At 36.9% G+C, this 72,089-nt stretch overlaps 1 long non-coding RNA gene across 1 annotated transcript; it reads left to right on the top strand.

The window, feature by feature from the left end:
- The first annotated feature begins 21,365 nt into the window (after nt 1-21,365).
- Nucleotides 21,366-60,461, top strand: LOC140255327 (uncharacterized). Its single transcript, XR_011904451.1, has 3 exons — nt 21,366-21,472; nt 27,045-27,096; nt 60,359-60,461. It is a non-coding gene; the product is annotated as an uncharacterized lncRNA (long non-coding RNA).
- The last annotated feature ends 11,628 nt before the right edge of the window (nt 60,462-72,089 follow it).

Below are 72,089 nucleotides of genomic sequence, written 5' to 3'. Positions count from 1 at the left end.
GTTTGGTTCTTAATGCACAAAGAAAAGAGTATCAGCAAAAATACTTGAATTCATAGTGTGTTCATCAGTGCTCCAATACTGAGGGTTGCAAAATATAATATTTTTGTGTGAAGGAGATTGTTAGTTTTCTGATGATATTTCAGATATTCTTGTTATTTTGTGAACTTTATTTGAGCTGCCCTAATACCAAGAGCTTCACCTTTTCCTCAGCCTATTGACACTCCAGGGAATATTCAGTTTCACAACAACGCATATGCCTCCCTGGCTGTACAGAGGAAGAAGTTGTGGGTTATGATCTCTTTTCAAGAAACAAGTCCACACATTTGATCATGTAACGAGGTCAACATGTTCTTCACACGTACTTTTATGGTGTTATGTCTATGACCTGGTATGCCCTAGAAGGGAGAAGCAGTTTGTTAACCATTTATTCAGTACAGCAAGAGATTACAGTCAGTCACCACGTTATTAAAACAGTCTCAACAGGTAATTAAAGCATTTTACTTATGCACAAAACCAAGATAGGAACATCTTTGCTATCCTTCCTTAGAGATTCTCCTTGGGTACATCTCTTCTAGTAGGCAGCAGTGCTCTGGGTTTCAAACCTTGGGCTCACATCTGTGATATTTTTGTATTGCAGGAGAATTTATCCTACCTTTCCTTACAGAAAGCTGGTTCAACCTTTTTGCCACCGTGGTAATTTTGTTTAAATAATCCTTGAAATCCTATTCATAGTTTCTGGTAGAGGGTGAAGTCCTGATAATCCCTTACTGCAAAGTTGTTGTACTCAGTCCTTGATGAGTTGTTGCTAGCCATAAAAATATGGTAAACTTCTAGCTAATTATAGACAGCAATAGAGTACTTTTCATTTCAAATTTTACTTCTTCTATCATTCAATGCAAACTGAACAAGTCATGGCTTTGTTATGAGTCGTCCCATAAAGCGTGCCACAATGTCAGTAATTAAAGGAGTGAAGTCTATAACCTTAATGAGAACTTGGAAATCTTCACACAGAGAAAGCCAAGTATCAGAAATAAAGGATTTCAGAAGAGGCCACGTTTACATATATTACTGCATTGTTGATAGTAGGTCCAATTTAAGTAAATGTTTCCTGCTGCTTTGAGAATGTAGAATCATTTCAGATGCTTTATATTCTAAATCTTGAAGTGGTCTGATTGTAGCAGATAATGTAATAGAACAAATGTCTTTGTTTTGATTTTTTTTTAAAAGAATATCAACTCATGCATTGAAATGCTGCCACTTATATAGTTCAATCAGCACCACAGGAATAAAATGCTCACACTGCTTCTGCCAGTAACCAAATAGTTTCAGCCTCGGGGTCTGTGGTACTCAATGTTTCTTTAGGAAAAGCATACTATAAACTACTGGTAGGCAAACCTGGAAGATTTTTCCAGAATGTGGCTCTTGATTAAAAATAATTTAATTCAACAAGACCTTATCTTACTGAGACAACCCTTGTGTTACCAGATTCTGGAGGACAGACTAAGTCTTAAAAGTAAAACTTTTAGGAGCGAGCAACTCTGCTGAATAGTGTGATGCCTATGAATGTCTCACTGAAGAACAGAAGTTTCATATAGGGAAAAGTGAAATGTTTTCCGTGGCAAAAGTGACTTTGCAGTAAGAAGCTGGAATTCCTGCATCCGTGATGGACAAGTGCCTTCTCTGTGTCTTATTCTGCCAAGAGGGTGCTCTGGAGTAGACAAGAGGTCTCCCAACAGGCAGCTGCTGGCCATTGGAATTTATGCTGTCAGTCTGTTTTAATAGAGTCTGCTTTCCAGGAAATGCATTGTAAAACTTCAAGCTTTGCTCTTTTCCCTTTTTCAAGCATGCAGGCTGTTGACAGTGTTATATTTATTGCAATTTTGCTATCTTGGCAAAGAATTCAAAAATGTTTGCATGCTTCAGTGGACCACTGATAGACTAAATGATATGTAGCAACAGTAAATGTTTCTTTCTGCACTGCAGTCATGTTTCAGAAGGTTTTGTGGTGGAAAATGAGATCAGTGCTTGAATCTACCTTTGGTAGTTAGGTGCTGTTTTGCTGCTCTTGAGGCCAGCAGCTCCTGCTTGTGGTGGAGGGAGCCAGGGGAAGGGCTTGGCAGGTTTTACATGGCCACTGTCCCAAGGGAATTTTTCTATTGACCGGAAAGATAGCTTGAGCTTTAACTGGGATGGCAGTCTCATTGACAGGAGCTGCTTTCCAGTGTGCCAATAGTGTCCAGCTCTGCTCCCTAGCTGTTGACAGCTCAGGTTCAGGTGACCCAATGTAATGGTGTTGCAACTGCTGTGCAGAATGCTTCTGCACTTTTGAAGCAATGGGGATCCAAAATATGAGCTTATTCAGACCGGTTGGTGGATGCGAAGGCATATAATTATAAAATACAGAAAAGGCCTTCTGAAAATTTGAGTAGCTTACAGAAAGATGTCAGAGATCAAACACTGGGTGAAGATCAGAGATATTGGTGTGAACTTTGTTTTCCATCTAAATTTGGTTCGGTTCACCTTTAACCAACTTAAATCTTTGACTGACTTCAACTGTAGGCAAAACCAAATCACATTCCAGGCTTAGCCCCATTTTATAACTACTGTAGGTCTGGGGCCACACTGAAGGCCACAAATAGATTAGGGGTGGGAATATATTCTGTTTATGCCTCAGACATAATCCTTGATCTTAAACACGTGTGTTAATAATGTGTGTTAGACATGTGACAGCTCCACTGGAATCCCACTGATGGTGAGGGGCCTAGGACATCCCATGTTGCCTGTCTCACCCACTTTGGTCAGTCTGAGCTGTGTTCTCCCATGTTTCCATTTCAAGTCATGGAGAGAAATGGAGAACTGTAGCTGCAGAATGTGAGATATCCTCTGTAAGGGGACAATTCAGATATAAGCACTGCCTGTAAAGACAGCTGGCTAACTCAGGAGAGTGGGGAGAGAACAACTGCTTAATTATAAGCAAACACATCTGCAGGGGAACATGGAATTTACTGCAGAGAATTGTTGTTATGATATAATCTGCATGCAAGAATTGCTAGATAATACTTTTAAATTAGGCAGAAGATCTAAACAAAATGCAGACATGTTATGACCTTTTAATGGGAAACTGAAACCTTTGACACACTACAGAAAACTCTGACAAATACAGTTTAGAAGTGATTGTGCTTCTATGCAGTAATTTTTAATATCATTGTTTTATTTTGGAATGACTGTAAGGGAACTACAGTCTTAGTTTTTGATGTCCTGTTTTTAGAATTCCAAAATACATGTGAGAACTATGATAGTTGACATAAGCTGTTGTATGTGATGATTTTCAGATTTTTTTTTAGTGAAGAGGTGATGTAAATAAATTTGCGTTCTTTCAGAATTTCTCTCTCATATGCTAACCTATACGTAAGCTATATCCCAAGTACAAAGAAGTACATATCCTAATAGACGCAGTGCTACTAGCAACAGGATGTTTCCTCTAGTTTAAACTTCTGGATGTTTCTCAGATCTCATTTTGAAGAACATATGGTAATCATCCTACAACTAGCTATGCTTTTTGGGTATGAATTTCTAAAGAAAACAAAGTTGTCTGTTTGAAACTTGGTGGGGGTAGGATGTGTTAAAGGAGAAGCAAAACATATATGGAAACATAGCTATCAAAAGCGTTGTGATCTGGCTTCTATACCTTCCTGTTCTAGATCATACTTCTTTTAGTGACTTTGTGACAGGATTGTGTGGGTCAGTAGGAGTGCCTTCTCTAAAATCCACTAACGTTGCTGTTAACTGAATGCAGTCCAAACATGTTTAATCACCATTATTCTTCAAGGTTCTCAGACTACTCAAGTTTTCTGTGTGTGAAATTCATGTCTGAGAATTGGCACTTTCTTTATTTATATACAGGACCATGTACCTTGAACCATTAGCTTCAAAATCTGCTATAGAAAGTTTAATGAAGATAAATAAATCACCCGCTACTTGCTTATAAACCAATATTGAAATTACAGTATCGTTTACACCTTTCTTATCGAGATGATAGTAAATTAAACAGAACATCAACTTATTTCTATGCTGCATCTCTTCTCTGATTCTAAAACATGCATATTAAAGAGAAACATCACATTTTTTTCATGTGATTGAATCAGAAGGAAAGATATGGTTTGATTGATGGCAGCGAGGTCTGAGAAATAGCAACTCTACAGAAATTAGACAAAAATTTCCTTCCATATTTCCTCTCAACTGTTCTGCCACTTTGATGAAACGGTAATCTCTCTAATCCATTTCTCTAGCTATAAAAGTATTTCAGAAGCATACTGTTCCCTGCAGTTATTACTGTGATGGAACATTTATTATCCAGCAAATGAGGCATCACATTCTCTGATAATTCTCTTTAAAAAATCATAGGAATAACTGTCCTCTATTGTGCATATCAATTAAAATATCAGAAAATGTCTTGTATATCTGTACAAAATAATGCAAGCTGTTTCACTGATCAATATCAAGTGCAGAAATATTTCAGATCTTGTGTGGATGAAATTCTGCATTGTTCTGAGGGGTGACTTGACATTCTACTTATGTCCTAAGCCATCAAGGCTACAGATTGTAGAGCTGTGAATGATCATTTTCATGTGTATGAGTCCTGGTCAGTTTTGCCTTGAAAAATGTATTTATGCACTGAATGATTATGGCTTCTGGACCTGTGTGTTCTGGGGCACCCATAGATGAGTGAGAAACAGCTCAAAATATCTGCTGCAAAAATCATCTTAGACTTCATACAGATTCAGCCCCTCTAAATATTTAATTTTAAAAAAGATAATTCAGAAGAACTAAGAACGTATGGAAACTCTTAAGCTGAACAGAAAAGATATTTAAAAGATTTTGATGATCATCTTAGAGATGAAACTGAAGGCATTAATCAGAAAACAGCGAGAGAGATTAATTAGTTTTGTTTGTCCTGGTTTTGAATGTAATGGGGTTATTTGTTTCATAAAATTGCTGAAGAGTAAAACAAGAAAATATTTGCTGAGAGGTGTGGGTTGTCTCTAATCTCATTTTACTTGTACCAGTTATATATATATATATATCTGTATATGCTATACGTGAATACATTCAAGTGTATACTGGGTACTATTTAATGTCTTTACTTCCTTCTTTGTTTCCTTACTGTACTATTTCCTTGTAGCCACATTATATCTACCCCTTGCAAGTAGCTTCAAAAATGTGTAATTTTTGTGGCACCGTGAAGCAAAAGCAACCTTGTTGAATTAGTGTTCTGAGAGAAGGTTTTAAGTACAGTTGGCTATTTTAGAATAGTATCTGTTTTAAATAGTATTAAGTTTTAAAAAGTTATTTTAGTATATTTTCTTCCTTGCCATGGCTGATCTTTTAAAAAGAAATGGTAACAATCCAGACAATACAAAAGCATGACTGCACAGTGAGAAAATGGAAATTTTTACATTTTTCTATTGTCTTTTCTCTAAGCTCAGAACAAATCTTTACTTTCTTCCTTAGCTGAAGCACTGGGATATGTGGCTGTTTCTATTTTGCACTCTTTTTAAGAAATTCACATTCTTCCTCAACCAGTAGAAACTGCCTTGCGTTTCTTAGTAGCTTATCTGATGGTTGTACGGAAGTACTGTGAATATCCTGCAAGACCTGTTCCTAAGGAACTGTTTAATTCAGCGAAGTTTGCCCAACTGGAGCTTTTTCCAGGTAGAGTAACTGCTTTTGTGATTCATAAGTCAAGCTTTCTTTGGCAAATATTCAAATATTACTTGTTTACATGCTATAGAATAAGTGACTTAAGAAAAACCTGCTGGGTCGGGAGTTCACTGTCCTAATGGCATTTGTGAGAAAGAACAAAACCTCAAGGAGTCAGTTTTGGATCACATTTAGCTGATCATGCTCTGTTATTTTTTTATATAGTGGAAAACAAATCTGCCATTTCAATAGTCACCATAGTAACTCACTTTATGCTATATTGTTTATGGACATATTGCAACATATTATTTGTAACACCTTGCTTCTTTCAGAGCAAGTGTTTCTGCTCATGCAACATTTCCATGACTGAATGAAAATGCCAGATATTCTCCTTTGCAGCAAGCTAACATTACTCTTCACTCTCAAAAAGTGTGGTTTGATATGTTTTTTTAAGATTATAGGAAAAGTCATTCTTCAGTGTATCTTATTCAGATAATTAGGGTAAACTAGGAGAGTAGTGTTTCTTTTATATATATAAATAAATAAAATATATATTTATATATATATTCTTGTGTATATATATATGTATATATATATATACATATCTGTGTATTTACTTACTGTGCCATCTTCTGGGGGAGGAGGGAGTGTTGCTTGGTAGTCACAAGTAGTATAGTTCAGATCTCCTGGTAAGAGATGGCATTTCATTAAAGCCGAATAGAACCAATCCAACACCATCAATTAGAACCACTAAAAGGAAAGCAAATACAAGACACTAACATGTGTGCTAAGGAACAGCTGAAAGGCTCTAGACCAAGTATTTGCTACTACTGTGGTTTGGATGTATACATCCAAAATTTTCCCACTGTGTGTATTTTTGTGGGGAGGCAGGAATTCAAGGTAGGGAGAAGGATGTATTTTTGTCCATCTGCTGTCTGATCACTGACTCTGACTCAGCTTCTCTCTCAGGAACTTTTATAATTGCTGAAATGGAGGGGGAAAACTCTTTATTGTGGTGGGGGATTATTTGTTGAGTTTTCACTATTTGATAATACTGAAGTGAAAAGTTACACCATGCATCTTCTCATAATTGCTATGTATTTTTTTTCAGCTGGAAATGTTTGTGCCTGAATAAATATGGTCTGGGTGCTGTGTATGTGTTGGGAATGGGATTTGGGAGCTCATGCGTACACCGTAGATCTCTAGTTGAAATATTTTGAAACATATAGTAGAATTCCTGTAAAAAGTGTTCATTGCTGTGCTGCTGTTTGAAATTTACTTTCTTTAATGTTTACTCTTTCCCCTATACCTTTGTTCTTTGAGGCAAAATGTCTTTGGAGCCAGTTGATCTGCTTCATAGTGTTTCGGAATCTAGGAATGTCTGTATTTATTTGGAACTTGTAGCTGGCAAGCAAAACTCTTGAGGCTTAAGAACTATCTTAGAGCATGGCTATTGCCAGCTGGTGTCTGATTTATTTTTTCCTGCATTGATGAATGTTTCTTATTTTTAACATAGCTGCTTTCTACAGGATGTGGATAATATCACTGAATTATTTGAAAATTCTTCTCAATAACATGTTAAGCATGGAGGGGAAAAAAAAGTGGAAGGAAGAAATAAAGGAGGGGAAAGGGCAGGAGAAGATGACTGGCTGAATTAGAAGGAAATCCCTTTAGCCTCTAACTTATTAGTAACAACACTTAACACTCCCCAAAATAAAAACAGAGAGTGAAGCACTATGTTTATAATGCAACAAATGGAAATAGAGGTCAACTTGAACCGAAAATGGTGTTTTTGATTGTACGTCTATATCAGAAAAAAATCTTCAGAAAAGATTAACTTGCTGTTAACTTGTGTAGTACTTGCACTTTTAAGTCATCATTAGAGACATGGGATTTTTTTTGTTGATTTTTGTGTGTTTGGATAGTCTTTTTCTTGTGGTGCTTGTTTTCTTTTGTTTGGTTTTGACATAATAATTACACATCTTGTAGCATCCAGTCTTCAGTCTGCAACCAGAATTGCTGAGCTTCACTGAAACATTGTTTTTAACTGATACTGTCCTCCTAACTGTAAGTAATAAAAGGGGAATTATATCATTTCAATTTAACAAATAAAGCTTAAAAGTAAAGTTGCTGAGCAAAACAAAGCATTACAATAGAACATACTGAGTTTAATAAGACTACAATACCACTGTTCTAGTCCATTTCAATAACCAATTGGAGACACCTTAAGAGATGGAAGAAATCTTCCTGATGTCTCTTTGAAAATGCAATTTCATTCTGTTTAAAGGACACTTATGCAAAAAAGGCTGCAGATTGTGTTCAATAATGCACACACAATCTGAAATGGATTTTTCTAGAATTACTCAGCAGCTGGTGTACATACTGAAAAAGATTCCTTCTTTTATTAGAAACACATAATGTTGTTATACCCATTGCTACCAGAAAAGGTTATGCCTGTATGAAGCAAAGAGAATGAAGGAAAGAAGATAGCAAGTTTCTCATCTTTCCACTTCTATGAAATAATGTAACTTAAAGAAATGAAACATAATTTATTTTCATTACATTACATAATGTATCTTATATATTTTGATCTATTTATTCCCTAAATAGATTCGAAGGTTTTGGATTTGTCAAGGTTTTGTTTTCCTTTCTCAGGAGCTGATTTGCCCATTGAAATCAATTAGTTGAATGCTTGCCCATGTATTTTCTTATGTTTGGGGCTGGGGGGAGGGGGGGGGGGGCAGTGAACCACAACTCAGCTTCTAGGTTTAAATTTCATTTTAATTGTTTATGCAGTGCTGTCTTCATGTTGATCTTGACCTATCTGATAGGTGAAAGCAAGCATAGCTTCACTGACCTCAACTTCGCAATCTGCAATTCTGTTATCTAATACAAAGACTGAAGTTACAATAGCAAAGCATACAAGTGAAAAATATACCTTTTAAATTCTAGATATGCGTATTGATATATTTTTTAATACTTTCTTAATTCTTCCTAGTTTTCTGTAGTCACCATGTCACTCAATAGATGAAGGTTGAAGTGTATATCTTTGTTATTTAAATTAATTGTGTCTAAGAGGGTATACACACTGAATAGATTTTTGTGTTAAATGTCTAGCTATGCCATTATAAAATCGTGAAGAGTATTTCTAAGGAGGTGTTTTCTGTCACATGCGGAAAAGTTCATTTTATGATCTTGATACTTAATGAGCAAACTGCAATACAGATAAAACCATGTTTATCTCATATTGACTCATTTTTCTTGGAGTAAATTAACCTCGTTACCTTTGCCACACACTGTCCTTATGTCAGTTGAACTATCACCAACTGCCAGAGAGACATCAAGATTACCACCAGTACCAGCATTCCCAGGGATAAATCAAATTTACACAGGAAACTCCTTTATTCTCCTTCTGACACGTGAAGACAATCTATCCTTTTCATGTGGGGCACAAGCATTCTGTACTATGAAGACTCGAGGAGAAAGAAAGAAAGGGTGAAGATGAAGTAAGAACGGCCTGCTGTATTCCAGGAAGGCTGTGATCAGGAGTGGATAGAAAGCACAGCAAAGGCATCCTTTCATGATGTTTTTCGGCTACTTTCTGTACTCTGTTCAGGTAGGATTACATGTACTCAGACATTACTTAGACTCAGAATTAAGCCTCTGAACTTGACACCTAATCCCTAAACAAGTTATTTGAAATACTGCCACCATCGTAATTTGGCAGTGTACCTGTATTTTTTTACTTGCAGCCATCTTACACTCTGCTGTGAATTATGTTGTAGTTAAATTGGGTCCAGTTATTTCAAATACAGTTGTCTTCCTGTAGCTACTTAGATCCAACTTAGCTACATAAATAAGTGGCTGTTAACGTTAATGATTCAACTAATCAGCATCTTTTCAGGGTATCTAAATGTGGATGATGGGTAAAATCTTCCTTCCTGAAGGCAGGTAAGTATTTTGGTCAGGAATGTAAAATTGCTAAGTCTTGTTGCCTTTGTTCATGCAATGAAACCAAGTTAGGGAGATGGGAGATTAAATTCCATGACCTTTCAAAGCAGGCAATTATAGCTGCAGGAAAATTAGCATACATGAATTTTTTGTACAATCACGTAGCTAAAACTGTGTGAATGGATTAACATTGATATTACCATTCCCCTGCATGTACATTTAGCAAGGATTAAATATATTACTGATCTTTTAAAAATGTTTTGGTGAATTTAAGTGTTAGTCTGGATATTTTTCATATTCTACTTTTAGTAGATAAAATGAAGTGTCATGTTAAATAAAATAATAAACTATTTATTCTAAGTTGTTGGTGACAGCATCAACAGTATATTAGGATGCAGACCCAGAAAGGAATGATTTCTGTCTCATCTACATTAATGTGAATCTGAAATAAGCTATTTAAAGGTAAGGGATAAGTTAATAGAGTTAAGTCAGTGTAAAATTGGCATGAAAAGCAGATGAAGATGTAATACTGAGTCACTGATTCACAGCAAAATACAAATTCTATTAAATGCAAAATTCGTATGGCTGCTGCATCGCACCTGTTTCTAGGTTCAAGTTATTCTCTTCTTCTGTTCTACCTGCCACTGGGATATCCTTGTGTTTTTATCCGTCTTGAATATTCATGTCAGGGGACTGAAAATATGAGTGCTAGAAATTCAAAAGGGTTAGCTGTTCTTTGGAGTAATCTCAGGAGTTCTGAATGTCTATCTAAACTTACTATGGTATTCCCAGTGTGCGCAAGTATATTTGGTTAGCTGACTACGTATTGTCCTCTAGACTAAGAGTTACATGGGAAAGTGTTAAATTATGGAATCATTAAGATTGGAAAAGGCCTCTGAGATCATCCAGTCCAGCCATCCACCCATCACTAATATTGCCTACTAAACTCTGTCCCTAAGTACTACATCTAACCTTTCCTTAAATACCTCCAGGGATGGTGCGCAGCCTGTTCCAGTGCCTCACCATTCTTTTAGAGAATAAATTTTTCCAAATAACCAATCTGAACCTTTCCTGATACCACTTGAGGTCATTACCTCTAGTCCTATTGTATTTACCTGGGAGGCCAGCCCCCACCTTCTTTCAGGTAGTTGTAAAGAGGGATAAGGTTTCCCTGTAGCCTTCTCTTCTCCACACTGAACAGTCCCTGTCTGTCACTTGTTTTTCAAAGGATTTGTTTTTCAGGCCCTTTGCCAGCTCTGTTGTCCTTCTCTGGATGCACTCCAAGACCTCAATGTCTTCCTGGTTGTTAGGGGCCCAAAACCAAATGGAGTAACTGAAATGTGTCCTTACCCAAGCTGAGAGGTATGATCATACCTGGTCCTCTTGAACCTGCGGTGGTCCAACCATAGAACTGCCGCACTACTTATGATGTAAGCCAGAATGTCATTCACCACCTGGGTATGTTGCTGCCAACACTCCCAGATCCTTTTCCCCCATGCAGCTTTCCAGCCACTCTGCCCTAAAGCTGCAGCATTGCCTGGGGTTGATGTGACCAAAGTGCAGGACTTGGTGCTTGGTCTTGTTGAACTTCATCCTGTTGGTCTCATGTATCCAACTCATTCAGGTCTCTGTGTAGGGCCTTCCTACCCTCAGGCAAATCAATGCTTTCCCCAAGTTGGTGTTGTCTGCAAATGTTTTGAGGATGCACTCAATTCCCTCATTCAAAACACATTTTTACTGACTAAAGATCTTAAACAGGATTGGCCCCAGTACCTACCACTGGAGAATACCATTTGTGAACAAGCCGTTGTGGATGGACACATGGATGAAGTTACAAAACAGTAAGATATAAATAATCAGTTTTTGAGATGAGAAGGGATAAGTTTCAACACATTGGGCTGTATAACTAGTGCTTTTGGAACAGGGCTCCCAAGGAAGTGGTGGAGTGACCATCAGTAGAGGTTTACAAGAGAAAGGTAAACGTAGCACTTATGATCATGGTTTAATGGGTATGTTGGTGATGGGTTGATGGTTGGACAAGATGAACATTGAGATCTTTTCCAAGATTTATGATTCTTTTCAAGTCTTATTTAACTTGATTGTATGTTCATAGATACATCCAGTCAGTCAAGTACTGGTAGCAAAACCTCTGTTATAAGGCACTATGTGACTTTTGCAAGTTCCTCTTGTTGCAGAGAAATGCCCTGCTTGTGTCTCTGGTAATAGGTCATATTCAGTGTTGGCTCCTTGTCTGTGGGAGGTGGAGAGGCCATGAACGTGCCCATATCTCCTGCCTCTGTCCTGCTGGTGGAGGTTTGGACAATGGAGGAATCAGCTTCCTTAATCTTAAAAAAACTGTTACAGCTCATGGAAACCGCAGTCCAAATGGATACATTTACAGAGCATCTGTATACAGTCTCTCAGATAGCCATGCTGCTATTTGACACTTCCATAACCTTGTGCAGTCTGTACTCATTCCACGCTAATTTGTTAAAAACTGAAGAAACTTGGACTTGATCTGCTGTTTGACTGCTGAAAACTACTTCATAACCATGTTGCATAGCTCACATCTTTGTTTCCTGTTTCAGCGCATCATGATTATGATTCTAATTAGTTTATTTTAACCACAGTCAATAAACCGAGGAGAAACACTGTACAGCTAATATGATTTATTACACATTCAGGAAATGTTTGTCTTAGATTTGGCGTTTCTGCTATCTATCTCCAGAATGCCATGCCTGTTTGACAGCAGCCTGTCAGTACAGTTATGATTGCTGTATGTGGTGACTTTAACTGCCAGCTTTTCTTGCAGGCTTGGAGAGTGATCGGTCTGCACTATAATTACAGCAACACAGAATAACTTAACACCTGCCTATGGCCCTGTCAATTATGAAAGGGTATAGCTTCAATACATATTGCAGTTTGGCACTGTATCACCTACTTAAAACGAAGCAATGGTGACTGCCTTCCTGAATGCTTTACTTTCTTCTGAAGCTTTTCTCTTATAACTGATGTTTTGCAAATAGCTCCACAGGAAGATCAAGAGCTGTCTTTGTAACCTTAAGTATTCTTGAATGTACCTTAAGTATTGAAGTAGTGGTAAAGAACTCTGATAATGCTGAGGATTTTCATAAACTGTTTCAAAACTGTGAAGGCAAAGGTCAGGTGCGGTTGTGGTTTATTATTATTAATGAGTATAGGAACATGAGAAGATATTAATGTTTCATTCAAAACACACAGTATTTTACAGCTGCCTTTTAAGGCATCTTTTTCAGAACCTCTAGTATGGGTGACGTGACCCTGGTTTTATTGATTAAACTTTTATTCTTCCTCGATGAATAATTTAAGTTATGAGCAGTAGTCTGGCATGATTAGCAGGAGCCTACAGGAGGTTTTAAAGTAATACACTGTATGCTCTTTCTTCTTCATTGGCTTCTTCTGTGTTATGCCAAACTGATTAGTTTGAAAACTGTACACATTGCAATAAATAGTTTAGTAATTCTCTTCCTTGAGATTCCCAATGAAACACCAACATTTTTACTCTGCTTTAATGCCTGGAAAAGAGCTGTTGTGGAGTTGGTTTTGGTTCCCTGCTTGCAAAAGCCTGTCTCCGCCTTTGATGTAATTCATGGCCACAGTTTTACTGATTTTAACAGATGTTTATCAGGTATGTGACAGTAATGTGACCCTGAATATAATGTGTCCCTGTCAGATGAGAAGGCCGAGACTCCTGGCTCATTCAGAACACTGTTGTAATGAGCTGTGTTTTGTGACAGGGAGCTTTGATGCATTTTAACCTGTAGAGTAAAAAAGGGCAATATTCTGACTTAAAATCTGGCCATGACTTTGTTTCTAGGATGCTGTGCTGGTGAACTGTTGATTTCATATTGTGTGTCATTGTCTTAATAGTGAAAGTTTTGGTCCTTAAATGCTCTCTCAGGTCATACAGATGCACCATAGTATTTGTCAGTGCCGAAGATAACTTCTAGCTTGCTGGTGACTGCATGACTGCAGTACGTGTAAGAGACTGAGAGATATGTGCAGGTGGCATGGAGTAAAAATCAATAACAAATTGTAAATGACTGGGAAGAAAAGTCTAAAAAAAAGTAACAAACCAACAAACACAAAACACATAAGCTGCAGGAAACTAGGAAAAGGGTCAAAATAATTGTACAAGATGATAGGTATTTCTAACTGCAGTCTTATATTAGTCAGCCTGATTCTAATAATCTCTATGTTGAGGTTCCACAAAGGGAATCCCTTAAACGGTGGCTTGCAATTCTTGTCTGCTATGTATCCTTACACAAAAGTACTCACCCCCTCAATCTGAATGCTATTTGATCTTGAAAATTATTGAGGATGAATTCACAGGCTCATTCAGTCTTCCCCCTTTTAATCTACCCTTGACCTCTCACCTCTTAATGTGGCAGGTATGATCCTCTTTGGGAGACAAATATTCCCGATCCCTGTGATAACAGCAGAATAAGTTACTGCTGTTGGTTACATCAAAATGGAGCATGTTTCTGGTGGTGATTTGTGCTCAGGCAGTCTGATTACAGAGCAAGGAAAACAAAGAGCAGGATCTCCTGCTTTGGGCATGCTTTATCTCCCAGGCACAGGAAGGAGGAGAAAGTAGAATAAATAACTATTGGGAGTTTAGTGCTGTTAGTAGAGTGGGCAACTCTGTGTCTTTTCCTCTTTTTGCTCTATGATTGAATTTCTTAAATATTTTGTGAATGCTTCATTAAGAAAAAAAAAAAAAGAAATCTTTAATCATATATATATTTTTTTAATGAAATGGAGGTATATATTTAATAAAAGCATGCATGCATTTAATGAAAATAGACCGCTTGAAAATATAATGAAAATAGCAAGCTGTTTAATGCATTGCATCTCAAGCTTTAGAACTTGGCAATTTCCAGATGGATTTAGTTTTAACTCAGTCTTAAGCAGCATCTTGCTAAATATTTTTAGACACGTTTAAATCTTGTAATTATTTTAGGCTAAAATGTGCCATAGCACAAATTCATTTCAAAAGAAAGCCTTAATGGTAATCCCAATCTTAACATTTCAGAATTGATCTGAAGATGGGGTCAGACAATGCGCTTCATTGAGTTTTTCCTATGAAGATGAAATGTCATTGTTAAGGAGAAATAGTATCATGTGAAATTTAAGATAGGGTAATCCTACCACTCTCCACCTAAAACTTAGGAGTCTACACTAAGAAAAAGCAATGGTATATCTGTATCTCCAGAACACTTTTAGTATCACCAGTACTCTCTTCACAAGGTTATCACTATTGAACAGATTTCAGAGAATAATGGGTGTCCATTTCTCATCAGGTCATCATTCAAATATGAAAATTGAAATTCAATCTCAGATGCTTTTATGTTGTTGTCTCAGATGATTAAACATAAATGCCAGGCAATGTGGGAGAAGGTGATTATGTCCTGGGGGGGTCATGACTAATATCAGGCATTAAAACAGAACTGAGGAACCCAAAGTTGCAGCTTTCTCAAAGCAGTGTGCTAGCCGTACAGGTACTAGTGCTGCTTCATTAAATAGTTAGCAGAGCATACAAGTTCAGTCCTTTTAGCAAGTTACCATTCATAGTTCAAGCCCTTAAACATTTTTTGATAGCTGAGGTTGGAGCTCTAAAATCCCCTGAAAACTATTATCCTTCACTAATTTTTACAGAGGAAGAATGTGCCTTTCCTATATTTCAGAGCAAGCCAATCCTGCATCTCAGCTGTGATGGATAAGTTTTGCATGCCTTTAAACTTGTGACAATACATAGTTTAACATTTCTTCTCACACCGTGGCAGATCAACAGAACAATTTATTAGGCATCTAGGAAAATAGCAGGAGCCCTTCTTTCATTTAGAAGCTAGCAGCTGTGAATTGATGTCCATTTTTATCAATGATCTGCAGACACTGTGAAAGTGCTTAAAAAATAGAAAGTAAAATACCATGCAAAGAAAAAAGTGTGTCTTATAGATTGAATTTGCACTCATGATATTGGCTGTTATGTATATATTGATTTTTTTTTCTTTTAATCTTTAATACTCCAATAAGCTATAAGTGATTTGTATGTTGAGGCTGTAAAAAATAAATCAATTTCTTCACAGTGATGTAGTATTTTATTACATCTACATCTATTCAGGCTGTAGAAAAGGGAAGAAATTCTGTGTTAAGCCTAGTTAATGCAGTAGTTGTAGATAAGGCTGAGGAACAAAACTCAGTTTAAATGCAGTTTGTTGGGAGCCCTTTCACTAGAAACAACATGGAAACAAAATAAAAAAATCTTAATTTCAACTGTAGTTAACTTTACGTTTTCTGCCAGATGTTTGAGCATTAGGATGCAAAAATAAAAGGGAAGAAGTTAAACTTTGAGGATTAATGCAAATAACTAAAACATGTTTATTTTTAAGAAAGAAATCAGCTCTGCTAAATATTTGTGGTAAAGGCACCACTCTCTAATTAAAATGCTTGAAGCTAAAAATATCAGCAATGCCTGTAGGTTCTCTACCGTGCCTGGGGACTCGTTCTACTTCTGATAAACATATGAATTTCTGGCTGGTGTCAGCTGATAGAAGTGATCATTCTGCACTACAGCCTGTTTTTATTGGTGTTAATATGTTGTTTTTTTTCCTCACGTTGGTCACTTCATATAAGGAAGTAGTGGAGTTTTCTTGGTTTTGAATATTTTCAGTGTCCTTCATCTGAAATGTAGAGTTGTAGTGCAACTTCTCGTTTCAAGGTAACAATTCAACTAACAAAGACTTGAAGAAGTTATGTATAAGATTCAAAGTTTGTTTCAACTGCAGCCTATGATTTAAGGCTTATTATTTTTATTATTTTATTATTATATTATTATTGCAGTTTTCTCATATGAAGTTTTTGAGTTACTTTGGGGATTTTCTCTGGCTCTGTTGCAAGGAATTTGTCCCCCTTTCTTGCCATGGATGTCTATTTCCCTTGTAATTAGAAAAAATAGTGTATGAATAATTATTATTTTGGTTTTGTATTTTAATCATGAAATTAGTTAAATAATTTCAATATATTCATCATTATGATAAAATATAGTATGATCTAATACAGTAAATTCTTTTCTTGTCTGCTACAGCTGAGAAATCGTTAAAGGCTAACCAGATAAAGAACCCTTATGAGGTCTGATTATAAATACATTAGCATCATTTACACAACTGTGTTATTTTGCATTTAAGACATAAGGGCACCTAGAGTTCCTGACAGGTGGGACAGTTCTCTGCCAGCAAGTGTTGATCTGACAGGATTGAAATGTACCAGAGGAAAATGATGATTTTTTTTTTTTTTTGGAAGTGTGCTAAAGCTGAGATATTCATCCATGTTTTACTTTTAAAATTTCACAGTATTGAGTCAGTTCTGCTCATTAAATGCTTGAGTACTAGAAGCTTTTATTTCCCATTCTCACAGAATTAGTTTATTTGACTATTTCTTCTGCAAGACAGTTTGTCACAGTCTTTACACTTGTCACAATTCTTACACTATGGCAAACCTTTTTCTCCTTTTAGTAAACAGTTCCTTTATACTATGAAAGAAAAGTTAATTGACATTCTGAGGTTAAAACTGTAAGTATTTTCATAAAGTGTTCCAGTCAGAAAGTGACTTTGTGTTTTTCCTCATGTCAGAACTACCCTATATATGATCTAAGAGTAGCATTTGCAATTCCCTAGTCAGAAATTTGCTGGAAAGAATGGATTGATAAACATAACTACTTTTACATCTTTGGTATAAGTAACTGATTATTATTGTTAAAACTGTGTCCCTTGATGGTCCCAGAGTGAGGTAATACTTACAGCTCTCTCTTGAGAATTATAAAAATCTTTATAGCTATGTGCATCTGTCAGGCTCTGCTGATCCAAAGCTCCTCTTTGCCCTTGGGTATCTTTGCTTTCTTTAACTAGTGATTCTTATATGCAGCAAAAAACAAACAAACAAAAAAACATTAAAAAAAAATCTAGTTTTTTCAAGATAGGCTGTTTCTTGGGTTCACTTCCTGATGTTGATAGCTCTGCATCAAATATCTAAACTTGCAACATCTGTTGGTATTTCTGGGGAGGAGGGGAGCCATTATGGGAGATACAAATTAATTAATGTTCTCTCTAGTCTGATTCAGATGCTCTCTGTCCTTGAAAATTCTTGAGATCTAATATATATTTCTTCTGCTCACACCTGTGAACATTGTATATAATCTTCTAATACAAATCACATTTGAAAAACTCTGGAGATTGGACAGAGTCTCGTTAGAACTGAAAAAGTTGTACAGTTAAGCTCTAATTTCAGGAGTGATGATCTCTGTTACCTGATCTATATTATTAAAGGGAAGAAACAACAGTAAACAACCATTTGAAGTTCAGATTTGATACTTGCATTGTGTTTGTCTAGTTTTGTGAAATAGAACGGACAGGAATGAACAGAAACAGTGATTTTTCAGAGTTCTCTGATGTAATCATCAAGGTTTTTGTGAATTTTTGTAGAGGCGTGCATGCTCTAGTAATGGAATAGCAATTTCAAAGGCAATTGTATAAATATTCTTCAAGTATGATGTCATTTGAGGTAACAGTTGTTAAGGCAGGCTTCTGTTAGACATAAAGTCATGAATGCATGAATCCACACTCTCTTTCTCTTTGCTTTATTTCCCTTTCTGTAAAATTCAGTGAAGAACAGCCATTTGTTCCATAGAAGAGTGGTAAGATAACTTTACTATTAGCACTTAAGTGCAAATGTACGCTGATATGCTAAGGACAAGTAATTGTTATATGCTGATATTTAAGAAATTCAAATGTAGATGATACCATTAGAAGAAAGTAGTGGGTATGGCTTTTCAGAGCCAGAGATTAGTATCATCTAATGAGGAAACTGGTAGCAGTTGATGCTAGTGCACCCAGCTCTGTAAATTCCACTGTTATCCCTACTGGTCTAAATACTGTCTAAAGATAGGGAATGATGAACTTAATATTGCTTAAAGCATAGATAAATGAGGCGGCTTGTGATGGGGGTAGTTGTCTTAGTCTACTATATCAAACAATATTCACGCTGTGTTAAAGAATCTCAGCAAAAGAATTTGCTGATTTCTGTGTTGTTAGGATATCATTGAAGCTTTCTAGATTATAGAATGTTTGCTGTTGCACAGGGGTAGTTGGTATTTTTGGGAGTAAAAGAAGGTATGGTCTTTTCAATAGGAAAAATATTGATGCTTCCCTAAATTCAGGGTATGGATGGTTTTGTAATTATATTATCAATGCTGTCTCACAACGAATGGTTTCGTTAGCTCCAAGCATGCAGTGTTGTGACTCAGTGGTTTAATCTCTGACATTGCTCTTATGGTGTAAGGAAGATGGTCCTTCAAATGTCCTTGAAGCCAACCGGGGCTGTCTCTCCATTCCTCTTCGAACTCTGACAAATAAAAAGGGTTTTGGTAACTGGTATGAGTGGAAGACATAGCTTGAACAGAATCTTTCACACTGAATGAGTTATAAAGATACTGAATGCCACAATCTTTAGTAGGTTCAAATCTTTTTTATAATGTAAAATGTAGAGTGTTTATCCTCACAGAGGGTAAGTCTAGTTTCATTAATATTTAGAAATCAATGTGTAAGCTGATTTTCTGTTTGGCTGCGTGCTCTGTGATTGAAGTGGTTAGTAAGCATTCATTATATGGTATGAGAGGGTAATGTAAGTATTTCTTGTGTTCACTGAAGGATCATTTTCAGGGTTTTCTTTGAAGCAATAGCAACAAAGGTGTCCACTGTCTGTTGCATGAAACACCAATATGCTTTCCTTACGGTCACTTGTTTTGATTGAAGAGGAATTGCTGGAGCTGAGAGGGCATAATGAATGTTATTACAAAGATGGTTTTAAGCACAGAGAAAATAATAAAATCCAAAGTCCTTCTATTAGCCCTTAGTACAGGAGGTCTGCCTATTACTTCTACAACAGCTGAGTGAGCATACATGAGAGCCATTTATAATGTGTATTGCCGTGTGTGTGCTCTGATTGCATACTTTGATGAAAGGTTAATTGAACAGTGTCAAGGAGGGCAGTCCCGGTCATGTAAAGAAACTGACAGGATGATGGCAGCAGTCAGTACTTCATTACTTAGAAACAAAATCAGAAATCCTTCATCTTAAGGGTGGTAACTACCGAGCAGTTCAAGAGCAAATGGTTTAACGTGTGGCAGTTTATGAGGTAAAGAGTTTTTATGCTAATGGAGCTTCACTTAACCCTGTGGCAATGTCTCGCTCCTGATTCTTTCATGTATTGGAACAGATAGACCAGTCCTGCTGTCACATGACAGGGGATGTCTGCATGTACCATAAAACCAACCTGTTTTCTATGTAAATACATTTATGGCTCAGTGTGCATAAGGGAAAATAGCTGTGGCTACAGTGGGCAGGGCTTCAGGTGCTTGCAGCAGGTGCTGAGGGGGGCAGTCATTGTGAGAGCACAGAAGGTTCTGGTAGGTTCTGGCTGGTTCTGGCCGGTTCCAGCCAGTTCTGCAGCTGCCCCTGCAGGGCACACAGCTTAGCCCAGCAGCTGAGCTGGTGGCACTTCTGTGAAAGTGTATTTAAGAAAAAAAGTAAAAAATGCTGGTCAGGCATGAGGTAAAAAGAGTGAGAAGCAGCCCTGTGTTCATCAGGTCAGAGCAGCAGAGATTTCCCCATAGGCTGTGGAGAGCCCACTCAGCAGCTGGTTCTCCGGGAAGAAACTGCAGCCCAGGGAAGGCTGTGCTAGAGGAAAGAAACTGTTACACAGTGACTGTTACACACTGACTACCTGCACTGGGGAGGCGGAGGAATGTAGAAGAGATGAGAATGAAGGAGGCAAGTTCAGTCTGGGAAAGGAGGCGGGGAGGTGTTGCTTTAATTTTTCTCTTTGTATCTCACCATCTAAATCTGTGCTACTTGGAAGTAAATTAATTTTCCCCAAGTTGTTTTACTCCTGATCATAGTTGTGATGCGATATCTGTATTTTGCACAAGCTTTTTTGCCTTATTTACTCCTCCCACTAACTTGTGGGGAGTGACAGAGTGTCTAGCAGGCAGCCCAGGCCAGCCCTCCCTGCTGTGCTGTGCAGCTGCACCACGTAATACGGGCAGTGTGTTGGATGGTTCATTATCTCAAATCCTTCACCAAAAACTGCTTGTAGTCACAAGGAGGTAACAAATACCACTGGCTACTGCATTATTGCTTGAAGCTTCTGTCTGGTTCAGTGATCATTGCATCAGTGGGATTTGTTTCTTGTGATGGGTTTAGGTACTTTGTTCCACTCTCCTTGCATATACACACCACGGCCCTCTCTAGTCTCCCCTTTCCCCCATCTGTTAGAAAAAAGAAAGAAATATGGGAAATGCCAGTGTTGTATCCTGTGGGACGCTTTGGGTGTTATATCTCTGTTCATCACCTCACCTTTAGACTAAGTTCACTGGCTGAGGAGTATTTCCTATGATGTGTTTTCCTTCACATAACATAATTACTGCTCTTTAGAGAATTTTTTTTGCCTAATGAAAATATGAATTGCACAGATGACACATTTCAACAGTACTCTTTTTTCCCCCTTCTCTTTACAGGTATTTCATCTTTTTGGAAAAAAAACATTCATTCTCTTTGGAGAAGTCCAGTGAACTGGGTATAACAGAAACACCCTGGTGCTGTCAGGCCTGGAATGGGTGCTGTCATCATGGTACTTGAACGTTCAGCTGCTCTGTCTCAGATGTTCCCCAGCACAAAGTACCTGCCTTCCCGATCCTTCTGACCATGGAAGCAGATCTGACCACAAGGTAAAATCAAAACAAGGGCGTGAGATTATTATCCTGATTCAGTGGACATCACTGAATATGTCATTGGCATTCCTGTTACTGTTTTTTCTGTTTCTTGGCACGTTTTTTGCATTTCTACTTTCTCCCTTTCTTTGCCCTGGTCTCCCCCCCAAAAAACAACATACCGTATTACTTCTTACCCCATAGTCTGTTTGCTATATTACTCAAGATTTGTGCTTCTGATACCAAATAACCAACCCAACCTTGATCTCATATAGTGTTATATGGTTATTCAAGTGCTCTTCGCCTTGTAACATTTTGTTCCCCAAAGCGTACAGAGCTCTCTTTCAGTTACCTGTGAAATGCAGCCATTTCACACAACGCACCCTAAATCACCACTGAAATTCTGCCATCCCCATGGCACCAGCTGTAAATTTTGTCGGCTTCTCATCCTGTAATCTGTCATCTCTAGCAATTTCTGATGGCACTTCCAGTATATTTTCCCATCCATTTTGGTTATGTGCACCACTTGCACTCTGTCACTTGTGCTTAGCCATAACTGAACACCAGCCAGGTGCTCGCTATTGCTACTTATGCGTAAAGTATTATGCTTTTGTGTGTAAGATGCGAGCCTCTTACAGCTATCGCTAGCTTTCAAACACGTGTACAAGCATAGAAAAAGGAAGAGAGGTCATAATATTTGAAAATATTTTTAATGAGATAGGAAATTAGATGTATAGTCATGTTAGAGGATTTTTGGCACTGATGCCAATGTAAGTTTAGAAAATAAAATAAAAAGGAGGAAGGACAAACTATCTCAAATTCAAAGTTTCACGTGTTCAGCAAAATGAATAGGAACAAATTTTCAGAAGCAGTGACCCGTAGTTCTGCTATATAAATGGAAGGTCAAATTTCAAGATATACTTGGTCTCTAGGCACAAAGTTATTTTACAAATCTTACTACTTATTTTACTGCTTTCGTACATGCTGAGTTCTTCTGAGAATATTGTGGAGCATCTTCTTTAATCCATAGGCTGTATAATGGAAAACTTTCAGACTTAAAGTTTGAAAAGGCTGCTTTTACTATCCTTTTCAGTAGTAGTGAATGTCAGTATTGAATCTTGGCTTCCTTTAGCTGGCCAGTGCCAGTTTCGTTTCTTATCAGCTTTTCTATTTTTATAACTTATTGGATTTGGATGAGTATTTAAGATTACATGTGAATTTTCCCATTTACCTTGCATTCAAGAAACCAAGCAATTTTTGTTACCTGACCGGTTTTTAGTGACTTTTCATTGAAGCGGACTTTAGGAAACTGTAGCTCATGTAAAGACTTAAAGATGGCATAAATCAAATAAGAAGCAATATTAAAGACTTTGGAAAACTTAGTTTTAACTCCCAAATGCCTCTATCTGGTGGCTGTTGGTGATGTTTTTTGCTTGCTTGTTTGTTTGTTTAAGATTAGATTTAATTTTAGATTTGAGGTCCAGATCTGAAAGGTGCCTTCTGTAGGAGTCCCAAAATTTTCCATCCAAAGAGGATGGAAATAGAAAGATAACAAACTTGTGGTGGTATTTGCTTAGGTTACTCGTTACTCAACTGCCACTGGTTACTACTGTTTATTTAATGAGTGGTGTTGGTGATGAAGACAAAAGTCATCTATTTTGTCTTTGAAACTCAACATTTAACATAGTTCTCTCCCATCTCACCACTAAATTGCAGGCAGATTTCTAAGGGATCTTGTGTAGTGAGAGACCCACCACTTCAAAAAACAAACCCAAACCAAAAAAAAACCAAACAAAAAACAGCAGGTCTTTAACATGATTGCAGTATGAGTGGTAGGAAGGAGAGGGAGGGTGTGCTGTTTGGAAAGATCTCATTGGCCGGCTTTGGGTCTGGCATTGATAACTGTTCTATTTGCAAGCAGTTTCAACCACTACTTGTACTGTCCTTGTGCCCCGAGTGCCGGGTCCTGCACTTTGATCACACCAACCGTTGTAGTTTTGTGATTTCTGTTGTTGGCATTCCACATCAGAATATCATGCAGAACAGTGGCAGTGAATGAGTTAATGTCCTGGTTCTGTGTTACCGGCATTTTGGGTTCCCGGAGGGGAGGGGCGGCATCCCTGGAGGACTTGGCGCGTAGAGGAAGCGGGGTGGGACTCCGGACCGGACCCCAGCCGCTCTCTGCCTCTGGCCGTCTCAGCTCGCCGCGGAGAAAAGCACGTGCTTCCCTCGCACTGTCGTGGTTTTGCCTCCTACTTTGGGTACTCTTCTCTCTCTTGTTCTGTTTGATTTGGTTACGTTTAGTAAATTCCCGTTCCTCCTCAGATCGTTGCCATTGTGTTTTCTCTTTGCTAAAACGATCTGCTCACTCTCTGCCCTTCCCCCTCTCCCGGAGCACGTGGCCGCCGCTGGCCGGGTCGCGGCAAACCCCTTCCTTTTTTTTTTTCTCCTTCGCTTCTTTGTCTCTCCTTTTTTTCTTTCTCCGGGGCCGGTGCCCCCCTGTCACGGACTTGTATGAAGGGGGAACCCCGTGATATCAACCCCAGACAGTGCTGCAGGCTTCGGGCAGACTGTCTGGAAGCCTGTGTAGAGGAAATGGAAGTGAGCATCCCTTTGTTCTCGGCATGGGTGAGGCTGCTCCTCGAGGATGGTGGTCAGTTTTGGGCCCCTCAGAAAGACATGGAGGCCGTGGTGTTGCCTTTCTTGGAACACACAAAACTGGTGAGGGGTCTGGAGCAGAAGCCTTATAAGGAGTGGTTGAGGGAGCTGGGATTGTTTAATCTGGAGAATGGGTGGCTCAGGATAACCTTATTGCACTCTACAACTCTGTAAAGGGAGGTTTTAGTGAGGTGGGTTTCAGCCTTTTCTCCCATATCCCATGTAACTAGCAACAGGACTAGAAGGAATCGTCTCCAGTTGCACTGTGAGAGATTCAGATAGTAGGAAACATTTCTTCTCTGAAATCAGAGCACTGGAATAGACTGCCCAGGGAAGTGGTTGAGTCACTGACCATGGAGGTATTCAAGAAACACTTATTGTAGTGAGAGACATGGTTTAGCAGGAAGTATTGGTGATAGGTGGACAGTTGGACTGGATCATCTCAGAGTTCTTTTCCAGCGTTGATGATTCTGTGATATTTAAACATCTCTTATGTTGTATTGTCACGTGTCAAGTTAAGTATAATTTCATAGTTCAGTGGATTATTTGCACAGTTTACAAGGATTAGAACATGATATTCATTATTTCCCTGTTCTCAAAAAAAGAAAAAAGAAAGGTTGTTCAGTATTGATGTTGAATGTTATGAAGTTACTCTGTAACTTTAGTTTACTACTGTCATATTTTTCACAATTGATTTTTCAGGGCTTTATATATATATATATATATATACACACACACACACACATATATATAAATAAATCTATCTTTATGTAAATATATATATTTAAAGGCAAGCAAGGAATATGTTACACTTGACACTGAAAATTTTGTCTAGCAGTTTATATGTCAAATATATGTGTGACTAGATCTTTTTGTTATCCAAACATCACATATTTGATTTGATTTGACTTTGTGGAGATAAATGCCTTGGGTTACAAATGGCACAAGTCATAACAACATAATGCAATTTTGTAAAGGATCTTTTGTAATTGCTTATCCCACATGTCTGTGCATGATAGATAGAAAGAATAAAAGAATAAATGAAACTATTTAAGAAGTGTTATCAAAACAGGGTTTTGGCTGATTTGTCTGAAATACTGATTACTTTTTCTTCCCAATATGTCCCAGTCTAAACATTCAGAAGGCATCAGTCTCACTAGGAAAGCATTAGGAACCATGAGATGGAATTGATGAAGAGCTTACTTTCTGCAGATTTAAGATCAATAGCAGAGACTTCAGGGAAGACTGTTGGCTGCTGAATAGACTATAAGGTGCTCTTCTGAGTGCCTGGGGCAAGGTCATCATATCTAAAGAGTGAATTCTTACTGTGCATTGTTGTTTTTATGGAGTCAGTATAAGAAGAGCAGTTACAAAGCTTTTGGTCTACTTGGTGTGAATACGAAATCTATAAATTGTATTGCATAAGAATCATGTGAGTGATGAGAGACTAACTTGGAAAAAAGACTTATTTATCTACATAAAACATAAGAATTTAAGATTAGTGCTTCATAATCAAACTTCCATCTGTGCACCTGGATAGCTGCCCATGTGAGCTGCAAGTGGCTAGGCTGTAAGCCTTCATTCATTCCTAAAGACTAAGACCAAGCTATACAGATTAAACTATAGTTTCTCATTATGTTTTGATTCCTTCGTGATCTGGCTTTTCTAATATCAGTAGTTCGCAGAATACCCTGTTCCATATGGACTGGCTTCTGCTTTCTGGAGACTGTTGTAACAAAGACCCTATAATAAAATTGGTTGTTGGTTACTGTATTTTCATTTCCTCTTGTTACATCAAGTGCTGAGAAATCCCTCTGTCTCCTTTAAGAGATCTGAGATACCAGGAAGTCAAAATTAACTTAAGAAGTCATATAGAAGAAGCAGGGAAGTTCCATGCAGAGAGCCCTGTCTCTTAGATGAAATCCCCATGACAGCCATGGATTCTTATGTACTGGTCATTATTTGCAGGAGATGCATTAGCCCAGTCTAGCAGAAACCTCAGTGAAACCAACAGATGCTATGCTGTGTTTCCTTTTCCTCTGCACTTTAAAGGACAAGTGTGTAGTGATGAATATTCCAAAATGACTTGTCAACTGCTAGATCTTAACTGAGTAATATAACTAAGATCACTACTAGTTCATATTAATTACAAGTTAATTCAACTGCCATTATTCTTGCACCAGTGTTTTGTCTTTAACTCTGAATTACTGTAAGTAGGGAAGAAAAGTAGAGAGTTTTAATATAGTTTTGGCTTTTTCTAGATGATCTGTTCATTAACTGATAAAAGAAGCAGACGTACCTGTGTAATGTTTTGCTGTCTCTTTGCTTACTGTGATATAAACTTCCATTTTCTTCATTTTTTTTAATACAATGTAGATAATATTGGTCTTCCTTAACCACAAGGCAATTGTTCTCCTTTCCTCTGTCCTTTAGGAGGCTCTCGGGTTTTTGTGGTTGCTTTTGATTTTTTGTTATTATTATTTTTTTTGCTAAGCTTCTGATCTTGAGATATTTTAAATCATGGCATCATTATAACACATGAAGTTAAAGGAAATGACCTCTTTAGACCCTTTCACCTGGCTTCCCATTTGGTTTAAGTGGGTTTGACTATTTGTAAAAGCAGATACAGTATTTTTTTTTTTCCACCCGCTTCCATTTCCATTATTCCTGTTAATTTTATTGCTTTGGGCCACATTAAATCTGCTTTTGCCAGGAATCATCTTTGAAATATCTCATTATGAACAGTGCATTCATTCTCTCAGCATGTCCTTTAGGACATTTCTAAATAGGCAATATTCCATTAATGTTTTAGGCTGTCACATATACGATTATATTATCATACAGCTATTATACCTTTTTGGCTCTTCCTATCATCGTATATTTTACAATGATGTTGGTTTTGATATGTGTTACCTTTTGCAATTCTTTACAGATGTTCCAAAGTTTCCTGGTTTCTGAGACTGCTACGAACTGCTTAAAACAGGGTAAGTTTTACTACTTTGTATGTTTAGGAAAACTGTTTTATTTCTTCTCTCTGATCTTATATGTGACAAAATATTGGCCCAGACTTTCAAAATATTGCTTCAGTCCTTATTTTCTCCATTTGACTGTACTTATTTCCTAGAAATAATTCTACTTTTTGTTACCATTTTTATTAAAGAACGTAGGATATGAAAAACACAGTAGAGAGAAAAACTCTGTAATTAAACAGAAAACAAAGGTGGAATGGAGAATAGCTCCCTTATGTTGTGCTCTTCATTCATTTCCTGAGAAACTATCCATTAGCCCTGTGGAATATTTTGCTCTGCGTGCCACAGGGCAGTCAGCTGGTGTGCCTTTAGCAGACATATACTTAAAATAATTTGTGTAATTACTACTTGCCATCACCCACTGCAATTTGAAGGACTCAGCATATAATTAACTTGTTTTCAGAATTATTGGTCTTGTAGATTCTTTGTTGTAACAATTAATATTTTGGTAGTACATATGTATTTTTATGTCATTTTTTCTAGCATGATCTAGAAACTTGTCACTCAAGGCTAGCACACATATTTATTTTTTACCTTGAAAAAGTCATTTAGATAGATTTCAGCTTTTCTGGAGCATTTTGATGCTCTCTTTCTATTCAGAGTTCAACGCATGAGTAGTTACATTTTATTGGATGATGTCATGTGTGAGCTGTGTTATGTGCTGCCTGTAGGTCTGCCAACTGGTAGGCTCTTGAGCAGATAGGCAGTTAACAAAGCCATTAGTCTGGTGGTTAAATGCAGTCCTTGAAATGGCAACAGTTGATGCTCTAATAGGACTGTTAGGATTGGTAAGCTTCACCAAGAGAGACAAAAGGAACTTTCTGCAATCCAAACCAAGTAAGCTGTCCAAGGTAAGAACCATTCGTTTCATGAGAAATTTGGAATATTATTTTGGCCAAGCAAATGTTCTGACCTGTCAACTTTCCAGATAAATGATATATTGAGCTGGGGTACAGCAGGGTCTAGAAACACCTTTCAGTTTGCAGTTGCCCTCAAAACTAGTGCCAGCTCTACAGGGCTTGTTTCAAATCCTGATCTGATGTAATCAATTACCCAAATCTTATGTGGTTGACAAAACACAAACTTAATCCCCTCTGAGTCATCTACTGGAGAGCTCAGCTACCTCTTTTGGCTATCCACCAGAAAACTGAGGCAGAGAGAAGTGTTCCTGCAGAGAAGTTACAATCCTACTGGAGAGTTGAACTTTGCTGTTGTCGGCATCATCTCTTCATTCCTTTCTTTAAAATTTGTTTATATCAACCCCTTTTTAAACTCCATATTCCAACATTAACATTTCTTCTGTCTTACAATTCCTCTGCTGTCCTATTTCCCACTCTTTGCATTTTACCTTTAGTTTTTTCATTACTAATTGGTTAGTAGGACCATTTTAACTATTGCAAGTATCTCAATTTAGATAGGCTTTTCAGATTTTCATCTTGCTATCATCAACCTATAGACACAACACTTAAAATGAATTTCTAGAAAGTAGGTCCTCAGACTTCATGAAATGAAATTCCAAACCTTAAGAGGGTTTCTCTCTGTTACTTTGCTTCTGACAGAAGTTATTTCTTTACATTAACTTTCAGTATTTCTATGCATCACTATTTATATTTACACTAGGTGTAAGCAGAGATTTCAAAAATTATGGGAGTTAATTGCTAGATATAATTTTTTCTGGAATTCCAGAGAAGTACTGCAAATTCTCTACCTTTTGTTTCAAAGTAGATACATAGCTAAATAAGAAAGCTATTTTCATATTCAAATGAACCTAATACAGTTAGGCATCAAGCCCTTCCTGTATTTTCAAAGAAAAATGAGCTCCTATGTTACTGAAACTTCTTTAATGATACTGGTCACCTCATGCAGGGAAAATCCTGTAAAGTTATTTTATATTGTTCTACTCAGTTTTTGAGGGCAAAATGTTGTCATGACTTAAGTACAGTGAAACGGAGCTCTTTGTCAGGATTTCCGTAGTGGCCCTTTTTAGTGACCTTGGTCAAGTTCATGACAGAAAATGGGAGTAAATTGAATTTCCTCTTACAAAGGAGAAAGCACTGGCTGAATGTGTAAATGTTTATATACTCATTTGAAATACTCAACAAAGATTTCTGGCAACCACAAAATGGCCTTGTTTATTGGAATGATTAAGACTAAATGATGAAGATGCTAACACTATTTACTCAATCTGCATACTTGTTAGTGTGACATAAACACAACATTCCCATCAAATATGCTCTTTCTGATATGAATCAAGCTCTTTTATAACAGAGTTCTACAGTATTCATCAATCTGCCTCTGGCCTTGACTGCCAAATACAAAATGCGTGCTGATTTTCAGGGATGTCACTTGACAGCAATCTGCTCTTGGTTTAGAGTGATAGGCTATCAGAAAAACACACACTAAAATAATTACAAGCATTTAGAACTGAATTCTGGGTATATCCTTCATACCAGAAGTGCAGCTCTGGTACATACATCTGCAGTCAATGGGGTTTGCACTACTTATATGCACAGAATTCATACCTTATTCATCATTAAAAATAATCGAAATGTTTATAAAGAATCACTATGTGATGCCATCAGTGTCATTATCAGGCATAGCAGGATCTGATTCACTTGAGGATTTTTATCCATCCACAAACACTCCATGATATTTGTATTTTCTTTTTTTCTCTTCTTAAAATGTAGAGTGCTTTGCATAGACAGTCCTTACCAGTACAGTGAGTCATTATTACTAACGAGGTATAGATTTATATGGACTTTGAATCCAAGTGATTATCATACTGTATTGGAGACAATAATCAGTCCAGTTTGTAAATGTATTTTGGCACTAAGATAGGCTGTTGGGGGATTTTAGTACTGGGACCCATAGTTCTTAGCACTTAGCTATTTTTTTCTTTGGCTGAACTGTAGCTGAGAGTAAAACTAAAGCTGAAACCTGCTGTTTCACTGGCTCGATTGCTGTCATCCTAGGATAATTAATCCACGTGTCAGTTCCATAATCTGATAAGGGATTATGTCCAGTGCTGCGTGCCAGGTGTTGAGCAGTCAGTCACCTTCACATCATGTGAAAAGTCACACAAAGTGCATTATACCTAGGAGGTGCAAAAAGTCAAGATTTGAAGTACAGAAACAGCTGTAAATATCACACGTTCTGAGGTGTTTCTTGATGCTAGAACACCTGTTGTATTTTAAGATTGTTGCTTACGAAGGTACAGTAGCCTGGAAGGTATTATGTTTATCTATATTTATAGAAGGTGCACTTAATTGGATTATTAAAACAAACGTGAGAAACATCATCCTTTTCTGCTTGAAAAGTAATTTATTTTTGAAGGTAATATTTCTTACTTGAATTAAATGTTGGCTCTTTTGATGTCAGAGATGGTAGATTATTATCTGGAACTAATATTCAAGGAATATGAAAAGGATGATCTTTTGGTTTTGGTAGCAAAGTAGAACTTGGAAGATGCGTACTGAATTTCAACATTTCAAACACTTGCTGAATGGAGGAAAGGAGAGGGTACTGAATGACCAGGGAGGTGCCCAATTATTAGCAAAGAGCTGATATTAAGTTTGTACAGCATCAAAGTTACTCTTGCTCAATGTGGAAACTGATCTTCTGATACTTGTTTGGAAAAGGTTGAGATGAATGGGTGACAAAATCAAGGACATCCATACCAATACTGTACTTGTTTTTATTCTTACATTGGTACAAACAAAACCTTTTAAGTGTTTCATGGTCTGTTTCATGGTCATTCCCCAATGGAGTAGATACCTGGAGGGCTTGGTTTCAAAACACCATGTAGGTGGGAATTATCAGGTGGTAAGGTTGTATGTTTTGTTTTTACTTTTTCCTTGAAGGAGAGTATAGATGACAAATGGGAAAAAACTGTATTTTGTTCCAAAAGGAGCTGCTCTGCCTATCTGCCACAAGTTCAATAGTTAACTGTGTTCGTTTTATTACATATATTTCTATTTAATCACTGAGCTCACTTCTAATCTTTCATTGGTTCTTTTCCAGACAGTGCTTTGGAGCTGCTTATTAGCTCTATCCTTGTAATCCTAGATTTTTGCTGTTAAACTGTTAAATGGAAGTTTAGCTTTAAGACTTGTGGGAATTCATGCTGGCTACAACAGTGTTATCTGTACAGCTGGCTTTATACTATCCTTGATCCTACTGGAGAATTGAGAGTCAATTGAGGTGGATTAGGAGAGATACTGGACAGAGACTGTTATTCACAGCTGGTAAAGTGAGCATTTTATTTTAAATGCTGTTCTAATGGCCACTGAGCATCTCTGATGTCAGGACAGCATGTGGAGGAGGTGACACGCAGCAGACAATGAAACTGTGGCTGGTGGTTGGAGTTGGGCTTGTTTGGGGAATTTATTAACTTCTCGTTAATTTTTCTAGCACTGAATTGAGATCCTGCTGTAGTTCAGCTAGGATTTTATTTCAGCTTTCAAATGAAAATAATCCCACCCCCTTTAAAATTTAATGAAAAAAGAACTAAGTAGTGGAAATTATAGTAGTGTGTTAAATAGATGAATCCTCCTGGGAGGAAGGAAAGAATTATTCCCTAAGGGTTCCTATCAAAGGAAGCCATTAAAAGGGAAAAAATGTGTTTATCGAGTGTATCTCAATGACTTTCAAGGTGACTCTGCCAAGTGCTGTTGGGAGACTGGTGGGAACCTTTTCAAAGTGTGTGCTCTAGAGAAGCAAAACAGTGCATCTTATTGTGATGCTCACCAGATGCACACAGGAAGGTGACTAGTATAACCAGGGCGGCTTTTGTCTCAGAGATAATGGGGTCCATCCCCAGCCAAATTTTGTAGCTTGACATAAATCTGAGTTTTATTCCCTCAGCATTAAACATGAACATGCTGGCACCAAACCGAGCACCCCAACATACAAAGGCAGGAAGAACTGCAGTTGTTGAGATCCACACCAGTGAAGAAGCACTGTAGCTGCTACTTGTACTTACACAGAATTCAGATGCTGTTACCACTGCTGGCTTTGTTAAAAATGTTGACCTGATCTTTGAAGTATTCAGGCTTTTAATTGCTGTGCAGTTAGTTAAGTAGCTCTTGCTTTTCTACTGATGCTATTTATTGTGGCAACTCTTGAAGCGTGGACTGTTAAAATGTGCTAAGGAGATTTTCTGCACAGTGGTAACCTGTGCTGGAGTGCAATCTTGTGTGGGTACAGAGACTGCTAAAAAAACCTGGATTCTTTCAGTGTGATATTACGTAGTACAGGATAAATTTATCCCTACTGAATTGTATGTTGTCATGGATACACTGCTATTGATACCTGAACTAGCTAGTATAAAACTAGCTTAGATATGTTGGTGGTCTTGCAGTTTCTGCAAAATTTTTGGTATTGCTGGGAAGTTAAGAAAATATGGCTCTTGTGTAGTATGGAAATGTTAGCCCCAAAACAGCAAACAGCCCTCCTATTCACCATACATTTCTCTGATACTAGTGGTTTTGAGAAATGAGTGCAGAGTAACTTTATTGTAAAGCACTGTGGGGCAATCTCAGCTGGCCTCAGTGTGAGCCAAGAAGCATGTCAGCAAGGGACTGGCTTTGAGCCATGATGGAGCAGAGACTGAGCTTCCCATCCACTGGAAAGGCACCCCTCACCTAGCATGTCAGCTTTGCAACCCAAAACAGGGTCTCCTGTAATAAGAACTCTTTTTCCTTTGGTGGTATTTTGAACATGACAGTGAGAGAAATATCATCAAACTTTTTCCATTTTGAGACCATAATTCCCTCAGTTATAGTCAATGCTATAGTCTGTGTATAACTTTTGAAGGGGTAAAACGCTGCTCTTGTGTTTAAAAACCAAATAGCATGTCTTGCATATATCTTTACTAGCAAATGCCTGATGCAGCTTTTACATAAGCAGTGTAAAAATGACAAGTAATGACAAGATTTAACTAGATTAAATATGAAATACCTTGCTGAGCTAGAACTCAGTAAAACCAAAATCCCGTCTGTGATATACTAAGCCAGAAAAATAATTTATAGTTTAGTTTTTATTTCCTTTTCTTTCTGGGACCTAGGAAGGCTAATACTTTTATAATAACTGTTTGTTGAATGTCTGACTTCATGATCCTGACCATGAAGCACTGATCCATAACGGCTGAACAGGAGACCGCTATGGAGAATTTATGCTTCAAACCAGAATAGTCTCTCAAACTATTATTGAGTTGTAGCACTACAATATGGCTCACAATAAAGCCTGTAACAGCGTTGAGTTCTTTGCAGCTCTTTCTCTTTAAAATCTCCTGATACTCTTTTAAATCAAGTTGTAAGGGGAAAGCCTGTTTTCCAGGACAGTAAATAAGATGTTTATGGAGAACAGAATCCTCTCTTTCCCCACTGTGCCTGAACAATCCAGGAATTACAGTAGGTTATTACTCCTTTTCTTCACCTTTCAGGGAGATGATGGCTTAGGATATGCTAGATGGTGGCCCTTGCCACCACACAAATCTTTCCCTGGGCTAGATGACCCAGACTAAGAGGCTGCGGAAATATTTGTAACACTCAGACATGCCCATAAATTCCATCTTGCTGTGTGCAGTAGAACTGTGTTTTGTGCCACTGCGTGTAATCTTTCTTTCAGCTAAAAAATAAAAGGAAGGTGATATAATTAATGAGGACTTAATTTGATAGTTACAGTGAGTAGGTATTTTTTTATACTGAACTAGTAGCTGATCTGTAATTTTTAAATGTGGGGAAATTCAGATTCAGCATCAATTTCAGTATTCTCCCCTTTTTAAATGCACAGTGGTTTAGTATCAGCTGTAGCTGAAACAAAAAATAAAATCGTGCAGTACCCGTACATCTGCAGTAACATGATGCTAGTTTGTTAATAATGAGAATGGCTTGAAGCATTTGGAGAGGTAAATTGTATTGCTAGGAAAGTGAAAAGTGTCAGTATATATTTTCATTACTTGGTCTTTTCTGAATCAGGAAAAGCCTCTGATCTGTTTTTAACAAGCTCAACTACGAATATAATCTAAGTTACATTTCTTATTCACGTAAGGTTCTCTCTGTAAGAGATTTAAAAGCCATGTTTCTCCTATATTATTATTCAGCAGCTGCTTACCAGGATTGTAACTTTGTGCTAAGCATAAAGATAAATAAATTATAGTTAGGAAAGTTTGTCAGAGGAGAAAGTTTGCTCAGTACAGATTAAATGTTCAGGGTTTTAGTCATCCCTTTTTAAGACAGGGTGTAGATAATAACTGAAAATCTTGCAGAGCAGTGAGGTCTTGTGGGTAAAACAGGGCATCCTACCTGTAATGCAGCCTCCTAAAAATCAAGCTGCCAATGAACTTTGCAAGGTCCTTTTCCAAATCATGAAGTTGTTAAACCTTCTCATGGTATATTTGTTTTTTATACCTTAAAAACGCTGCTTTCTTTGAACTGGATGAGTTATTTTTCAAAAACTATTTTCAAAATGATGTTTGGAGGGAGTGTTCTCAGATATTTAAAGCGTAGTGTAATGAGAGCAACTGAAAGATAGTTACACTGAAAAGTGCTTTCTAATATTGTATTTCTCATGTTATATATGTTGTAAGGTATAGCTGTGTTGACAGTGATGTAAGAAGGAGATATAATTCTCTCGTTCTTTCTCTAGTTAAAAAAAAACAACAACCTTGAACTGCTTCTTCAAATAGGATTCGTTTCATTTGCTTCTACAGGCAAACTTTTCTGGGCTATCACGTTTTTGATTTAATGGACAAATTTCTGTTTAAAAAAAATGAATTTCACTCTGGGATTTGAGTGAAAGCTCTGGCTCATTGTGTTCTGCAATAGTAGTATATTTGAGAGCTATGGGCTTTGATGGAGGGCAACCTGCCCTCTGCTCCAAAGAATGCCTCTCAGGGGAATGTGCACTGTAGTACTTTAGATGATAACCACTTTCAGAAAGCATAATGGATGACAAAGCAAATGGTGAGATAGTTTGACCCATGCCAGTTTGAAGGCTTTAAAATTGCTGACCTTACTATGAACTTACAGTTGTTGGTTTTTTTTTTTTTTACTTCCCTATGTAGAAAGTGCAATGCAGGTGCACTGTGATTCTTACCAGAAAGGCTTGCAACCATGTGTCACGTAGCTTCTGTGATGTTTTCACAGTTAGTATAATTTCCTATATGATGCATTTTTCTGAAGACAAAAACGTAGATCAGTGTCACAGAGTTGTTATGGGAGAGATTATGCGTTAGAGAAATAGTTCTGGTTTAGGCCAATTGTAAACTTCTGGCTTTCTTTACTATCTAGACATCCCGGAGTGACAGCAAACCTGGTGATGCCCTCCACTTTTGTAGGAATTTCAAAGTTAGCTTTCAAGTTTCTTGTTTGGAGCAACTTGTGTTGTGACAAGAAAAAGAGCATGTAATGAAAGTCACTCTAGGATGTGATTTTCTTTTCTGCTGCCATGGCTCGTGTTGTCTCAGCTAGAAGCTCTGATATATCTACTAAGCTGTAGACATAGAGGTGTCTGCATTGTTGCTATGTGTCTTGAGTTTTCCTTGGTGCACAATATATGGGCAGAATTAAGCAAGGTTCATACATCTGCTTTGCAAACACTACTGTGAAATTTTGCTAGTCTTGATGTAAAATATACTAGCCTGTTGTTTAGTAAGATGTTAACATTTCATTAATGCATAAAAATATTATTTATAAAAGTAAAGAGGTCAAACTGCAATGTAGAGAAATATCTGTCCGTCTGCACTTGTATGAAATGTATTGCTTTTGTGACTTCTCACGTGTCAGCTTCCAGGAGGGGGGGAAGATTATCAAGGAAACAGCATCAATCAAATGTATCATGTTCTGCAAAACTTTCCTTTTATACTTTTTATTGGCACTGTGTAGACCTTCATAGTGCGGTAGATGTAACTCACCTTTGGGCTTTACCACTCAGAATTAATGAGGTTGTTCTAAGTTTGTGCCAATAAAATCTTTATACTTCACACTGCAATACATGCTTCATATAGCATACAGAAAGAGAGACGTATAGACACGTTTATCCTGCTTATTTCTTTATCTTTAGACTTACAGAGTATAAAGCTTAAGAATTTGTTCCTTTAATACTTCGGTAGTCCTAAAATGTCCATAACTGTAAAGGTAAATGGCCTGTGAAATGACAAGCTTAGCATCTTTAAAAGAGTAATGTGTTTAGAGACCTGATGAAATACAGGTAAATCTGTCAGTGTAAGATCTAGTTTAGAGAATATGATAATTGCCATTAAGTTATTTTTTCTACAGAATAATAGGAGAGCTGTTATTCAGTTAGATAAAAAGCCCATTAGAGGTATTAGAAGAAAGAGGAGGGGAACCAAATATGAGTTGTAACTACTTGAATTCAACAAAGACAGTGAGGAAAAAAATCCTGTTTGGCCAAGCCAGACAGTATTTGTTGTAATACAAATAATTAAGAAAACTCACCCTGAAATGAAAGTGAGTTAGAAATGCCAAGTGCTCCAGTGTGAGAATGATATAAAGGCTTGATTTTATTGCTAAGCTCAAATATGTTTCAGTGTGGGGAGTGGGGGAGAATGAAATGTTTATGTTTGAACCAGCTGAGTATTTTGTGAGAAACTGCAAAAATAACAGTGGGTAAGACATCAACATACATAGATATCTATGTATTACAACAACAACAAACCCCTCAAAACTTATAGTAATTTGAATGGTAATATAGCAAACAGCAACAGCACACAAAATGCATTTTCCACAATAGAGAGGGAAGCTATCTAGTTCTTGAAAGCACTTTAGCCTGAGGCAGTCTCTGAGATGCAAATTTTGAAACCAGGGAAACATTCTAGGAAAGTAACCTCTAGCTTTGCCTTGCTATTACAATTTTCCCTTGCCATTGTTTGTTGGTCAGTGTCCGAGGCAGTACAAACTACGCAGGCAACTTATCCACTTTTACTGTTGGGAGTATCAATCTCTAAGCTTTTGACCCACGTAATGATTTCAGAAAAACAACTAAACATGGGGTAAATCTACCACAGTAATTGTTGCCCTTGCATAACATTAGGCATGCTCTTAAATATCTCTGACAAAGCAAGGACACGAAGTACACTATTATATTACCCGAGTTAGAGTAGCAGACACCTGGCTGTGTGTTTTCAGCACAGGTTTTGGTACTTTTCATAAGCCACAAAAATAAGATATCATCCATTTTGGGCCAACTGGGGCAGATTTGTTTCTGTTAAGACTAATATTTCAGAATTAAATATCAGATCGAGTTCAGTAGTGTATTCAATTCCAAATATGAATGTATCCTTGGAGAGTGAGAATTGAGGGAAAGGCCAGATGATATCATTAGTGTTGCTAAGAACAGCTACAGGGTTTGAGAAGAGGGCTGAAGAAAAGGAACATTGTTTGGACAGGAGCCAGATGGTGAGAAAAAAATCTTTGTTCTAAATACATTATTTCAGTTTCCTTTTAATAGGGATCTTTGAGGGCTGCATCAGCCACCTGCAAGGGCTAAAAGTGTTAGCAGTCTTAATGTTCTTGTTTGTCCAGGTTTTGGTAGATAGAAATACTGGTCTGGGTCTTCACAAGAAGTAAGACTCATAAAGACGCGATCAAGTGGTTAATCGAGATGTATGTTTGCTCTCATCCTTCATTAGAGGATGGAAATGTTTTAGTAGGGTGTGTCTCTAGACATATATGCAGTCTTGAATTATGTAGTTGGATTTGTTGTTTCCTGTACAATCAGGTACCTTTTATGGTACTTCTTTGGTACAAGAAAACATATCAATGTAAAAATGTTTCCAACAAAGTGAGTTCATTGAGATGTTGTGTCAAAGATTAAAAAACTAAATCTTGAAATTATTACAGTCATAAAGCATGTTATGTAAGAGAACTTACAAGTATTTTAGAAAATGATTTAGTACCTTTGGTAGTCAGTGGAAGAAAGCAAATGAGATTGGTCCTAATGGGTTTTCTTTGAAAATCAAGGAAGACAAAGTGAGTTATGAAATCAATCTGAACGAAGTACATAACAGCCTTAAACATGTCCACAGTGCAATGCAGAGAAGTAAGTCCTTGAATGCAGTCGCTCTGTGTCGGCATATCTCTGTTTGAGCTATCCAGCCCACTGAAAGGCACCGCATGTCAGCTGTCATATTTTTCTAAAGAAAGCAGTTAACTGCAGGACATCAGCTAATATTTCTGCAGGACTTAGCATGAACTCTGTGAACTCTGACTAGTCAAGACACACATGTTCAGCCTGCAGTTACAGATATCCCTTAGTTTCCAAGTTTTATACAAATCTCCAAAGCATAAAAGATTATATATTTTGCACAGTGCTTATTTAATTTCACATGGTGGCTTCCAGTACCCATGCTGCCATTTCTCTTGCCAGCTCTTAGTGAAAATGTGTAGCCTGCTCAATTACTATTTCTCATTATAATCCACAATTTATAAATAAAATGACCGTTTAAAAAAAAAAAATCAAAGCGCTTGGCTGACAATTGGGATGTGTTATTACACATCTCTTTGTTTGTCATGAAGAGCTTGTCTTTTTCTTCCAAATGCTAGTCTAATTTCCATAATAACAGTTCTAGCTCACCTTTCCTTTTTTAAAACAGCATTAAATTAAAAAATGGATCTGTTCCAGAGGTCAAATCTGTTGGTAGCAAAACATACTCATTCTTAATGGGAGTATAACCTTGTTAAAGGCTGAGTGAAAGCTAAGTGATGTCCTTGCAGAGAGAGAAACAATGCAGTTTGTTTCTAGCATAAATTGAGGGGAAGAGAAACAAGAGCCGTAAACAAATCTGTGCAATGGAGGCGAGCTTAGTGTCTAACAGGGTAACTGTCTTGAACAAAGGTATGACTGCAAGAGTAGGGACTGATAGAAGTGAATGATTGGCAGATGAGAGGCTGCTGTGGTGACCCTTGAAAACATACGCTTTTCTTCTTTAGAATCTGTGTTCTTCAGTATCCTTGACTGAGGAAAAAAATCACTGCACAGTTTCCAAAATGTATAATAAGGGTTTCTCTAAATGGGAACTCAGTGTTTGGCAATTCCATGTGCACAGTAGGTAAAAGCTTTCTCTTGTTCGTAAATCACACACAGTTGAAAAATTTGCAAATCTGATTCTTAGGTGGGGGGAGATGGAGATTCACTGGAACTCTGTTGAACCACACAGGCTGACAATCAATATTGTAACATCTGAAGCAGTACAAGACAGTAATAGATTTGTCAAAAAACACTTGGATGTCCCCCTGCAGTTCTAAATAATTGTATTAACATCAATTTTTGTAAGTTAAAGCAAATATTTTAAACAGGAACAAGATTAAAAAAAAATTCTATGAATTTTGAATGAAATTAGAATTTTAGTTCCAAAGAGAAAGGGAAATGATTGGATAGAATTATGTAAATGAATATTTTAATTCATATTTATCTTTTTAAAGAATAGAGAGAGAGTTTGGGGAAGTGTTCGAGTGTCCACATATCTTATTTTTAACAGGTAACCATAGCATTACAATGACAAGTCAAAATTAGCTGAGTTGGAGAGGAATTCTAGCTCTGAGTTTTTCTCACAAATACATTTTATTAATGGAGGTTAGCAGTAAAAAAAATACATATATATATATATTGTTTCCATAGATCTCCTTACTGAAATAGGTAGATATCCACTTTGCTGAAGGCTTATAAGCAGATCACAGTTACATGGTGAGATGGGAAGGGATGCCACCCCCTGTGCCAGTGGTGCAGCTTCTGACAGTGTTGATCAGGGTTTGAAACCGTGCTGCTGGACCACTCAACAAGCAGCATCTAATCATGCCTCACTGTGGGAGAGTTTTGTGACGAATCTGGAGACTAGAAAATGTAGTAAATAAGTAAATACCAAAAGAAACATTATTGTTTGTAAACTATGGTCAATCATACAGAAGCTCAGTGTTTGAAGGGACAGTTTCATCTGTAGCTAAGGAAGTATTCAGTACAATAGCATGTAATCATTACTATGGCAACATTTTTTTCTTTTCCTGATCAGTAGATGAAGTGCTGGTTTTAAACTTATGCCTATAGCTTGTAAATAGATTTGTTTATCTTTGTTTTACTTACCCCATATTCTCAATCACTATAGTGAAGCTTGTAAAGAGCCCTTGTAGAGCACAATACAAAAGCTGATTAAACATATGTGTTCAATGACTTGTATACTGACACAATGAATTCAGTGAAAACCTAATTATTAATAATAGTAAAACAGTAACAGTTTGTCCTCTGTAGCTTCTTTCATCAGAGCAGCTCAAAGAGCTTTGCAAATATTAATTAAGCCTTAGAAGACCCTGATAAGCATCTCTCCCTTCCTCTTTTTTTTTTTCTTCCACAACTAATATTAATTTCTGGATTACAGTGAATCAGAACAAAAATCAAGAAGAAATTGGAAGGTAAAAAACATCCTTGTCCTGTGTAAGGGTGCCACGGAGTCACAGCCTGTATTATTGAAACCAAATGCTGGGTTTGATGCTATGCAGCATAATCTGTGCACCTGCCTGTACACTTTCATTTCCATTAGGCATCTCTCAGGTCCACAGTGTGTGCAACCATGTAATCGGAATTTTTTTTTGGTCAACATATAATCCCTTCCTAAGCAATAAGCTGTATTGATTGTTTTTACTGCTTGTTCTTACTTGCATTCTAATATGTAGATTTAGTCAAAGGAATGTTATTTATTTGTTTATTTTTCATTATTATTCTTATTTTAAAGAAGTTATTTTAAGAAAAAAATTCCCCAAGCTTTTTATATAAAGAGTTCATAATTTTGAGCAGACAGAAGGTTGGTCTCAAGGATCTTGAGATCTAATTCTATTTGCAGATGGCTTGAATGTAGTCTCAGAAAAATATTTTAATCTCATTACTTCAATTTCCTGCTTTGGAGAAGAGATTTAAAAAATTATTTTCAGAGGTTCTAGAAGCATTATTTAATTGTTGTTTTAAAGATAGTGTAGCTAAGGGTTATATGCACTGCCTCAGAACAGAAATAAGGCAATAATCTTTTTATTGAGGCATTCATTTATTAATTCCTAATGTTACATACTTGGCCACACAGATGAGAGCATTCCACAGTGTGTGAGGTTTTGACGAGTTCTTTTTTTCTACAACCTTGTCAGCAGCTTCAGCTTTCTAGCCCCATTTTAATCAACTAGAAGAATGCAATAATCTTAATTATTTTCCGGAGTAAAGTCAGATCTAGTCAGGATTATGGCCTGACACAGTGTCATTTCGGAAATGCTGTTTTCTCTTGTTGGACTACCAGTTCCCATTTGGCATTGCTGTTCCTTTCTTCATTATCACTTTGTACTTTTGGGCCAGCTACAGTTCTTCCAATCTGACATCTGAGCTGCTGCCTATAATCTTTCATGGTAGTTTTCCAAATGCCAAGTTGAGCTGTAATGATCTCTGCGTCTTGATCTCATGAAAGGAAGAATGTCCAAATCGAAGTTATTCACTGAAAGATTTTTATCTGGTTTATATTGTTATTTCAGGCAATCAAATGATTTCCACTCAAGTAAAGACAACTATTTGTGCCAGCGGACAGGCTGTAGGCACTTGTTCAGAGCTGCTTGAAAATCACTGATCTGGCAAACAATGCATCTTTCTTCAGTCACATTATTCTCATCTCCTGAGTTCCATGTAGAATTTCATCCTCAATCTAAACTTGAAGATCGTAAAGTAAAACTCCCCCAAATGGGAAAGAAAGCATTAGTGAAGGAAGAAGTTGTGTGAGCCGTGAGTAGCCTGTTTTCTGACAAATGTCATGTGGTGTAAACTTGCATGCAATTTAATATGAATTTTAAAACCCAGTTTCCTGCTAGGGTGCCTTCTGCAAACTGGTTCTGTGGCACCGGCTCTGACCTAGTTATTTGCAGCAGCTCTTGATAAGGAGAGCAATCGTGTTCATCCTGGTTCTCCTGTGGACAATTACAGAGAAACGCAGTATTGTTTAATTCTAATGAATTACATTCAAATATTTGATTAGCCACTGCAGAATAAAATTGCAGATGGTCTTTTTCCATCCAGAAGAACATTTGAAACTGTTTATCTACCTGTCCATGAGCCCAGAATGGGAAGAATATTCAGGGCAGATGCCCTCTGAGTGCCTGTACGTGGACAGTAGCTTCCTAAATTTTCTTACTACTATGGGCAATTAGGAGTTTGAGAAAAGCAGTTGAAGAAGACCTAAGCTAGTTAGTGCACAAGTTAGCTAGGTGTTTAATGCATTGGGTTATCAAGTGTCTCCTTTAAAGGAATTCGGCTCTTTATACTCCGAACTGTGTTTTGGAGAAATCTATCCTTACAGTACTATTTTGGGAAATTAGGCTCCCTGACCATGCTCTGAACTGCATGTAAACTCATTCTCTAAAGCAGATGGTCTGAATATGACTCTTGGGTCTAATTCTCTGCTTTCTACTAGCAAAGAGAAAATGTGATATAGGGAAAATCTGAACTGCTGTTGATTGTGTTTGGCAGGGTTGAAAACTAAAAGCTCTTCTTTCAGTGCTACGAGTCTCAATCAAGACCCATCGTAATATTAGGATTATTTAAGTCCTCAAATTACTGTCAAGAACAACAAAAAAGGCAAATAAAAGCAGTCAGAATCAATTTTCTAAAAGTAAGATTAATAAGCTAGATATTTTGTGTTGCTCTAGGTCCCAGAATTAAGAATAATTAACCTTTCGAATGGAAAGTTTAGTTCACTGAGAATACTCCTTTGTAAATAATAATAAAAAAAAGAAATGAAGGACTTCTGTAATTCTCTTGAAGTTTGCAGCCCAGATCTGTGATATTAGCAGTCTTTGGGTATTCATGCACATACTTGAAATTCTTCTTCATAAATATAATGAATAGTTCCAAACTGTTATTCACTGCTTCATGAATCCAAAGAGCAAATTTACAATTAAATTCAGTCAGAGTTTGTATACTTCTTTGTAATATCAGAAGTGGAAGCTTGTGTTACAGCTGTGTTCTCATGACATGACTCCTGCAGTTTGGAAGTTTTTTTAAGTGTTTGGAATTTCAGGGTAAATTAAGGAAAATTTACTTCCTCGATTAAATTTATTGTATATAAAAAGAATCCTTGCTTGCTGTTGCTGTTAAATCAATGTTAAATGACAAACACAAAAGCTGTTTGTTTAGCAGGCACTGGTTACAATATCCAGCTAATGATTTATTTATCCGTTTCCTGTGGGTTTTGTTGATTTGGTAGGATAACATAACACTTACTAGTAACACATAATATTTAGTGTTATGGCTGAAGTACCTTAGCTGAGCCTTTCTTCAGTGTTTCTTTCAGGCTTTGGGTTCCATCACTTTTCTATTAGCATGGATTAATTAGCCTTTCCCAACAGACTGCTGGTGCTAGAATATGAATGAAGTCCTGTAGCATTCCCATTCAAGTGTGGGATCACCAGGTTAATCTCTACATGAAATAGTTTGGTTACTGAATGGAAGAGCTGCCATGTGGGTCGAGGCTGATGAAGTCAATATATTTTAAGAGATTTAGTAAGCCACACTCTTCAGAAGTAGCTTCTGCAATGATTTAATAACTCTGAATTAGTTTTATAACTAATTGGAGTGCAGCTTTAATTTCCATCCTTTCCATTTACTGGATGACAAAGACCTGAAGTAATCAAGCATAATCCTTCTGGGCTGTCATCCTCAGAACTGGCAGAGAGGGGAATGGCACTACTTCAATTTTTTTTGCTACTACAGAAACATAAAATGAACCCTAAGCTATTCTGTGGCTTTGTTATCTTTCTTCTGACAAAGCACAGCTTCCCGAGGCTGGGACTTGTGAGTAATGCTCCAGTTTGGTTTGGGAGCTGAGATGAACATGAGGAGAAATCTCCTGTCCCTTCCCAGCCACCAACTGGTGGTTCAGCTGGAGCTGTATGGTTGGTTTCTCTGAGTACTGTCATTTGCTTAGTTGTTCAGTTAAGATTTTGGGTATCTAAGGGCGTGCTCAGTTGCTGTGTGTCAGGTGTGCTAATATTAGCCTGGTCACCTGAGTGGCTTTACTTCGATGAATGTCCCAGACTGGCAAAGAATGGGATTCTACGGAGCAGTAAGGGAGTGTTGATGGAAAAAAACACAAGTTGCTTGAGGATTTTACTCAGGGGAGAGAGCAGTCTTGTTTAAAGCTTGGCATGTGACTTTTGGCTGGAGTAAAAGCTGGCTTGACTGAAAGCTGAGGGAATGTGATCCACATGTCAGAAGAAAGAAGAAAATTTCTCAGTGGGTAAGGATTCTTATCAGTCACCTGCTATATGCTGTCGGTGAGAAATGAATAGAATGATTATTTTTGTTTACTTTTTTGTTAAATGGTCACTGGCCTATCCAGCTACATGGAATTGTTATTATCAGGAAAAATTGCAGAGCAATTACTTAATTTTATTTAAATATGCTTTGCTCATACTTGTCCACTCTGAAACAATAGTTTAACAGGAGCAATTAAAGTGGATCAAACTTGTTTTCCCTGATTACCAAGTGAATTTAGCAAAGTGGATTCGAACACCTAACTCAAATACTCCTTATTTAACCTTCTTAGAGAAGGCCATGAAAGAGGAAGCACAGTTACAGAGAAAAGGAACAGCCTGTGAAATTGACAGTGATAGGGGATATGGAGGAGCCTGTGTTTTTATGCCTGTCTGCCTTGGGTCAGAACTTGAGTACAGACTACACAGATATCTCTGTTTCTACTGTCAATTACCTCACTTGATCATTTCATTTTTTAAATACAGGACTTCTGATACAATGCTGATAACTGTTTTCCCACTGCTACGCAGGTTGAGAGCGATGAAAGTGATCTAGTGATTATTTTTTAACCAGAATACATTATTCTGCTTTTTGGTGTTTAGAATTCAAGATAATGAATGACTGGTTCTTGGTTTGGTACTGGCTGGAAATACTAGCATATTAATATATACTAGTATGCTATATATATAACATATTACTAGCTAGGGAAAATTTGCCAATAAACAATAGATGTTATTATGTTCCTAAATCCAAACTTTGGTCTGTTCCTGTCCTGTGAAGCAGTTCCATGAAAGCACCCATTTTTGCTTGCAGAAAAGGGTTGATAAATTCTAATAGGGCTTGAGACACTTCTGCTGACTTGCATTCACTGTAGCAGAAGAACAAGCCTTTGGTACCTGTGGCTTCAGGATGGTGAACAGAGGCAACATCCTTATGCTTCAGAGCTGCATGGCAGTCTTTTGAAGTGACATCTCTCCTCCACTCTCCCCTGTCTGCTCAATTCTGAAATGCAGGTGAATATGAGATGGCAGCCTGCTCTTCTGAAAGCAGGAGGGTAGCCTCCACTGAAGGACTGACTGGTTAGGCACAGTCAGTTACATAGTTTCTATGTTTTTACCCCTTTTCACTCATTTATTACAGAGTAACGAAGATACATACAATGTCCTCAGATGTTTTTCTGAGCCTTGACTCCTGTTTAGTAGTTTTCATGACACCTGAAACATTGCAATAGGTTTTTAAATTGTTTTTTTAATGAATATTTTCAGTAGAGCTGCTTGGATATCTAGAACATCACTTTTTCCCCCCACTATTTTTCCATAGCATGGAATGAAAACCTCTTACTGTGTGGAACAGGTGCGTAGGATCAATTAGTTTCCCTGTTCAGTATACAATATAATTTAGCACCTCAATTACATGAATTTCACTTTCTGTAATTGTTTATGTCTGCAGGGGCTGGATATACACTTTGGAGCTTAATCTCCATTTATATATTGAACTGCAGATCTACAGTGTTTGCATAAAGTTTAGCCAGACTGGTGCAAATCTAAATATTTAGAAAGTCAAATTCGTTTTTCAACATCATTCTAAGTATGCGTAGAATAGAACTTGAGGTCCGCTGCCGTGCTGCTCTTATTAGTTTGAAGGGATGCTTTGAAGTCAAACTAAGTACAGATTGTAGTTCTGGTTGTGATGTTGTTGCTGATTGTGCTGTGCTTCTTCCATCCTCTAACCAATGTTTTTAAAAAGTGTTAAGTCTGTAGTATACAGAGCTCTGGCCCTACCAGATCATGTAAACAGCAGTGTTAGTGTAGCTTTCTAGATTTTCTTTAGTTCTATGAGATGTACTGAAAGGAGTTTGTGGGTTTTAAATGTGAGGTGATGGATAAAATAGAATAGTTGAAGAGACACAAGACTTGCAACAAGTTTGAGTCTCGAAATAGGTATGATATGATCAAATTCCTATGGTAAGCTACTGAGCATCAGCCAGTAGTCAAATGAATTTGCAGGTCTAGATCTACTGTGCTGGCAAAAAACCTTCCTTGTGATACTAAGATATGAAGCGTTTATGGTAGGAAACATTACTGTACTGTCAGTCTGCTGATACTACTACAATGGTGCTACTGTGTCTGCTGTTTGGGGAACTAAATGAGGTTATGTAATTGTTCCACTTCATCTTATGCCATGCTTCAGTCTGACTTAGAGAATTTAGAAAGAATAAGAACAAATGGACATTTTCTTCTACATTGCCAGGTTTCTGGGGGTATAACTTTTTTCCTGCTCTGAAGGTCCTCAAATCTAAACTTGATTATTAGCATTTTCATTGAGTGAAAATGCAGCTGACAGTGAAAATACTGTCTAAAGGAGAAGAAAAGAAGAAGAAAATAATTTTGGGGAAGAAAGACAAAATTATGAGTAAAAGGGAAGAACAGCAAAGCTCTGGTGTGGCTACTTTCTGAAAATACTGATGGCATATGTAGAAAGGAAATTGTTACACTATAATCTTCAAACATGTAATTTCCATGTACTGTCTTTATTCAAGAGCCTGAAGGGAGAGGAGTTTTAAGACTTTTAATTCTCTTGGTAAAATAATTGTATCAGCTGTTTACCTTTTTCTTTTTTCTTTTTTTCTCTAGAACTGTGTTTTTAATGTTTGTTTAAAAGTACCGTGAGCACCACAACAGGGATGTATCATTTATTGTTTTTCCTATAATTTTTGTCACAAGACACCATTACAATAAGTTTGAGTGAAAATGCTGTACCACACAACATACTGTATTCTTCTAGAGGCAAGCAATATATGAATAATAGTGTAGCATGAAATGGAAATAAGTGAATTCTGGCTGAAAATAGCAGGCATTGTCTGCTGTACAAAGGAGGAGAGAATAGTTCTGAGGTTTCCAAAATCTCTTATCCGAAGCTCTGGCATTCTGGTCTGCTGAGGAGCCAAAAGAGGATCAAACCACAGGCACAGCAGAGATGATAGTCTTGCACACATTTCCTTTGATGATCTTCTGAGAGAATCATTTGGCTAAATTTCTGAAGCATACTGCATAAGGGCTAAACTCTGACTTCAAGGGGGCTGTCAGCCTATACAAGCAGTGTATCTGGCTGTAACTGGCTTTTTCTAATTCTTCCAGAAGGCGTTCAGTCTCTTCCAAATTTCAAGTCTCTATTTGGAACCAGATAAATTTCACGCACAGCAAAGAATAAAAAGACACTTCAAATGTATTACACTGCTTAAAGCCTTACTTAGGCCTTATGCTTTGCAGAAAGCAATGACCATTCTCTCCAGAGATTCAATTCACTAATGACTTCATTAGACATTGCCTCTGTCTCTCGCTGGCGCTACAAATTCACTTATAAGACCTAGATGAACAGCTGTGCATACAGAAAATTAAATATACAAAACAATGCTCACTCATAGTGTTTGATTGAAATTTTTCTTGAAAACATTTTTGTTATGTTTTTGTGATGGTGCTCTCCTTGTTCTCCTCCCACCTCCCCAGCTTCCCTTTTTCATCCTGGCCTTGCTCTCAAGGCCTTGCAAAGGAAGCCGAAAACCAGCAGTACTGATAACAGTCTTGCTAAAACAGATTAATAACCATAAATCTGTCTCAGGCTAGGGGCTGAAAGATCTGATACCAGACCCCTGGTTCAACAGCAGAGGACTGGATGAACTTATGCCTAAAAGGTGTGTGTGTGTGTGTGTGTGTGTGTGTGTTTAACCCTACTCTCTATGCAGTCAATAAGTGTATCCAGCCATCTCAAATCTTGTTATGTCGCTGTCTTATTTACAATTCAGCTTTGTTATATCACTGTGTTATATCCATATTGTATCAATAAGTGTGTTCTAGCTTCTCTCCTTTGAGCACCGTATAATGTAGTTGTTTTCCATAATAATTTCACATCTATTCTTAGATGAACAATCAAGAAAAGACAAAACAACAAACAAAAAAACCCATGCTAAAATCAGCAGCACAACTAAGATTCCAGTTCAGAGAGCTTTGTTAGAAGCAAAAGTATTTCAGAATAAATTTCCCTCCTCATGGGGAGACGTCACTGTAGTCTTGTTATAGAAACAGTAGTATGGACACAATCCATCAGTCTGACATAACTACTCGTCTGTAACCACTGAATGATCCTCTGAAGTCAACTACTTCATAGTGAAATGTGTTTGATACAGACTGTGGGCTGACGCCTCAATGTATGGCTCTGCATATCAGGGAGAAGACATCGTGTGTACGTGTATAATGCAGATGATTTCTTGCTTCATGGAACTGAATAATCTGGAAAAATGCAGTGTGTCAGGAGAGATAAAAAAGAAGCAAAAGTGATTCTATTTCCTACATGTGCCATGTATAATGTCATATAAATATCACATTTTTTTTCTAATGCCTAATAGTGATGTGCTCTGGATTTCTGGCTGAGCAGGCACTTTTTCTCTGAATGCTGGAATATTTTGGTGATATTTAAGTTTTCTGGTTTGTAGCAAGAAAAACTATAGCACAAAGACTTCATGGAAGCTATAAAATAGTTTTCATTTCTTTCTTTTGAAAAGGCTGTTCATCATTAAATATCTTCCTAGGACTCTACAGCAGAAATCTCAGGACATGAAACATAAGACTTTAAGATGATATTGCTGTGCTGTTGAAAGTCTTTGTAAAAGTGCAGGTGTAAGAAAAGTTTGATCTGTGATTAGCCTAACCAGTCACATTTGTCTGCTAGCTTTAAAGCTTCTTTTAATCACAGGATATTCAGCCTTTGATGTGCATGGCTACCTTTCATCCCTTTTCCAAAACACTCTTCTCTGCCTTCCTTACATGCCAAGAACAAAATTCTCAGTCTTATTAAAATGCATGCATCAGGTATTTTTATTTATGTACAATTTTAACTTTTCTATTCTTGTCTAAATATAAGTTGTGATTGAATCCTGGCTTTTATCCTTTGCCTGTAAAAATATTCTTATCTATCCTTAGGGTCTGTTTTTGTTGCTGATTGATTAATCTTCTCATTATAATTCCAAGAAAGGTAGAAAAATCTTTTAATGAATTGTTAATACATTTCAAAACTTTACAGTGGACACGTATGTGGATTAAATTTTGCCATTTGGACTAGTATGCTGTGAATAGGCCTGCTGTGGCACTGATTGCTTCTTTTATTCTTGTCAGGTTTCCATCTATCTTAGCTAACAGTTATGCATATTGCTGGGATTTTCCTGGAAAGACTTTTAAGGTAGTATATTGGCCCTTGTGATCCCATTCCTTGCTCTCTAAGAGTTTGTCCAAGTGGCAAGTGGAGCATGTTCACAAGGAATCAGCATTAGGGGGCTTAAAGGTTGTGTCATACTTGCTGGGGTTGGCTTGATTTGATTCTGGAGTTGTGTGGCATAAAGTGCAACAGGTGAGATAGTGTATATGTAATGAAACATGCTTAATTCCCCTGCAGTTCTTGTGACTTGCTTCTGCTTTGATTCAGGCTTTTCTCCAGGTCTTTCTTTCTGATTTCCTGGCTCTGAATCCCAGTTCTTGAAATTTTCTCTATGGATTTGGCTGTGCTAGCATTGCTCTTTGCCCCCTCTGCACTTGCAGCAATATCAGGAAGAGGGTAATGCAAATAAACACCTGGAGCACAGCTGTCCAGGACCCTTTGGCATTACTGTCACTGTTGCTGCACACAGAATGCTGTGCTGCTCGTCCTTTTACATTTATTTTTAGATGAATTTTTACTTCATTGTAGGGTATGAACCTGCTGAGGGACTATTAGACTTAAAAACTGAGTCTTTGGTCTGTCAGTCCATACCATCTAGTGATTAATCCTTACTTTGTAATCAGTCTGAACAACGGGGGCCTTACACAGTAACTATCCATTAAGTGTTTATTGCAACAGAGTAAAAGTTATGCATTTCATTACAAGTATTAAAACCTGGGCCTAAGTTTGGAAAATGTATCTGCGCTGCGGATGTCTGATTCATTGTCAGAAGCATTTGGTGTCTGGGATCAACTGCTGGAAATCAGAGAAACAATAAGTGGCTCTGAGCTTTCATTTCCCTTTTTCTACCCAGTTGACAGCAAAATCCTACAATAATAGATTGAGTTACAATGGCATCTAATGATTTTCTGGGAAGCAGGGAATATACTTCGGCAGGGAACCAGGAGCTTTGTCACACTGAGGCTTCATGTGTGGAAGTTTAAAACCTCAGACTTTGGCAGTGAGAGACAAAGGTGTATTGAGGAAGGAATGGATAACCCTGCCATGTTCACCACCTTGCTCTTTACAGAAATTTGTTATGTCCTAAATTCAAATTACTGAATAATAATATGGAAATGTAAAGCAATTTATAGTAATTATAATCCAACTGAGGATTGCAGCCTGACTCTTATGTCACACATCTTTAGCTTTTCAATATAGACAAATTTCCTGGGATGTTGTTATCAACAGTTTTAAATAAAAACAAACAAACCATACTTAGTCTTTTTAAAGCAGCACTTTAAACAAAGTGCATCATTCTACTTAACCAATTGCCAAACAAACCGTGGAGGAGCAGAGTGGGGAGTTTGTAGCCTTTCCTGGGAAACCAAGGCTGGGTCTGGCTGTGCACAGTGTAGATGTGGACTGTTTTCTTTTGCCTTCTTTTTGTATCTCCTGGGTTTAAATAAAGCATATACCTATAAAAAGTTGTGATGTGCATGCAGTACCAGAAACAAATGCTTTCTTTTAATTAAAGTTTATTTATGCATGCTCTGTTAAGCAGAGGTGTAAAAATAGCAAGGTACTTTTCATATGTTTAATTTGGGGTCTGTTTTTTTTTTATTTTTGTATACTTGCTTGTTTGTTTTTGTGCTGTGGCAGTTGGATTTATAAGTTTTAAGTGTTTTAAATATCTGCCTACAGCAAGAATTTGTTCTCTTAAAACATTCTTTTTGTACTTGTGATTATTAGTTTTATTACTCTATATTTATTATCTTATTTATCAAGTTTGAGATATGGAAATAGCAATTTTTTATGTAAACAAACAAACAAACAAACAACAACAACAAAACAAACAGAAAAGTAAGGCCAGCAACTCCAACTGGTGATTTTACATTTGTTTGGCTGTTCCATGAAATGTACCTTCTCAAGCTTTGAGCTGAAGGACTTGGGATTCTGTGTCAAGCGCTACATACATATGATTGATTTCTGAAATTTTTTATATTCTTATGGATATTGAATCAATTTGGTGTGCTGGCATTTGTGTGCGTAACTCCTTATATATGATGATGATAATATACCCCTAACATTTTTAGTGACAGATGGATTGCTCAGATTGATCCAATTTGGATGATGATGTGCTAATTTGACAAAAAACAAAAACATGACAGGTGTGCTTCGTGTGTGATGCAGAAAGGGTATGTTATATTTGATGCTAGAGAGGAAGCAGTCTTGTGGTGTCTCAGATACACGTCTTACACAAGAGTGTAATTTGTGAGGTGCAAACTTGCAGAAATAACAGTGTTTTGGTATGAGGAGTTGTGTCAATAAATTTTATGTCTTTTATGTGCATCATGGGTAGGTAATGATCTTGTCTTTTTTCTTTATTTGCAAATAATGTATTGATTATCCAGTTGGGTTTAATAAGAAGGACCAAATGCAAACCATTTTCGAGTACCTTGCAAATAAATGAAATATAATGCATGGGCTTTTGATACCAGTAAAATGGATAAATTGCATCATTGAATTTAGTAATTTCTAGCTAAATTAATTTTATTTCTATATAGGTTTTTGTAGTTTCTCTCAGTAGTGGATCTACCCATTAGTTTGAAGAAATACAGCATTGCTTAACGCTTAAATGTCTAGCAGCAGCATAAAATCCCCAGAGTGGAAAGAGCCATAGTAACCCCTAGGAAGTAGCTGAGGAACGTACCTGGAAGGTGAGAGACCTGTGTTATCTGATTTTGTCATTCCACTGAGTCCTGGTAGGCTCCTCTTTGCAGCTATTCTACTTCTCAAGTTTTCTCCAGTCTCTCAGGCATCAAACAGCTGCCTTCACCTCCTCTGAATTTTATTTCATTCTAGAGGACAGAAAATAAAAATCTCAATTTTCTGTACAAATGGGGAAGATACTGCAGATCCTCTCAGAAATAAGTTGTCATAAAGTTCTCATTCTTTGGTTGGGGTTAGCACCTGCTCTCTGTTTCAGGATTGTTGCTTGTGGTCTTGGAACAAATAGTCGGTTTTACTTGATCTATGTTAGACATTTCTTGGTCCATAATTGCAGATGTGTAGGTAAAGGGATAAAATTTATCCTGAAATATCTGTGCACTCTTCAGAAGTGTCTATTAAAGCTGTCTGGAACATTAATGAAGTAAGTGTGAATTTGAGGATATGCATCTTCGTAAATTGAGAGATCACCAGAGGTTTTATAGTGATAGTTCCTATTCTTTTTTTTTTTTTTTTTTTTTTTTTTTTAATGATAATAATTATTTTTTTGCGGATAAAGGGGGGCAATAAAAACAAAATCTATCTGAACAGTAGGAATGAATGAATAAATAGTACACAGAAATTGGAAATAATTTTATAAACTGAACTGAAGTTAAAAGTTGATGCACATCCACTGTAATCTGCTTATAAGCAGTGATCTAGTAGAAGCAACCTTTCTAATCTTAAAGAATAATGTATATTTAGGTGCCTCTTCTTTTTATTTCTTTGGAAGTTTATGAAGAAATCTAAACTTCTATGTTAGTTACCTGGAAAAATGGACATTAGCCTTGAACATAACATCAGAGATGTTGCATTGCTGTACATTTTTCGTTGTTTTTTTTTTTTTTCAAATGGGAGTCCTCCTTTGTCATACGGTGTTGTGTTTTTTTTTTTTTCAAGTATCAATAGATTTCAGTTGACAACTGAAACATTTTAAATTGTTACATAAAAAGAATCCCAACAGAGGTAGATACACACAAATGTCCATACATGCCCTTTCAAGTTATTGAAATGTGGACAAGAAGGGGAAAATTGTTATGGGAAATCCAGTTTTCAAGTATTACAAATAGCTGATTAGCTTAAGTGGTTACTACGTTGGTTTACCACGGCTAAGATGGGATTTAAAACTCTGTTAGAGCAGAAAAATGAAAACTGTGCAATGATATCAGCTTTTTATTTGCTCATCAAAATTCTTATGCATGGCAGTACAGACAAGTAACTCCAACACCCTATGAGTGTCAGGTGAAGTGTATTTTCAGAGCTGTATGGAATGTCTTTGCTTACTGTATAATGTTTGCTACCTTGGCTGATCACAGAAATGTTAGTTTATGTGGGGAAAAAATGACAGAAATGGTAATCTTGAACAGAATTGGCATAGCGTACCTAGCAAGATCAGGCATTTTTCTCTCATGGAGGATAGAATGATGCTGTTGGATAATTTCAAAAGATGGCTGTAAGTCAGAAATAAAAGGAAACAGAGCAGCAGATTTGGTTTAGTCTTTATTTGTATTGCATGTTTGTTAGATCTACAGTAGATATTCTGCAGAAAATTATTCAGTGTGAACGGAATTAGGCTGTATCACATAAGGGCCTGGTGTGTCTAAAACAAGAATGTAGTTATGTTATCTGAGAGTGTATTACTGAGTGAAAGGATGCTACTGATCCTACTGAAATAAATAACCTTTGACTTGGTACAGCACAGATCTTATTCTCTGACTGTGGGGTCTGCGCAGTGCAACTTTCTCCCTTTTGTGAGGTCAGAGTGGACAAACTCCATTAATTAATATGGGTAGAAGGCAGTGGTGCAATTGTGAATATGATTACTCTGAACATAAAGTAATTTATTTCAAAATCCATTAGATCCAGTAATTATTCTCCTAGCATTTGAAAATCTTGGGACTAGGTGAGAGGTTAATTTTTTGATTAAGTGGCAGACATTTAACATTTTGTAAAATAAAGATAAAAAATAATATTCGGGTAATACATGAGTTTTAAAAGTGTTCAGATGGTGTGACTGGGGATAAAGGAGAGTTAGCCCTTTATTTTAGTGGGTAGAAAATGGATTATATTCTAGTAATGTGCATGCCTCCATTCTTGGGATTCAGTATGAAGCTTCTGAATTGCTTGATCTGAAATACAAAACAAACTAATGTAACTCCTGAAGTAATTTTCCATTACTCTCAAATTATCCATAACCTTATAATCCCTGTTGTACAACTGCTGTGCCTAATTATCGCTGTAGCTGTGAAGTCTATCTCCTTTCTTCATTTCAGTTATACACTAATAAAAATATGATTAATCTAGATACACTGATCAATCAACTTTATTGCTATATCTTATTTTACTGGAAGCTGTAAAAATATTTTTGAAGTTCTCCAATAAGAATTTCTCTGCTGTTTTCAGCATCATTTTGGTGTTAATACCTGGTTAATCATTAAGGCTTTGTTATTTGAACTAATACTGCCACTGCCACAGATTTATTTTCCTGTAACTGGCTGAGGTACAGAGGTGGGCTAAAATGATTAACCGAATGGCTTAAGCAGAATGTAATGCACCTACAAAGTAATTTGGTTTTCTTTTTTTGTCTAATCTTTCAGATTTGAATACAAACAGGATTTTTTTGTACTTGAAAGAAAGATTGGCTAGTAGATTCAATGTGGTGAGATGCTGGTCAGAATAGTATTTGTTGCTCTAGTATTGTATTGCACAGGCCAGTTTCTAGTTTCCAGCATCATAGCAGGAGAACTCTGTTCTTTATTTTTTATTTTTTAATTATTAACTACAATTAGAGAAGCATATTTTTCAAGCTTCTCTGTGTAAAGCCATCAAGCATTTTTAAATGTTAATGGGTCTTAAGAGGGTAGTTTGATACACCTTTTGTGTGGTTTCCTTGAAAATTAACTCGTTGAGTTCTGCCGATTAGGTATGTCATTCATTTTGGAAAGTTACCTGTAATGAGCATAATTCTACAAATACTGTTTCATCTCTTCATACGCTTCTAAGCAGTTTCTCTGATACAGACTTAAATCAGCATCCTTTTCAGGTGAAGTAAATTAATTTCTACTCACTATAGAAATGCAGTTTGTTATGGTCACACATTGTTTTTTAATTCCTTTGTTATTTGATAGATTGATCACCTTTCAGAGGACGAATATGCAAATTCTGCAGTTGTATTTTTTGCTTCATCAATTAGAACCTTAAGAATGTCTGATCTTCCTTGCTTTCTCCACTTGGGCGTAATTCTAAGCAGACTTGTCAGATTCCCTGTCGATGTTTTCAAGAGTTAGAATAGACTTGTGTTTTCTATCAAGGAGAATACTATTCATATGTATAAGAATACACATACATGAATACATATTGATCTATGATTGATCTATTCTGGATCCAAGTGCTTGGATATAGGGGTCCAGTCCCCTATGAGATGACAGAGTACTCGACCTAACCTCTGGAAACCTGCTGGTCACTTGTAAGACAAGTTCTTGTCAAGGCAAAGCAAGACAAATCCTACCTGCCCATAATCTTCAAATGTCTTGGACAGCCTTTGGAGCCTCAAATAGCATGAGGCACCTCTACTTTAGAGTCTGCCTCCTTTCAGTGGGGTGCTTAGGCTAGTCATCACATCCGGAAATCAAAGCTTATATTCAAAGCGGACCTTTTCTCTAAGCTCTCTTCACAGTATGGAATAGACTTCCAATGACTCTAAAAGGAGTGGAAGATGCTCGGCACTTCAAATGTGCACATTTAAATTCAGATGTCTCTGATATGGAACTGAGTTACAATCAAACATTGCCTTTGATCCACTAGACCTGTGTTTTCCTAAGGCTACCAAAACTCTGTGTTAAAAGATTTCAAAAATGCAACATCTGTGTATTCTGAAAGAAAGTAAGCACTTATTGGGAAGCACAGACATTTGAAAATAATCACAAAGGTCAAAAACTAAATGCCTTTGAAAATCAAATGTAAAAGAAAGAAGTGAATACCAGTGCATCTACTTTCAACCTCTGATATCACAATAATAAGCTTAAATTATTCCAAAACTCAAGGTAGAAGAATAGAATCATAGGAGAAAAGATTTGTAGCATGCCAGAAAAAATAATGAATGTGAATTGTGGACAACTGACAAACTTAGTTGTGTAAAAGAAGGTTAACTGATTGCTGTCCATTAAAAATATGAATTTTAAAATAGTAATATAATGAGAAGTCTACATAGAATCTTAATGTAAGCTGCAAAAATAAATTTAAATAGCAGTTCACTGGTCAATAAAACTAAGAGACGTGTTTCTCTCTATTGAAATATATTAAAAAAACAAACAAACAAGCATCCTCTCATCTTAATAACCTGGAATTCTAAAGAAATTCAGATGAAGATCAGCGCTTAAGTTTGACCAAATATCGAAATTTGTAGTTTTTTTCAGTGGTATGTTTGTGTTTTGCCCTGCTTATATCAATCGAACAAAAAAGAAACAAAGAAATGTAGATGAAGATTCTAGATGTTTCAGCATAGAAGAGCCTGAACCCAGCAGTCTCATAGTTGAGGTCAGTATTTGCCTGTTTTAAGGAGAGTAGACTCACATTCTTGGATCAGCCTCTCACCTTCTACATATTCCTCTCCTCATGTCCCTATCCATGTTACACATACACAAGAAGAATGCATACCCCAAAAGTCACCACCCCTGGAGGTTTTCAATAAATGTGTGGATATGGCACTGACAGATGGATTTGTGGATATGGTGGTGATGAGACAATGGTTGAACTGGATGACCTCAGAAGTCTTTTCCAACTTTAACGACTCCATGATTTTATGAATAAATATTCAATTAAAAAGGAAAGTTCTGCAATGTTATGTTTTTCTTTTATTTTGCAGGTGTATTTTTGTTTGTTTGTTTTTATTATTTATTTATTTATTTATTTATTTATTTTCATGTTCATTGGTCCTTAAATAAAAAAGGATCCCTTTTTCTCAAGTCTGTAGTCTTGGAAAATTTAGTTTTGACTAATGGTATTTAAGTGCATAAATGGTAATATATGTGGAAGGAAAAACTGAGTATGAAATGCCTGATGTGGGCGGGCAAGAACAACTTACCACTTGCTAAAAGTTCTGTCTGGGAGAACTGCATGGCCTGTAACAATAGAACTAATGGAATTAATTTGTTATAGATTTTATAAATTAAAGCAATGCAGAGAAATAATAATAATAATAATAATAATCATCATCATCATCATCATCATCATCTGCATTATTATTTGTTTTTTCCTAGCAATGTAGTCTCCAAAACAACTATTGAAAAAATATTTTAAACTAAAGACATAGCATCATACTTCGTGATTTCAAGTTAGGTTATTTCTAATGAATAGTAGATCACCAGAAGCATATTTGAAGTCATATGAAAACAATACATACCTAAGGGAATTTTGCTCTATTATCCTAATTTCCTCATTTTAACTAATTGATTAGATTATTTCAAATGCTTGTTCTAAATTCTTTTCTATCACATGTAAATTTCCTCCTTAGTGAAAATTTCACAAGCCTTTAAATATCACGAAAGTGGTACTAGAAGCTATTGTTAATATGAAAAGACAATACAAAAAGAATACAAGAATGTTACAGTATCTTTTACCCAGCACTGAAAACATGTGGCCAGAATTTCTCTTTTCTCACTGATGTAAAGAAGGTTCAAGTGAGACAACTCAGCTTCACTGGTTCTGATAAAGTTACCATGCTTCACGCCTTTTGCAAATGTTCTTACCTGTAGCCAGTGACAGTAGAAGACTACATCAATTAGAGCTTCCTAAATTTTCCATCTGTCTCTTATTTTTCAAGCTGTCTTTAATCTTTATTTCTCTATGTCAATTTTTTCATGAAATAAAATAAGAAATACTTTCTAGTAGCATTTGCACAAACTGCAGAGAAAAGGGGAGCAGACCATTCTAGTTGCTATTTCAGATATATAAATTTTAATTTTAATTATATAAATTTTAGCTCAACTGCTAATGGTCAGCTGCCAGGCTCTGAGGAGAGTGATGTGGCATAGGAGGAGAAATGGAGAAGGTCCTAAGAGGAACCTAAGTTTCCTCAGGGAGCTGGTTGAGTCACCATCCCTGGATGTGTTTAAAAGCTGTTTGGATGTGGTGCTCAGGGACATGATTTAGCGGAGGGTTGTTAGTTAGGGTAGTATGGTCAGGTTGTGGTTGGACTCGATGATCTTTACGGTCTTTTCCAACCTGAGCAATTCTATGATTCTATGATATGCATATCAAACTCATATAAGCTGTCTCTTCCATTGCAAACCATGTTTTTTTGAGGAAAATAGAAAAAAAACAACGTTAAAAGGCTTCTAATGTTTTTTTCTTCTATCTCTGGCAGTATATTTATGGATGCATACTTTTGAGCATTTGCTGTCACATGAAGTGTTAGCATTTGAAAAGATACTGCAAGTTTAATTGTGTTTTCTTGTAGGATGTGGAAATACAAAATGCGTTTACTTAAAATGTTTTAACTTCACGTAAAAAGGTCTATAGAACATTGCAAATGCAGAACAAATTTAATAAGAAATGTAAAATGATAACATAAAAGATTTGAAAACATTCTCATGTTCCATATTGTGATGTTAAATTATATGTCATAATGGGATAGTAATACAGTGATAATTGCAGGTGATCTGCTTTGGTGTAGGTGATTTGGGAACAAATATTGACACAACAGTCTTGTCAATCTATTAAGATCCTATTACCTGCTCTGATAAGAAAATATAAGCCAGTTTTTATGTGTACATGACTACTATTTGATAAAGAATCTTCCTGGAATCGTGCATGATACCAACCTTACAGGTGTTACACTTATGGATTTGATGAAACTGCTGCAGGAAATTATGGATTGACAGTGTTGCTGTATTACTACTACAAGCTTAGTTTTTCCTATCCATTAGAATGACTGACGTTGTTTCTACACATCTAGAAGTAAGGATCTAGATTTGAAAAGTGAATGCAAGCAGTACAGGGACAAAGGAGAACTTAACTCCAATGTGTTATTTTTCAAATATAAAAAGCTGAAATGAATAATTTAAAAAAGTAATTTGTTTTTAATTACTTGAGTTGTTCTAACGCTGTACATTGTTTTTAACCTTTTCCCTCCTTTTGCCAGTCCCACTAATTTACTCGGTATCATATTTGAACTTTAATCGTGTCTGAACATATCTTCCTTCTTCAGTCTTCAAATGTTTAATTGTAGTTGTATGTGTCTGTTCATATATATGCTTATGCAGAGAGGAGGATGGCTGAATGCAACTGAAACTTCTTTAAGTGAAATTAAACTGTTTTAAGAAAATATGTGGAATTACCATAGTCAACTTGGATTCAAGCTGACTTTGAAACTGTGCCTTATTGGTATTGCTCTTATGCTCTTTGTTTTGTTTGGCGTAGTTTTTTCTTTCATTTATTTGTTTTTAGTTGTACTGAGCTCTGCTACTGTAAGAGAAAATGAGTTTCAATATTGAGCAGCTATGTTTGTACCAGTCAGTTCTATGGCAACAGTGGTGTGAGAATCTTATGTATTATGTAGTATCTTTGACTTCTCGTGTTCACACGTTACTGCTTTACTAACATAAAACTCTACGTTGAGCTTAGTTGAACTGTTCTGAATGAAACTACTTCTAGGATCAAAAAACCAACAACAAAATACTTAAAAATGAAAAGATTCAGGTGGGAGTTGCAGGATGAACTTAGGCTGAAGAAGAGAAATTTGGGTTCTCATTTTAAGTGTGACATTGCTCATACTCTGAAAATGCCGTAGAAAATTATTAATGAAATTGTATGCCTTTCATTTGGTACTTTTTCCAGCAGTAGAGCCTTTGCACTGCACAGAACACTTCACATGTTCCTGCTGAAGGACAACCAGCTGCTTGGCTCCTTGGAGCAGAGAGAACAGCAATCTTCTTGGTTGAGACATGATATTCTGTGCTTTTCTTCATAGGGATGATATAAAGGCGACACAAAAATTGTAGATGGAGATTGAGAAGCAAGTTTAAAATACAGATGTACAAGCTGAGACGGATTGGGCTGAGAAGTGATGCAGCAAAAAGCAGGTATGTTGTAGAAAGTGCTAATTCTTGAGTATACATAAGAGGTACCAATTTAAAATTAGGTAGAATTATAAAATAATACTAAGCCTTTGTAAAACTTTAAATAGATTATTTTTCTCAGTTTCTGACTCTCTCAAAACTGCAGTCTGTACAACAGACAGATTCCTGGATTGACCTGCTATTATTTCCTTAGGAGCCTTTTATTTGAACACAGCATCCTTCAACTATTCAACAGAAGACCTTGAACTTTGCTTCTGCTCGTAGCAGAGGTTTTTCTGAGAATATTTTTAACAAGTCTTCTTTTCTTTTATGGATGCTTCTAGAATACATATGATACTAGTTTCCTTGGAGACTGACATGCAGTCAGTACAATGGCCTTATAGCACCTGTAAATCAAACTTTGAAAGAAGACACTGTTCTTGTTAGTAGGAATGATATTTATGCATGGTGGTGAAAGAAAAGTGCTTTACTTCCTGCCTGTCTTCTGGAGAATGGGATGGCAGTATTCCCACATAGAGCCTGGAGGTGTATCATGAGACTATGTCGAGTAGTGAAAGCTGAGTGGACTGTCTGCCTAGCAGAGTTCAGACACTGGGATTTATTGAAATATAACATAGGGATGCATTTAACTTGTAGAATTAAGGTCTTGTATTGCTAATGATTTTGTGGCTGAAATAGTTACTGAGTTAACAGTACAAGCATCACAAAATTTTAAATATGAAAAGACATTTTAGTAATTCGGATCAGCTTGAACATTCTTAGGCAACCTTTGTTCGTGCTGTCACAGATCTTGTAATCTTCAATTACTCCTTTTTGTTTCCTCATGCTGTGTGAATAGATAGGACACATGCACCATGATGAGTTCAGATTTGTTTTCTGAAACTCAAATACTTCATTTTTCTCTTCTCTCACAGCATGATTATGGGACATGCCCTGATGCTTTCCTAGTCTTTTTAACTTTTGTCTACATTTGAAGACATTATTAGATTTGGCAGTTAGAAATTTCGTCAACATTTAGATTCCCGGATCTTATCTCACATAGAAACAAGATGAAAAGATATATTTGCTTTTAGATTAACTACAGATTCAACAAGGGCTGAAACTAAATAATTGGAGACTTAACTGTGAAGCAGGTGATGTAGTATGAGTGAGAAAGGCTTCACACTGAAACAGACGTGAGAATTCAGCAGTCTAACAGCACTTGTGCAAATAACAATTACACATAAAATCCATATATTTTATGCTTTAATACTATTGCTGTTCCTGCCAATGTCAACACCCAAGTTTTCTGTGACTAAGTTTTAGGGAAAAGTTCCCTGGAATAGACAACAGCTAAAAGTTTCCAACTGTAGCTACGAACAATTTAACAAACGTATCAAATACCCTTCACAGTTGGAGAAATTGTAAGGCTGTGGTGCTCAAAGGTTCGGTTGAAGTAAAAAAGCTGTGGGCTAATTGCCTGAGATAATAAGGGAATTCTTTTGACTTCCCCCTCTTGTTTTTTGTTTTTTTATGTTAAGGGAATTGGGCAAGGGAAACCCATCATTGAGGAAAAAATGGTTGTTTCAGCTTACCATGGCACTTCCAAGTGAAAAGGAAGGTATCACCTCCTGTATTAGTTTATTATCAACAACTTCAGGGTTTATACTGTTGACATCTACAATTAGAAAAGCTTCAGCTGAATGAGATTTGATCAGATCTTGTGTTACCATAGGGCAATCCTAGTTCTTGTCTCTTTGTGCTATCTTTTGTAATATGATGTTGTAAATACATGGCCATTTTTAATTAAATGCTTTCCTGTACCTATCAGCCACTTTGTATAGGCTTCCAGGTGTTATGCAGAATTAATTACTTTCATCCAGTAAAAAGCTTTTTCATGTCTACTATGGATAGTTAATTCTCTCTTTGCATTTCCTCCAACATCTGCAGCTCTCAGAATGCCTCAGTCTAGTTTATTGTCAGTGAATGAGTGCAGGTATCGGGTCTTTTTTTCATAGGTCAGTTTTGTTGCAATTGCTACTCAAGCAACTATCTGGCCAGATAGCAGTGCCACACATGAATTATGTGAAGCTCAGTGTAATTTGTAATGTACTGCTAAAGACTGTCCATTACTCTCTTCTACAAGAAGGGTCATAAAGAACATCTGAGGAGCTACAGGTCTTTCAGTCTGACTTCACTTCCAGGGAAGGTTATGGAACAGATCATTTTGAGTGAGATCACATGGCAGGTGTAGGACTGATGCGATCTCCTGTGTTCTTCAAGAGACTCACTCAGTGGATGAGGTAGAGGCTGTTGATGGAGTCTGCCTAGACTTCAGCTAAGCCTTTGATGCTGTCTACCACAGTATTTTCCTGGAGAAGCTGGCAGTACATGACCTGGACAGATATACTCTTCTCTGGGTAAAGAACTGGCTGGCTGGCTGGGCATAGAGATTGGTGGCAAATGGAGTGACATCCAGCTGGTGACCATTCGTGAGTGGTGTTCCCCAGGGGTTATTATTGGGGCCTGTTCAGTATCTTCATTGATGTTTTGGATGAGGGCATGGAATGCAGCCTCAGTTAGTTTGCAGATGACACCAAGTTGGGAGAAGTGTCAACTGGCCTAGGGCTAGGAATGCCCTGTAGAGTGATATGAATAGGTTGGATTGCTGGGCTGAGGCCAATGGGATAAAAATCAACAAGATCAAGTACTGGGTCCTGCACTTTGGTTGCAACCACCCCAGACAGTGCTGCAGGGTTGAGGAAGAGTGGCTGGAAAACTGTGTAGAGGAACTGGACCTAGGGGATATTAGTTGATGCCTGTCTGAACATGAGCCCAGTCTGCCAAAGTGCCAAGAAGGCCAGTGTTATCCTGGCTTGTATCGGGAATAGTGTTGCCAGCAAGAGAAGGGAGGTGATCATTCCTCTGTACTCAACCTGATGAGGGCACATCTTGAGTACTGTGTTCAGTTTTGGGCCCCTCAGTACAAGAAAGACATGGAGGCCCTGGAGCGTGTTCCAAGAAGGGCAACAAAACTGGTGAAGGGTCTGGAGCACAGGCATTATGAGGAATGGCTGAAGGAGCTGGGGTTGTTTAATATGGGAGGCTCAGGGGTGATCTCAGTGCACTCTGTAACTCCCTGAAGGGAGGTTGTGGTGAGGTGGGATTCAGCCTCTTCTCACATGTAACTAGTGATAGGATTAGATAGGATAGGATTATTATTAGGTAATAGCCTCCAGTTCCTTCAGTGGAGATTCAGGTTGGACATTAGGAAATACTGCTCCCAAAGGGTGTTCAGGCACTGGGATGGTCTGCCCAGGGAGGTGGTTGAGTCACTGTCCCTGGAGGTATTCAAGAAACACTTAGATGTTGTACTAAGGGACATGGTTTATTGGGAAATATTGATGACAGGTGAATGGTTGGACTGGATGATCTTAGATGTCTCTTCCAACATTGGTGATTCTATGATTCAAACCACACTACAGGCCAAAAATGAGATAATGGCAGAGTATGGGACATAAGTCATATGAATTACTTTTTAGGCTAATTTCAAAGTTCTTATCCATAGCACACCAGCTTCACGAAAACAGACCTACAAAGCACATTTCTGGTCCTACTGAGTCAAGTTGTTCCTTCTTAATTACTCTCTGGTTGTCATTCAGGCCTACATATTTATTTCCATTGTCATTTTATTTTTATCAACACAACACAGACAGCACACCTACTGTTGCTAGGAACTCTGGCACATGACACTTAACAGGATACGGTATTCTACAAGAAAGAACTAAAGATGTCCATCAAAAGATGAAATGTTTAAAAGTCAAAAGCTTGTCTGTTAGATAGAAACAAGACATATTTGATTCCTTGAAGAATTTAGAGTGTTGTACTGTACTATATGTGAATTTGTAGCTATTTGGCTATGAACTATTTATGAGTTTCCACGTACAGTCCTTTTTATTTTATAGTGAGAATGCCAATTTCATTGTCCTCTCCAAGTTTTTAAGTTGTTAGGTATCAAAGTAATTAGTACATAAGAGTATATATCAAACTCCTTAAGGATCTGTAATTTAATGTTCAACATGAAATGACTTTGCCTTGCCTTGATGTACAGACTAAACTTCCATTGGATCTTACATGTCTTCAGTGAAAATTGGACCACAGTTTGGGAGAGGATTGAAATAATGTTTCATGATTACAAATAAGATTTACATTAATAGAAGTTATAAATCTTCTCTGGAAAACAAGGACAGATTTCATATTTGCACTTATACTAAGTAAACATGTTAAGTAAGAATAATAGGTTCTTTCCATTTTTTTCAGTTTTTATATATTTATGTATCTTGTAATATAGATTGTACATATATGGAGTCTTTCTTAATATTTAACATGTAATGAAATTACTGCCCCAGAGATATTGCATCCTTACCTTTATTTATAACCTGAGCAGTTCCTAAAGATCTCTAGAACACTGAGTTTCTACATAAGTTGAGTATTTCTTATTGATTCCTTATGAGTTTCAGTGAAATGTTAAATTAACTACTTCTTGGACTGATTATAAGGGTTAATCACTATCATTTATCCCTGTTTGTTAATTAGTATTATTAGTGTCTCTCTGGATAATCATGTAGAGAGGAAATATCATCTATCACTTAGCTCAAGGATTATATTAGTTATTAAAATTTTAAATTGATAGAATAAATCAAGTTATTCTAATTGTTAGTTAAATATATATTTTTATTCTTTCAATTTTTCAATACTGTCCTACCAGAAAAACTAAAAAAACAAAGAAACAAAAACCACAAAAGCATCCGATTGAATTAATATCTAGCTGCATGGGATTAATTTGCAGTTATTTACCCAGTATTTGCTGAGTATAAGGAGTTCACATAACATTGCTGATTTACAACCAGATTAGGTATTTTTTTGCATCTCGTGAATGCTATTAATCCTGACAATAATGAATTGAACTGCAAAATTATATCGATGTTATTGTAAGTGAGATTTTTCCATCAGATGCAGAGCTCGGTGTTGTGAGCCTTGGCCATTATTTTTTTTTTGTTGCCTATTTCATCAGGTGACTTGTGTATTTATTTAGCACCTTATTTCTTTGTTTGTTTTGATACTTTTCAAAAATCTAAAGTGCAAATATACAGAGCTATTCTTATTTTTTAGTAAGAAATGTATTCACATTGCAAGTAAGTGGGATGTGAAGATTTCTTTTCAGTGCCATATAGTTAATGAGTCTACATAGATGCCAGTTTTCAGCATAGCTATTGGAACCAAAGCTTACTAATGGACCTGCTTATAAGAACTGGAAGTACTGGTTGCTTTTAAAAGTCAACACTTTAAAGACTGACTAAAAGAATGCACAAAAAGCATTTCAAAAACATTTTTTTTTTAGCAAATAGATTCATAATCAGAGTTTCTACAGAGACCATATATACTTCTACGTAAAATAGCACGTAAATAGTAGTTCTGAGCAAAATGAGCTTGAAATTAAACAAACAAACAACAAAAAAAAAATGGGGGGCTGGGGAGGGAAGGAACTGTTTTGGAGTCAGGGAAGACTGTTATCTAATCTTCTTAATGCTGTAGGATAGCTACTGGAACAATCAGTGTGGTTTTTAACCTGTAAGCAGCAATTGCAGAGTTAATTAGTCTCTGGTGTTAGCAAGTGGGTGGCATTTACTTGAACAATAATAGAGCTGTCTCTGAAATGGAAGCAGCACAGATCGTGACTGTGTACCTTACCTTTCGAGGCAAGAACAGTAAAGACTATGTGAATGAGTTGGAAAAGAAAATTAACTAAAACCATTTTTCTGTGTCCCAAGCATGTCATTTGTTCTAATTATGGAATGGCAAATATCAAGAAGAAATGATGCTGTGCTGGGGTGGTGATGGTGACTCAATGTTCACTGTAGAGCAGGCTGTCAAAAAGCATTTCTTTTTAATCATACTCTGGTGCTACTTTTCTGACTCATTGAGTCTTGTAAATGAAGAAAGGAACATGAGCTATAAGTGCCATGTTATTTAATTCCAGCAGTGTCTGCGGTGTTTACTGTTACTGGGCCCTCTAAAGTGTTGGCTTCTTGCTTTGTAGTAATGCATATCAAAGTTGCTGGTGTTTTAGATGTAACTGAGGGAATGAGAGCAGTAGTAATAATAATGGTAACAGCAAAGCTAGTAGTTACAATAACAGAAGTGAAATCTTACCTATAGCTCCTTTGTATATCTTTCAAACAAGTGGAGAAGCACATACGCCAAATTAAAAGGAGTTTCATACAAAGCTGACCATACAAATCATTTTGATCTTGTCCCAGTGTGAATGCTTGGCTAATTGAACAGGAAAAACGGAAATTGTTGCATAGTGAGCAAACATTAAATATTGCTCTGAGGAATACCAGTTGTTTCAGGAACAACATTGGTGATTTTCTAAAGAGTTTTGATTGTTGTCTCATTTCCTTCTCATATTAAAGATGAGAACTATGAGCCTATGAGAGTCATTAATTGGATGTGGAGTGGACTGCCTGCCATGTGACTTAGGCTTCATGTATGAGCAGTTCTATTTGTGGCTGTAATTTCAGTCTTGGCTCACAACCTTGGGGTTGCTGAGTGAGCCACTCATCCACACAGAACAGAGGGAGGTTTGATCTCCTTCAGAGCGGGTCTTCTCACTTTAGAGCAGCCTTCCAATTGGTTCACAGAGTTCTGCCTAAAGTAACAGGGAACCTTTTTTTGTTTGCTTCAATTTCAGAAACTTCTGATCATCTTCCTACTTATTTTTAAGGATTCATGAGCTGAATTATACTTAACTCGGCTTTGGGAAACTGAATAGTTTGTATATTCAGGTTTCAAACAGAACAGTTTAGCAAACTAATTGTACATTGCCTTAAGGAGACAGACTAATGGCTCAGACATAATTGATAGGTGTTTCTTTAGAACTTTGCCTTGAGAACCCTATCCATTCTTTTTAATAGTATTTTTTTTCTTCCCCCCCTTTCAAACCCTTTCACTTTCAAGTAAAGTGTAAACAAATCTTTGCCCAAATTATATTCTGTTGTTCGTTATAGCCAATATGTTGGAAGATCTCTTTGAAAGAGCTTTTGGAACAAATTTGTAAGCTATTTATTTCGTTTTGTAAATTGAGCATATAGGTGGGAACTGCAGAACAGATGGAAGAAATGTTATTACAGATTTGTAAACAGTACAGTCAAAGACAGCTACTTAGTGCCTGGCAGGATTTTGGCTGTGTTTTTTGTCACTTGTAAGATCTCTTGCTAAAGATAGGTGAACTGATTTTAAAAGAAAGAGAAGGACTGGCATGTGTAAGACTCTTTGTAATTGCTCTTAAATTATTTTTGTGTTTTGTCACCTAGTTTCCATTGTCTTCTGTTGAAACTCACTGTAGTGGTTTGGTAATAGGCAGCAGCATGCCAAAATAGAAGCCAGCTCAATGAATGGAATCATTTAGCAGAGCTGTGTTTATTGCAACTGAGGATTCCACTGTGAGGATCTTTGGTCTGTTTTCTGTTTACTTTATTATTCCTCTGGTTATGAACTTGGCTTCAGATTGTGCAATCTCAATCTTTTGAGTCTCCCCATTTGCAGTATGGACAGTTGGATTTTGTTTGTTTCCTGGTTTTGTTCCCCAATCACTGCAAACGAATCAATTTAGATATGGCTAATGCATATGCATATGGACCTTTTCCATAACTATTTATATAAAAAACAAACCAAAGCAGTTGGGACTAGGTCATCCAGCTTCCATAGGCAACATAATTTATAGTTAAAGCATGTTTTTAGTTTTTAGCTTCCAGGTTCTTTGAGTTACTTTAGGACAAAATATTTTATCTGTATTACTTTGCTTTGTAATCATCACTTCCCTGCATAGCAGTGGAGCTATACTGCCTTCTGGTCTCAGTTACCTGTATTCTCTTACATGAAAAAGAGCGGATGTAGTTAACAGGAATTTAGGAGAAAAAATAGTACAGGTCACAAAGAGATATACAAAAAAGCTAGCTCTCAGCACCATTGATTCTACAAACTTAAAAGCAAGAATACTTAGCAGCAATGAGCAGTGTCAGACTGAACAATCAACTGGCAGATAATGGGCTCATCCCAAATGCTAAGGAACCCAGGGAGAGATTAACAACAACTCATGGATCAGGGCAGAGAACAAATCATTTTATATGAGCAGGTAACTTGTTGTGCTTCAGTTTCCAAACAGAGGCTTGAACATTGGACACACTATTCATTAGTGTTTCAAAATAATGCTTTGTACACTACCATCCTAACAAGCACGTTTCATAATGCTGTATACTTTTTTTGTTTGTTTGTTTTGCCTAAAGAAAGTTACAGTGTATTTATTGTGTGTATTTTAATGCTGCAATGATGCGTGGTTAGCATGAAGTTTTGATTGTGTGATGTAAGTGGATTTTATTTGTGTGGATTTTTTTTTCCAGCAGTACTTGCACTTCACTGTTTGTTTGCTTGTTGTTGTGTTGAAAAGAACAATAAACTGGGCAATAATAAACATTTAATGATGGTTCTACCATAGAATGATAAACTGGATGCTACTACTGCAATATGCCTGTAGAACGAGGTTGGGCAGGGATAGTGAAGCAATTTGAGAAATAATGCTGGTCCAATGCATTTATGTATGTGCAACCTGCCTGTTCTGGTTGGTTGGTTGGTTGTTTTCTCAAAATGAATTGTGACCACAGTATACATTAAGTGAATGTCTGTTTGTTGCTTAAAATTTTTCTTCCTATACAGGTAGAAAAATAGCTGAAGTTCAGTTAAAAAATAACAACAACAATGAAGTATTTTTATAGACAGATTCAGGATTGTAGGATTGTGAAACATAGGATACATATCCAATATGTATGGAAGAGGCAGTGGGCTTTTTTCTCATCTCTGTTTGGAACAATTAGGTATAGTCTGGAGCTTCTCTGCGTGACCTACAAGCTTGTTCAGAGTGGAATTTCATCATGAAAAAATGAATGCTTATGAAAAAAGTTATGGCAGTTTGAAATGCAGTTCAGATTGGAAGAGGTGGCTGTTTTTTACAGTTTCCTTTATGAGTTATTGTTACAATGTGAATAACTCTAATTTGAAAATAGGCTCTGCTTCCTATGGAGATCTGATTTAGAATCTTCTACTAGTTTTAGCTAAATGCTGTTATCCGTTGTTTATAGTGGTTTCATAAGGGAGTCTGAAAGCAGTAGTGGTATCTTTCGGAAGAAGGACTTAGAGCAGAAGGAATGAGTTTGGTTAGGTAGAATCAGACTCTGTTTTTGAGAAAAGCACAGCGCTTGCAGAAAAACATCTACTGGATTTTTTCAAAGGGATAAAATATTGCCTGCTTAACATAACTTGTAGTGCAGAGCTGATTATGGCTTTTGGAATACAGCCATTGTATTTCAGAAATACATCACATGTTCCAAAGAAGAACAAGTGAAACAGGTTTCTATCTTTTATTTTTTATTTTTAGCAGTTTTCTGTCTTTCATTGTTCAGCTCATTCCAGAATGGCAGTGTGTTGTAAATAAAGTGTGTTAGTCTGTGTAGTATGTGAAATCTGTTTGCTTTCGCTAATTTTGGTAATTGACTTGTCATCTCTGATAGTAGTATTTCCTCTATTCTCTTCCTGGGTAATAGAGACTTATTATGGAAGATAAAATGTACTTAATCTTTACACTTTTAGACTTCTAATCATATATTAAATTTTACTATTGTCTAATTATACAAATATAAATCAGTAGTCAAACCCAGATAAATGCAGATCAGTAGTCAAATCTAGATAATAAAGGACAATCTGTACTTTTATTAATCAAAATATTGACAGATTATCCTTTTATATGTCATAGATAGTAATCGCTAATGCTAGACAACTGAAGTAATGCACGTATTCTCAAAGACTGAAGAAGGTTTATAGGTTACATCTCTTCTTAAATTTTTCTCTTGGCTTTCAGTATCCAGACTTAGCTAGTCTTTGCCTATGACTCCAAAAATACGAGTAGCACTGTCAGGCACAGTACTGCTCATGGCGAGTCATTAATTATGATTGATGATAGTCCTCCTCAGTAAGATGAAGTTACAGAGAAGTTCCTGAGTGATTTATGTGCTTTATGAAAGACAACTGTATAGAACCAGGAAAAATGACAGGCAATAAAGTGCTAAGTATGGCATAAGGAAACAGAAGAAATGGATATCTAAATGATGCAGATGTCTACTTTGATCTCTTCTACTGCTGTGTATTTTTGTGAGGATAAAAAGTAAATTTAAAAAGTATTGACTTTAGGTACATGTTTCTCCATGAAGTTCTGTGGAGTCGTAAACCAGATTTTGTTTTGCTTCGCTGTATGTAGCATGGAGACAAAATAGATAAGATGAACTGGCTGAAATTCAGATTTAGATTCTCTTGGTTCTCTTACTTTGAAAAGTTCCCAGACTACTGCTCAATCAAACAAACTTTGCAGTGCTGTGCATCTCCATGGCTTTAAAAGGGAATATGTGTTCACATCATCTAACCCCACTGATGTACTTTGGTCCATCATTTGTTTTTTCAGATGTTGCAAATTCAGCTGGAATTAGCCTCAAAGAAATGATAATTTCTTTGGGAAAAAGAAAAAAGCAGGAAAAAATCACATTAAAAAAAAAAAAAAAGAAAAAGTGGAGGAAATGGTAGGATAAGAAAGAAATAGTGACAGTAAAACTGGGGGTTCTTTTTCTGCTCCTTAGAAAGTAAAAGCAAGAGTCTGGAAATAGGTATTTGAATGTTGAGTTCTTGCTTGCACTGTTCGTAACTTAGCATTTGTATTATCAACCACTCAAGTATCTTCAGGATTTCAAATATCCCTGAGTGTTAGTGGGACATGGCATACCTTGCGGTGGTATTTTCACAGGGGATAAGAGGTCTTGTGTATGTTGTCTTTTTCGTGGCATCCATCAATAATTTACTGCAGAGCAGAAAAATAATTTACTGGGCTGCGCTACAGTGTGTTCAGCTCAGCAGGGATTACAGGAGGTGCTTGGAGCATTTAAAGATCAGGGACATTAGATGGGGTAAGGTGAACACTCTCTCAGAGATGTCTGAACCCAGCCCTGCCTGCCAGGTTACAACACAGCCACACTCTGTCTTCTATCTTCAGGTCTTCTATCCAGAAAAAAAGGAAAAATTGGAATATTTTGACTTGAACAGGAGGTGGGAAAGTGGACTCAAGGAATAATTCACTCTTGTTATTGTGCCCTACGTATTTGACCAAATTCTTCTCTTACATCTAGATTTGCACTTGCTTCTTTTTGAAAAAGCAGCATCTCTGCATGCTGTGTGCATCAAGAAGGTATATATATGATATGATGTAGATAATATATATTGTAAGCAGCTCTGTGAAACATTTTTCAAGTCTGGGCTCAGGTATTAACACGTGTCACTTAGTGAACAGTTCTGGCATTTAAACATGCCTCATCCAGAGACTGGCAGTGCTGAGGAGAGAAAAATGGCAGAATACATGGACATGTTTGTAGATGAAGCTGAATGACCAGGGCCAGACTTCCAGGAAAGGAAATTTAAAGGAAATACAAAAGGGAAATTGAATGGTGGATCTTTCCAAAGCTGCACATAGAAATTCATGCACCTGAT

The sequence above is a fragment of the Excalfactoria chinensis genome, chromosome 8 (genome assembly GCF_039878825.1).
Source record: "Excalfactoria chinensis isolate bCotChi1 chromosome 8, bCotChi1.hap2, whole genome shotgun sequence".
Taxonomy (NCBI): domain Eukaryota; kingdom Metazoa; phylum Chordata; class Aves; order Galliformes; family Phasianidae; genus Excalfactoria; species Excalfactoria chinensis.
Note: the sequence above shows the minus strand (reverse complement) of the source record. Positions and strands in the feature narration are given on the sequence as shown.